Raw genomic sequence first — 68,939 nt, forward strand, 5'->3', positions numbered from 1 at the left:
GCAAAGAGTTGTCTTCTCATCCAACCATCTCTGGAGCATCGAGTTTTATGAGATTGCCCAATAATGGCCAGCTTGTAGGTCCACGTTGCGCAATGGCAAAAAAAGAAAAAAAAAGAAAAAAAGAAAAAACAGAGAAAGAAAAGTTCATTTGCCATCACAGGCATGCTGGCTTTTAAAGTCACAGAGATAAGCATACTATTTTATGTATTATTCATGGACTCCTTTACAGAAAAGTCCTTATCATCAAATCCACCACTGTAACAAAACATTCATTAAAGCCTTTTTTTATGCCTCCGCCAACGAAGTGGCCGGAGGCATTATGTTTTTGGGTCGTCCGTCCGTCCGTCCGTACGTCCGTCCCGTTTTGTTTTTGTCGATATCTCAAGAACCGTGAGGTGGTTTTGCATCAAACTTGGTATGAGGGTATATCCTGGAGGGATAATACTTTTTTTGGATTTTAGGGTCACGGGGTCAAAGGTCAAAGGTCACAGGTTATTTTGTGTAAAAAGGTTGAAATATCATGTTTTTCTCCATATCTCGCAAATGGTTCAAGGTATCTTCATGGAACTTTATAGTATAATAACTATTATATGTATGTACCGATGGGCAGTGATTATCTAGGGAAGTTGGGGGTCATGGGTCAAAGGTCAGGGGGTCAAAGGTCAAGGTCAACTCCTCAAAATATCACTACTTTCCTTATATTTATGCAATGCCTGAAGAATTTTTTTTTAACTTGATGTATGCATGTGTAACCCAATATATATTCTGTGGGAAGTTTCTTGCCAAAAGGTCGAAGGTCAAAAGGTCAAAGGTCAAGTGAAAGTGCTAAATTGCACTTCCTTCATATCTCAAAAGTAACTCAAGGTATTATCATGAAACTTACATATTTATGCATGTTCTACCGAACAGTGATTCTCTTTGGAACTGTGAGGTCAAAGGTCAAAGGCCAGGTTTAGATCACTTCATACGAAGATTCCATAAATGTAAAATACCTCCTGGTATAAGCATTGTATTTCCTTTGCAGGAGCGAAGTTATGGAATCGTTTGCAGCATTATTCAAGAGGCAAAAAAGGGTTTTCATTTCGTAAAAAATCACAGATTTCATTAATTACCAAAGGTTGTGATAAAGTATAAGGTTATAATGAATTAGATTGACATTTTTTTTTCTACTACATTGTACATGTATGTTTTCATTTTCTTTTCTTTTTTCAATGTAGAAAATCACTGGATAATCATTCTTGGCTAGCACTATTAAGCACTTGCGCTAAATTTGGTTTTTCTTTTAACAACTTTTTTTTCCTAAAAATTACGGTAAATATGTTTCGTATGTATCATGATTACGTATAAATACATACCTTAACGCAGTTTTTATTGTATTTATAATTATTGTCATACTCGCATGCTCATGCAAAATATGTCCGTTATGTGTTCATACACTCATGTAGAATTATGTTTTGTAGGCAAAAACACTTAAACTCGATCTCAAATATGAATGTAAGTACATAGGCCTATATGATGTGTATGTGTGTATGTGTGTGTGACATATGTGTATATTGGTGACAATATCCATAAATTATATACAAATGGTTTTTGGCTGAATCGAGCGCCAACTTGTCGCAGTGTTGCACCACAAAATACGATAATATGCTCATCATATTCATACATGTATCTCCAGGGTATAATAGACTTGATTCAAAGATATTTTCACACATATTTTGTTTCCTTTCAAACCTGAAATATGCACGTTAGTTCAGCTCAAACCTAACACGTCATCACGGGAAGAACATGTTTCGTTGTTTTTTTTTTTTTTTCTAAACAATAGAGTTGAATATATAAATAAGAAATTTTGAGTCTTTATTGTCATATACGGAGAGACAACTAAGAGTACAGGAAATCATGAGCAGCATCAAAATACATGCACCAATTGTTGAATGTGTGTAGAGGAACTTCATTTTCATTAATCACAGATAAGGTGGCCTTCCTTATTCTATAGACATGATTGCTCATTCATGAATTTTCTTGGTAAGTTTGGTACAAGGTGATTGGTGGTAAGTGTTGGGAGAGTTCATTCTGTTTACAGGTGTGAGAAACCTAACGAGCTGAGTGGATAGTCAAGAGGGTCCCTCCCTGTATGCTTTCCTACTTCTAATATGTTTTGTGAAGGCACTGTGGCGTACTGGATGAGGCTTTTGATTTTCAGTCGGAGGTCTCGAGTTCGAATCCCATCAAGTGTCTGTTCGTTGGACAAGATGTTTTATCAACCATATCCCTCTCGATCCAGGTGTGTAAATTGGTATAAATGTACCTGCTAACGCTAAGGTACATGTAAATATGATAGCAGGGCCACTCTGGTAGAGTAGCGGCAACCCTGAAAAGGCTATACATGTATACCCTTACCAAAGATGGAAGGTCCGTCATTTGCAAACTGTCTGACTTCCCCTATCATCACTGTAAAAAGTATATTACATGTATATATATTTGTGTAGCATTGCTTATTTATCTATCTATTCACATTCGATATTTGGTGGTTCTACATCTTACTGATAAAACGACAGTGATCTTCACCGATCTATTCATTATCTTAAGATATCCGTATACAGCATTAACTAGATATCTATTTAATTCTATATTTATCTATCTATCTACGTATTTATTTTTGTATCTGTGTTCTTTCATTATCTAAATATTCATTTACACATTCGTAGCGGACATTTAGCAGAGGAGTAGGCCAAAACTAAAATGAAAAAAAAAAAATTGTACATAAAAATGCCTAGTGTATATCTAGACAAACTTCTAGCTTCCCTGAATATCATTCAGCTCGTCTGAGCTCTTGTGAAACCTGTAAGCATACCTTGCGGTAATTGCTTTCGAAATGTGTCTGCTGTTTCCAGCACAGTAATAACATGCCAATTTTACTGAACGGTACATGAAAGAAACAGAAAAGTGAAGACTAACTTGATATGAACACAACCCATTGACATTCAAGTAAGATCATTTTTCGTGATTATTTTATAATGCCGTGTAGCTGCCATGCCATGTAGTCAAAGCTATACAATTGTACTGTGTCCTCTCAACACTTTATTGATACGGTATACTTCCTTAAGTTAATTCGAAACAGAGCCCAGTGCTTGTCAATAATGCATACCATACTAAATGGGAAAAAACCCCATAACGTTTTGAGCAAATCAAATAAGCAGTTTTCTGACTGGCACAATCATGTCGAGTCTTCTGTACACTCATCACTGCGACAAATACATGTACAGCCTTGTCTAGCATCACTGCAAACAAGGTATTATAAAAACAAGAAAATGACAATCAACCAAACTAGGCCTGCGGATTGAGGCTGAATTTTGGGGTCAACTGGCAACTATCGTATAACAAACAAATTTTGTACTTTTTTGAAAGTATATGTCTTAACAAACTTACCAGTAAAATTTACCCAGAATTTCTGCGTCGGAACATGCCCAAATGACGTCATCAACATGGCCACCCCCAAACCAGAAAAATTAATAGGAATTTTAGAATATCTCAAGTGTTCATTATACAACTGACATTAATCATCAGATAAGTTGCCAGTGTGTGTATTTCTTATTTCCTGCCTTTCTTCAAGCAAAATTGGGTCCATTTTTGACCTCTTTTCCAAAAAATCTGAGCCAAAATTAGGTCATTTCTATGGGAACTTTATGCTGAAAACAATTTTTTTTTCTCAAACGAAAAATGCAACACCCTCTCAACGATAAACACCATTTTGAATTTATATAAGTATGTAAATTTAATTGACTGGAGTTGAGACCTAACCTGTGAGAGACCATAGCTACCATGGTTACACTCAAACTTGCCTGTAGCCATTATAACACAGCTGTCCAAATATCACAATTTTCATTACTAGTGGTGAATTATGTATATTCCATCTCAGTAGCTGGATTTTTTGTTGTTTTTTGTTTTGCATTTGGCACAATCATAAGAGAAGATGACATTTTGTTCAAGCCAATTAGGCATAGAACATGGGTAGATTAAGTCAATTTCTCATAAAATGAGACCCTCCTCCACCTCAGCCCCCACTCCCGATAAAAATGGTTAGTTCATGGCTGTTCCTTTCTTACAGTCCTGTTATAGGGTGTTTCACCAAACTTCTCATTGGTTTCAGTTTCACTTCACTGGTTTCAGTCTCGCTATCTCACTTTTCTGATTGGTATGTTTCAGTCACGAGGACTTGCTAAGTGAAACTGAAAACACTAATTGACACTGATCTCACTGAAATCAATGTGGGTGAAACGGGTCTTGCATGGACTTCTGCACGATACCAAAGCAAGCTCATTATACTCGATGAAGTACTACAACAAATACTGCACTTCTGAAAGAAATGAAGCACTGTTAACAGAAACTGGATACACATTTTGTCATAGATCACATTAGTCCAGTCAAAATAGAGTTTCACCCACTACTACTACTGCAGTGCTACTTGTTTTGGGCTCCTAAACACCATACTCAAAGTCCCAAGAAATCCAGTGGGGCAAAGTGGCTAAATTTCCATGATATGCAAATTAGCTCCCATTGTGATAAAAATACAGTGTTTCCATGAAAACTATACTTCTAGGTTTTAGATTGGAACACCGAAAGTGTTGAAATCTATGTTAACAATGTCAGTTAGTGCGATGCAAACATTCTCCATGTACATAGTCTGGGCCTCATTTGCATAATATGCAAATTAGCTCCCATAAGCCTAATGATAACAATACAGTGTTTCCATGAAAACAATGCTTCTAGGATTGAGACTGGAACATCGAAAGTGTTGAAATCTATGTTTACGATGTCAGTTAGTGCGATGCAAACATTTCCATGTACATAATCTGGGCGTCATTTGCATAGTATGCAAATTAGCTCCTATAATGATAAAAATACAGTGTTTCCATGAAAACAATGCTTCTAGGTTTCAGATTGGAACACCGAAAATGTTGCAACCTATGTTTGCAGTGTGAGTTAATGCGATGCAAACATTTCCACGTATATAATCTGTGCCTCTTGCATAATATACAAAGGGTTCCGAGCCAACGGAATATTCTAATGCATCAAAGTGCCCGATATGAGCATATCAAGAGTGTTCAAATATGATATATCAGTTTCTCTTCACCAAAAACAAACTTTACAGCCTTAGTAAACTAGCATGAATAATATAATAATATTAGAGTTTGTTATCAGACAGATAATGATAGCTTATTCATTAATTACGTAGAATCAAAGTACGAAATTAAACAAGCGTCAACATCTATAATTTGTCTAATTTTGTAATGAACGAACTCTATTTGGAGGGTGGTTTGCTCGAATCTTGATGATTCATCTCTTGCATCCTTGAGGGTTTTGAGATATTGAAGATGGCACAGTCAAAGGAAACCCTGTGGGTAGGGTAGTGCTCAAAGTCACCCACGTCGATCATTTTATCCCCACGACCATTTACACAACATGCATCAACCATTTCCGTTGTTCTAAGCGTAAAAGATGTTATTTTTAAGTCGTTTGGCCGTCCAGCAAAGACTCTTTTATTTCCATGAAATAGAATTGGCACTGACAGAGACATTTTTCTACAATGTGTTAATAATTATCTTTTAAAAAGTGGTGAACAGTCAAAGCGACTCGTAAGGAGGTACCCGAATTCATCCCTATACCCTCACGGCCCGGTACAAAACATAATTATATACACACGTGAATACAGACGTTTGAAGCGGAAAAAACTCTGTGCATAACGCCCTTTTCGTTTCATTTCCATTAAAATTCAGTGTGAGTTATAGAAGATTTTTTGTTCTACGATGTCTATACGGTAAAAATGGTTCACATATAACGAAGACAACCACGTGGAGGGTGCCCAGTCTAAGACATGCTATAATCATGTACCAACGCAAATACATAGTTATGTTCTATGGGGGGGGGGGGGGGTCCTTCTGGTCCTCTAGCAAAGAAACGTTTATTTAATGAAATTCAATGGAGTCAACAGACGATATATTGCGCTGTAATCTTGACTTACACTGACATAGTTAAAGTGATTATCATTCGAAAGGAGCCTACTATATGGGAAGTGTCCACAATAATTGCCTCTATACATGACCCTTTGTATCGCAAATATCAACGCAATTACAGTCGTTCCAAAAGTGCATGTCTAAAAAAAAAAAAAGTCGTTCCTTGAGTTTTATGACTATCACTTGAGTTTTATGATTATGTATGAATTATCGTTTGGTGCTATAATCATTGTAAATTCTTTTCGTTCGACATAGTTTTACGCACCTCATTTTCTGTCACACAGAAAGTGATGTCTATCTGTTCTTGTCGAAAAATGAAATAAAGATCAAATTGAATTGTATTGAATTGGATTCCTGCCATATCAAGACACTTTTTTTTTCTATAAAAATTACCGGGGAAGAGATAAAATAAGAACATTGATCTACAATATCTATGCAGTCCACAGGGTTCACTTGCAGAGACCACCTTGTGGGAGGTGCTCAAAGTAACTCCATGCATCCTAAAGGCGATGAAAAACATGCAGTATACAACCGCGAAAAATGTTCCATGGTTACATACCTCTGAAAAGCTCTTCCGCCTGTGTAGCACATACGCTTTTATTTTCGTAAAATGCAATTAAGGTGATACAGGAGACGTTGCTTTACAATATCTATTTTGTCAAGCCCTTGGGAAGTGCCCAGATTCCCCCTACCCTGACCGTCGTGGTCCCAAAACAGATTAACAAAACATGCATTATATGCCAAAGCAAACTCACTTGTACATGCATGTAAAGTCGTTTTGCCGAGTGGTAAATAAAGACACTTTACTTTTCATGATTTTTAAATGGTAAAGAACACTGCTTTACAATCATCATAATCATAGTCAAAGGGGTGCACATTCAACGGCACCCGAGTGGGATGTGTTCAAAATCATCTAACCCAAGGGCAATATAAGAAATGTGCACTAGCATATAGCACAAATATGTTTCAATTTTCCATGCCTTCACATTGTCCCGATCGTTATGGTTGTACAGCAATTGCACTTTTGTTTGTAAGAAATGCAATATGATTACAAAAAGAAAAATGCTCTGCATTAACTACATTGTCAAAAGGATGAACATTCAAAAGCAATCCCTTAGGAAATGTCCAAAATTACACCGCCGCTCAAGACCCGTAATTACATCACACGGACACTATGAACGCAAATACCGACGTTCTTTCGTGCATGGTTTTAGAAGTAGTTCTAGCAATACAGCTACACACTTTTATATCAATGAATGTAGTGGAAATGATAGGAGAAGCGTTGCTTCAAAATATCTATTTAGTGGGAGGATGCACATTAAATGTCAATCCTGTGGGATTTGACCCAAAGTACACCACCCTCATGGCAATATAGAAAACATTGAATATTATTAACGCGAATACACTATATGTTTCAAACGTACATGTTTTCAAACTTCGATCGTGCCGCACATCAAGGGCACTTTTGTTTTCAAAAATACGTTGAAGTTAATAGAGGAGACATTGCTCTACAATATCCATATCGTCAAGAGGGTGAACATTAAAAGATAATCCCATGGGAATTGTCCAAAGGTATACACCTACGCTCAAGCCCCCTTAAGACAAAATATAGATATTAGCAACGCAAACACCGTTGTTCTAGCGTGGACGGTTTTGAAAGTAGTTCCGGCAATATAGCAAATACACTTTTTAACAATGAAAAGTCATGGAAATAATAGAAGAGGTTTAACTTTGCAAGATCTATGCAGTGAAGAGGGTGCACATAAAATGGCAACCCTGTTGGTATGTGCCCAAAAATATTCCACCCTCACGGCAATATATAAGACATATAAAATCATATAATGCGAATATGTATATGTTTCAAACGTGTATGTCTTCAAAATGCCATCGTGCCGTATAGCAAAGGCATTTTTGTGTCCAAGAAATGCAACTTATTAATAGAGGAGACATTGCTCTACAATAACTATATTGTCAAAAGGGTGAACATTCAAATTTAATCCCTTGGGAAGTGTCCCAATTCACACCCTGATCTCACGCCCTCTTGTTACAGAACACATATATTAGCCACGCAAATACCGTTGTTCTAGCGTGAATGGTTGTAAAAGTAGTCCCGGTAATACAGCAAATACAATTTTTATCGATGGGAAATAATGGAAATGATAGAAGAGACTTAACTTTACAAGATCTGTACAGTGAAGAGGGGGCGCATTAAACGGCAACCCTGTGCGGGATGTGCCAAATATACCCCACCCTCACCTCAATATAGAAAACATTATAATATCATATAACGCAAATATATATCTGTTCCAAACGTACGTGTTTTCGAAATTCCATCGTGCCGTATAGCAAAGGCACTTATGTATCCAATAATGCAACCAATTACTAGAGGAAGTATTGCTCTTCAATAACTAAATTGTCAAAAAGGTGAACATTCAAGGTAATCTTTGGGGAGGTGTCTACATTTACACCTACGCTCACTGCCTTTATTACAAAATACGGATATTAGCAACGCAAATACAGTTGTTCTAACGTAAATGGTTTTACAAGTAGGTCCGGCAATGCAGCAAATACACTCTCACATCAATGAAAAGTCATCGAAATGATAGAAGAAGATTTACCTTACAAGATCTACATGATAAAGAGGGTGCTTATTGAAGGGCGACCCGGTGCCGTGTGCCCCCAAAATGCCCTTTATCCTCTTGGCAATATAGAAAACATATATTATCTTATAACGCGAATATATGTGTTTCAAACGTACATGCTGTCGTGCCTTATAGCAAGGGCACGTTTGTTTCCAAGAAATGCAATGTCCTGAGTCATCAATACGGATTGTCACACAGTTCTTTACCGCAAGTGTGACATCCATATTAGTATATTTTAATAAATATAATACACAAGCAAAATGACACTTGACAGACATGTTGAAATTGCACTCTCATTCCATTGCCTAAACCTGTTTCCGAAGCTCTTTCTCGTTGCCATGGAAACAATTTCATTTGGTGACCATGGTTACCCTTACAATGAGTTGAGTCATCTAGTGACTGGATACTTTTATTGGGCACCTACTTATTTGAAAGTTATTAAGCTTTATTTATAACTATTTGCGTAGAAAGAATTACATTTTATCATTTAGGGGTTTTTTTTTTTCATGAAAGCGTTACCATGGCAATGACTATATTCCCCCCCCCCCCCATTTAACACATGATTAAGACGGAAATTGGTTTGGCACTTCGCTGAAACCAACAAGACACGTAAAAAAAAAACATATTTAGACATTATTATTATATTTCAACAAATTAAATGAAAATTATGAAAATTATTATGAAAATTTGTGTTTATTTCTACTACGTCAGTGTAAGGTTGCTATAGAAACGCTATTGGTATGCGTACAACTCACCAGCTCAACTGAAAATGAGCATACTTGATGGCTGATGACCTGAGCTACATGAAAAATAGCATTACTGTAGCTAGAATCACTTCCTTTCCGAAATATTCGATTTTCATTATTAGAGATGTCGAAGTGACAATTACTCTAGCAAAATTGCAGTTCTTAAGAAGCCATTTTGATGACGTCATTTGAGCATGTTCCGATTAGATATTTTTGGGTAAATTTCATGTGGGATATTGTCAGGATGTATACTTTTTTAAAAAGTTAAAATTTGCTTGTTATACGATAGTTGCCAGTTGAGCCTTTTTTAAGCCACTTTTTGGCCATCGTCTGCAGGCCTAAACGTGTGCTCAAATCCAGACGGTAACGCACACAAAGCACTAGAGATGGGCTGCCAAAGACAAGCGGAAAGACACAAGCAAATATTATGTGATTTTTGTCTCAATATTCGCATAGTTATCTACTGTATAGTAAATCGCATCATGCACAACAAAGTACACTAAAAGCCAATACATAGTAGTTTCATTACTGCAACTTTTTCTCTCCTTTTAATTTCATGTCACAGACCCAAGTACAAGTTTAAGACACTTTATGTGAAACGCTTCACCACACATAATCCCGCTTTCTAAAATCACACACAATCGAGATGGGACGCTGCATGTCTTCATACGAAAACTAACCTGCACAAATCCAATTTTGTGCAGTGCTTTATAATGTTATTATGATTCAAGCAAGGTGTTTATAAAATCTGGTATTGCATACACATGCAAGGATCCACTGTACATTGTATTCCAAAGGGGAAGTATATCCTCGAACAAAGAGTCATTTTTACCACATTGACAAAGCAAATGTCCTAGTTACTTCCTCAAGAGAACATAAAAAAAATAACATTTGTATCAAGATGTCTTGTTTGTACGTAGATTGTTAGACATAGTACTCTTTTTTTTTGTTTATGAATACAAAAAAATAATGAACAGTCTGATGAAGACACATGAAGTACATTTTTTTTTTGGTACTTAAAATCATTCTGCACATGCCTCGTCTTCTTATAAGATTTGTCATCAAAACATACCATGGGGCTTGAACAGAATACAAATCTGAAGTGGATATCTCCTTTACTTTTCAGACGTCATTGCATAGCACTGCGTAGAGCAAGAGTCTTAAAGCCATCTCTATCACAATCTCAACTCAACAACCTGAAGATACAGACATATTCTGCGCCAATTGTGGGAGGAAAAAAAAGAACTCTATACAGACAATAAACTAGAACCAAACTGTAGTACTGTTTACATGTTTTTATCCAGTTAAGTGAAGCAAGACACTATAACACTTTATAAAAGATGAAACAGAAGCTTTCCCACAGGGAGACTTTAACACACACAGACAGACAGACAGACAGACACACACACACACACACACACAAACACTTCAAGCTTATATTGTTTCAGAGACTCCAACCCAAAGCACCTTCTGATCTGGAGATTCTCCTGCCTGAAACCCCTAGCAAACGGGAGACTCCAAGTTGATGTGTGCGAAGCGCCAAGTTCCTAGGGTTTTAGATGCTCTCTGGTGCTATCTAAGGCTTATCTTTTCAACATACAATAGCAATAAGTAAGAAATCCTTTCGAACGGGAGACACAGAGCAAGGGCGGGAGAAATTAAATCACAAGCGGGAGAACGGGAGATTTTGCAAAAATGGGTTTTCGGCGGGAGATCTCCCGTCGAAAACGGGAGAGCTGGAGTCTCTGTTGTTTCACACATGGTTCTGTGTTGCTCGATCGTGAATCCGTCTCAACAAGAGAATATGATTGCTTCTTATACAGATAATATGGTCTGGTAGTTGGCAATTCTCCTTAAATACTGTATGCAAAACTGATTGTAAAAAAAAAATGCAAGCAGTCAAACGTCCGTTTGCCCAAGTTTTTGGAAAAAGATTTAAACACTTGATACTGCATTCTGCTGTTGTTTTTAACGTAATTCACAAGAATAAGTCTACTTTCATAGCTATCTTAGCAACACAGGAAAGACATACACTGTACATGTTTTCTGTAAATGCTATGAATAAAAATCAGAAACAGCAGATGAAGGGATGGTCTCCATGTAACAAACTGACAAGAGCTGCAAATATAGTAAAGCCTTTTTTCAATGAACAATATAGAAATGATAAAGAGAAAGGAAAGAGAAAGTGATATTGACACCATAACATTGCCTTGATAATCAATCATAATCATAATATTATCCAGCCTTGACATAATAAGTTAGCATTATAAAATGATCGACTAAACTCATGAACTGCTATAATTTTGTAATTAAGGAATAAGAGAAGTCTCTGTGAAACATGGCAGGCATAAAATCAGCACTCTAAACATGTACAGTTGTCATAAGCAAATTTGATTCAATATTTGATAATCATTTATTCCAATGCTTTAATTAGAATATGATTGCATCAATCCACGGGTGGGTCGTAAACTGTTTCCTTACTAATTGATATTACGGTGTGTACAAGGTACACTATCTCTGAATGTTCCAATATTTTCCTATTCCTAGTGGCCCTGGAGAAATCTAAGACATAACTTTTTGGAAAAATACTACACAGTGTACAGACAAAACCAGAATACAAGGTATCCAAAACACTGCATTTCTCGAATATGTTGCCCCACATAACTTTCCTTACAGCCTCAGACTGTGAATAGTGGTGAATGAATACAGTTTCACCCTAGATCTGCAGCTTCTCTTATGTTTATGATTTTAGCTATTATAATTATTATCATTATCATCATGATTCTTTTAGTATCATCAAAATCATCATTCTTGATCATTTTATTACACTTGCATCATCTTCATTGTGGTCACTTTTATGAATTATCATCAATATCGTTGTCATCATTAAAGGTCTAGTTTACCTTTGGGAGCAGTGATTTAAAAAAATTCAAGATATCACATTTGATGCATATATTGTATATGTCTGTTGTATCACAAGACATCCTACCATATAAAATTTTTGCAATAAAGCCTAAAATAAAAATAGATATCAGTATTTATCTTAGTAAACAAAAACTGTCGACGGTTTAGTCTGGAAACATTTTCATTATAACTATTGTTCACATTTTGTGTATATGTATTTACCAATACTTTAACATCGATAATACGAATTCAATTTTTACAGTGGTTGTGTCTATGCGTAACACACATTTTTAGCACTAATGCTGGGGTTTTATTTTATCTGCAAATGATAATTTATGCCTTTAAATCATTTTTGGTCATCATCACAACAGGACAAACATGGCCCTAACATGGATGACAGAAGTTCACAAGAGGGGTCCAAGAGCTAGAGTATTTTCCTAGTCACTGAAAAAAAGAACAAAAAACCAACGTCACAGTGCTACCTCCATTTTCTTTGTTCATCCCATGACATCAGGCAATAATTATGATTGGCATGTAGAGGTGTAAACCATTCCCAGTCATAACTAATGCCTCCTGATTGTATTTCATGAAAGTAGATCTTCACTGCATGCCAAATATGTTCAATTAAAATATCCTGGTATCAAAAGTACACATCAAGCCTTGCCAGTGGAACAAGCAATTAAGTTGCTTAAGTTTAAGCACCACATATTTCTATTCTTTATGTTGAACAGAAGGGTACAGAAGGCAATAAAAATCAATCTACACAGACCTCTACCAGTCATTTTCTGCACACTGACACTGGTACTTATAGTTCCTCAACAAAATCATCCTAGATTGTTGAGTCCATAATAAAAAAAAAAGGAGGTATTTACCAAGTTTTTATTCAGCTCTGTTGCATGCGTATGTAACTACTTACGAATACTCGTTGGTCAATGAAATACATACATGAAATGCTTTTCATGATCATCTAACGAGGTTTACAGCAAACCATCCATGATCTACAATTAAGTCAAATACACAAGTTTAGTCATAATGTCAGTCTCCCAGCTATGTATACACGTATTTGGATTTGTACATCATGATCTACAAAAGCATATTAATCGAATAAGAGCAGGAGGCATCATTGTGTAAAAAACAACAACAACAATAAACAAATCCTGTGCTGGCATCAGAATCAATGCTGCTTCAAGTTTCTTTCAACGGACTGTTGCACATGGCAGCTTGCCTTTCAATGCTCGAAACCGAATTGATATCAAGTTCTGTCTGCTGCCATCTTGTGTTCATACCACAGACAGTGCATAGTGTTCTCTTCGAGTCATAGGTGTGAGTCTACATCAAAGAGCGTAGAAGCTAGCATGGTCTTGCATGCATAAAGTACGTTTCTTTCTCTCTTTTTGTACGTATGTGCTAAACTTGGCCAGCTTACCTACACCAATCCTCGCTAGAGCATGAATTTCAATAACATGGTAAACACATTTTTTTTTTCCATCTGTGCTAATTTTCTGAATCTTCATGACATGAGACAAAAATAATACATCGCATGAACAAGTACAAGTGTAAAGGAACAAACCTGATACAGAATTAGTGGTTTTACATTTAGTGCTTCAGCTTTTTATGTTGTAACTTGTTTCTGAATATAAAGCAGCAAAATGTGAAAGTACAAAGCACAATAATTGGCCAGAAGAAAGATGGAAAATCATATTTATGAATGACACTGAAATCCATCTCGGTTGTTTGCTTTTTATTGAGATTTCACATGAATGCAGAAATTATTGTTACTAAATGTAATGTATCGAGCAAAGTTTCAACTTTCCGAATCTTAAAATTGATAATAGTCAACTACAAGCACAGGTGTCACTGTGATAGAGAATTCTCCCCAGTTGAAGCACTAAAAATAAAAATAAATAAAATAAAATCCTCCCCCCCCCAAAAAAAAACAAAAACAAAAACAAAAAAACACACACACACACACAAAAAAAAAAAACAACTTTAAAATGGCTATGATTGAGGAAGCTGTTATAATGACTTATTTTTGTTGTTATTATTATCATCACTATTATTCCTGGTTTTTTTTTTTTTTTTTTTTTTTTGGTTTCTTTCTCAAAAGTAATGGGGCAGAGTTTATTGCACCACACACAAGTATCTTTGGTGTCTTCCTCATGGGAAATTTAAAAAAAAAAACAGAAAAAAAAGGAAAAAAAAGGAAGTATGAGTGCTCCAATCTCTCCCCATAATCAAAGGCAATACAATTCCACAATGTCAAAGCCACCTGTGCAAGTATGGCTGACTATCTCTGCGTCCAAGACCAAGCACACTCGATCAGAACAAAGAAAACCCTAAGAAAAAGAAAAAGAGATTCTTTGGTCCCATTTGAATACTGGACTTTGGTTAAACAGAAGCCTTCCATCTACAGATGTCATCAATTGAAAGTCAGCAAATGACACAGTCTATGTGTAAATCTGACAGATTGAAGAAAACATTGTGACCTAATACTGGTATTTTGTCCTTTTTTCTCTCTCTCAAATTGCATTTTATCGCAACTTTTAATATGCCGAGCCTTAATGGGTTCAAGGCATACTCAGATGAGGTAAAATCTTTGTAGACTATTAAAATGTGCAGGTGAAAGTCACCTGCTTGTGAATCAGATACCATTCACATACAGAAGATCACCAAAAGAAGAGGATGCATACACACACTCCACAAATACAGGAAACTGTCCAATGGCTGCTCTCCAAGAGACGGAATACAGCCAGAATCATGAATTCTCAATGACGGCATTCTGTATTCTAGACGCCGACTTCTCTGCACAGTTCATGAAGCTGTGGAGCTGGGTGACGCACTGTGTGACATCGCGAGGGTTTGCCTTTAGACACTCATCATAAGCCTGGTACTCTCTAGCACAGTCTTTCTGGATCTGCTGAACTGCAGGACTGAAAGGGGTCACAGAGAAACAACAACACAATATGTAAATAAGGAACAGAATGAGTTGATGCTCCGATAAACCACTGAAAGAAAGACAAAGGCTACTTGAAAAAGAATGTACATTTGTATCAACATCAGAATTCACATTTATTCACCAGCGATCTTCATGCAGCCTAAATACAGTGCAATCCCATTATAACGAACACAGTTAAAACGGAATTCCGGTAACAAAGAAGTAGAAATTCAGGCCATAACATAATTGGCTCTATGTTGTTTTTTTCTTTATTGTCTATTTGTTCAGTTACAATGAAATTTCGATATTACAAACAAAATCTGCCGGTCCCAAGGACTTTGTTTATGATGGGAGTCTACTGTACCAATTTCAGTCACTTGTGCACTCCAAAGGGAAGGAAGAGATGGAAAATTTCATCAGAAGATGACAAGATGTGAATGATTGATGGCTTTTTTGACAGTGCACCTCTGGGTCAATGTATTTAAAGGGAAAGAGAGACCCCCCCCCCCCCCCCCCCCCCCCGATTAATGCAGCCAGTCACAATCATTTCAGGGCAATATGATAAAGAAAGCATGGTCCTATCAATTCTACAAGAAAATAGAAATGTAATAAGGCTTTTATTCAAACTGTACTTACACCTACTTTCACAAGAATCACCACCTAAAATTTGTATAATTTATAAATCCTCTGAAATGCTAAAGAGTCCTAAATATTTCTCACACTTTACTTGGTCAATAGAATAAAGTACATTCATGTGAACTTACTGGCTGTTGGAGCATGCCGAGGCCTTGTCTCCAAGGTCCTTACATCTGTTCTGCCAATCTTCTGGAAACCTGGATACACAATCCCCATACTCCTCAAGCTCTTTCCCGCAGTACTTCAAAACCAGAGTCACAACAGCTTCCCTGCATAGCAATGGGAGTCATGGGAGTAATGGCATTGACAAATTTTAGCTTTCAATATTCACTGGTATTACAGCAAATGTTATTCAAAGTGGGGGGGGGGGGGGGGAAGAAAGTAGATAGTAGTACCGGTACTGTCATATTTTATAACTATTATTAAACCTGTTGAAATGCGTCCCAAGAATGCTCGGGCAGGTGTCTGTGGAAAATAAATGTTGTAGCAAACTGTGTCTTCAATGGGTTAACATAATTACTGGTACACTGGTACACCAGCCAGCTTTACAATAAGACTCAGAGATTAAAGTGTATGAATGTTTTCTTCTGAGTAAATTGAATAATTACAGTAAGTCAGCAAACCAACAGCCTACTTTCAAGCAACATTGCAGGTCTGCCTGTATGAGTAATTTCCATCTTGAAGACCAGTATGCTGTAAGTTTAGTGTCAAATATTGAAGTTAACCCGTTGAGGACGAGTCCCGAGTATACTCGGGCAGGTGTCTATATGGGAAATGCGTGTTGTAGCAAAATCAGTCTGTCCTCAACGGGTTAAGAACAGAATTTCAATCTTTTGAAAAAAAGAGATGAATCTGTGCATTCCATGAAAACTGCTACACAACTGTAGTTATAATAATAGTCTCGACTCGTGGACTCTAGTGTTAAGACTACTGAGCAATCTGGATCTGGATCTGGATCAATACGCTGCCGGACCGGGTGGTATAGTGCAGGGGGGAGAGAGGGCGCAAACTAAATTAATCGTAACGAAGATGGCTTTTTTCTATCTTGCTTCTGAAGACTTCTGGAGATGGGCTGTTGATTACTGTTGCTGGGAGGTGATTCCAGGCAAGGAGGGTGCTCACAAAAAAATGAATATTTATATTGCTCTGTGTTACAATGATGAATTTAAACCCTTTGTCGTGATTTATCACTTGTCTTTCAAGAATATTCTGAGTTTTGCGATCTTTGAACTGTTTGATTTTGATATTTCTTTTAGGTCTTGTTCTGGTCAGAAAATTTTCAATGGGTAGACCCATGGCATGACCATGAATGTACCAACGATGTACCCAATCATATTATTAGTACTGGTAACGTTACAAAAAAAAAAAAAGTAAAATGAAGTGACAAACAATTGCAATTCATACTAATACTTGGATAATATTCAATTGGTTAGGCCTAGGCTCTAGCTCTATATAGGGTTCTCCAAATTGTACAAATACAATGTCATGATACTCATTGACAGTCAATGTGACTTTTTATTGTAAATTGTATTCACACAGCACACTCACGCAAATTGTAGTACATGGGACTATGTTAAAATCACGACGCTCTTGTATCGAGCGTTTATACACCGCGGTTTTCACTCACATTTTTCTCCGGGATAGTTTGTCAATATGGTGGAAGGCCAAGACACATATATTTCCTTTACTTGGACGATACTAGCCGCTCTTTCTTTCCTCAGGTACTGACAACAAAGGACTTTTTTTAGAGAGAAAAGTGACTTTCGCATACCAGCCTGTCCGAAGCATAAAGTTTTAGGGCACGTGAGATGGCGCTAGTCTGAGCAGTGCCGGTAGCGTTTTTTTTTTTTTTTTTTTTTTTTTTTTTTTTTAAAGACGGCACAGATTGGGGCATGGGGTGTAATAAACCTATGGGAAAAACGTTGGGTTAGGGTTTAGGGCTAGGGTTAGGGTTAGGGTTAGGGTTTGATGGTTAGGGTTAGGATTAGGATTAGGGTTAGGTTTAGGGTTAGGGTCCCCAATAGATTTTTAGGGTCCCCAATCTTTGCCGTCTAAAAAAAAACACGCGTGCCGGTAGTAGTGCCGGACACAGAAGACGGTGTTGATTGCAATTTCGCCAAAATTGCATACCAATACCCACTTTTGTACTTACTATTTTATTTTATTTCTATTTTATTTCAACATATTTTGACAGGATAACAAGATCAGCAAGTGAATGCTATTTTACATCAAGGTCCTGTAAAATCCAACTATATAGATATACAAATCATGTTACATAAATATAAGCATAAAAACCACTACAAACAAGCAATCAGAGCTGAAAGAAGCAATACCATTCACCATTTAAATTGTTAGTTGTTAAAAAAAAAATGGTTTGTTCAAGCGTGTTTGTAAGTAGATCCGTACACATGTACTGGACCAATGTGAAGTTGGTTCAGCAACCAGTAACTTCACCCATTTCACTGGATTTCAAAGAAAACAAGATATTGCAACATGCAAAGTTAGGCCTATCAATAATGCAGATAATGTTGTATGATGATTTGATTGTAAAGCCGATGTTGATAATATCGACAATACTTAGAAATAAGAAAACAAGAATAAAATGATAACAATGTATTGTCACCGTCATACATTGTATAGTGTAGCAGTAACAAAGAACGAGGAGGGCAAGGACGAGAGAGGATTATGTGTATGAGAACAGGCCTGTGGCTTTGAGAGCTCAGGTGCGGTTCTACCAAGAGGGTGTGCCTTCACAAAATTAAAGGGGGGGGGGGCATGCACCCCTCCCCATTGTTTTCTTTTTATTTGTCTTAACAAAAAATAAAGGGGGAGGGGGCCCTGTGCGCTAGCCCATGGATTGGCCACTGGAGCTTTGAAGTCAACAACACTATAAGATGTTTTGAATCACTACATTCTATTACTGTATTAAGAGATATCAATAAGAACAACATAGAATTTGCATTCCACAGGGGTATACATGTGAAGGGTTTGTTTGCAAAAACCGATAAGTCCACTTTTGAAGATTTTGAAGTACGATCTCTGTCATAAAGTACAAAATAATACCTTTTAAATGATATATTGGTCACTACATATAAAGGTATATTTTTGAAGTTATGGTCAAAAGAAGCAAACATTTTCTTATTATTCTCTTTATTTTTCTTGACCTTTAATTGCAAATATCTCCATTTGGCAAATATGGACTTATCAGTTTTTGCAAACAAACTGTTCATGTATTACAGGAAACTTTATACAAGGTATACTGTACAACCTAGTTATTACTTTGTACTGTATATTTATACCTTAAATTCATTATGTTGGGAAATAAAGCACATCTCTAAAGATTCACTGTGAAGATACGAATACAACAGATGTTTGTTTTGCTTCTTTGTCTGTTCTTTGTGTGTGTGTGTGTGTGTGTGTGTGTGTGTGTGTGTGTGTGTGTTCCCTCCACAGATTCCAATGAAAATGTTGAGTTCATTGTATTTGACTAGCAAAATGCAAAATGTGTAACGTACTACACTGTACATGTATGAAGATTATGTCTGAAGTAATGATTCTTTTCACTAGATATTACACACTGATGAGATATTTGTGAAGAGCTGCTGTCAATCAGTTGTGGTATGAAAGTAAAGAGTTTGTTTGCAAAAACCGCTAAGTCCATTATTTGCCAAATTGAGATATTTGTGATTAAAAGTCAAGAAAAATAAACAGAATAATAAGAAAATTTTTGCTTCTTTTGACCATAACTTCAAAAATATACCTTTATATGTAGTGACCAATATATCATTTAAAAGGTATTATTTTGTACTTTATGACAGAGTCCGTACTTTAAAATCTTCAAAAATGGACTTATCGGTTTTTGCAAACAAACTCTTCAAGTTTACATCATCATCGATGTCTTGTGAAGTCTATACTGCACTGAGTGTATGAGGCATAGATGAATAGAAAGCAAGGTGAGGGAAAGATAGAGAGAGAGAGAGATAAATGTACAATTCTATGGAAATGTGATATCATTCTGAATTTAAATATATGCACACAAACAAAAATGAAAGCTATAATCAATTCATTTTCCAGTTTTATTTTTTGCCTAATGATATCAGCTTTGCTACTCAGTTCAAGGTGATCAGTTGCACAGACTGAGCAAAAACAAAGACAAAAAGACAAAACACAAGATAGATACAATACATATCATTCAAACGATGTGATTCATTGTACAATGGACTCTTGTGTTAACACACTTAGTGAAATCAGTGTTTTACTGAAACATACAACTGATTGACAACTTGCTCTACATCAAAGTATAATAAAATAATATTTTGTACCCAAAAATCAGTGTTATAGTAGTAGCCATGATAAAAAAGAAAAAAAAAATACTGCAAAACATGATATATTCACGGCATGAATTTTTTGCGAATTGGAACCGACAGCCTTTTTCGTGACATGAAATTTTCGCGAAGTGCCACTGGCGTTCAATGCATATAGTGTAAACAAGGACTTTCGCGAGCATTTTAATTTCGCGAATCTTGCCGCTCGCGAAATTCGCGAAATTAAAGTGCACACGAAAATTCCTCGTTTTACAGTAACTGGCTGACATACCGGGTCAGGATTCAAACCTACGACCTCCTGATCTCCGCACAGGCGTCTTATCCACTTGATCACCAAGCTTCTGCCTGACAGCCAGTGCTGGTTCTAATCGTCATAGCATGCAGTGAGTACTGCATGATTACATGTATTCAAATTAATTAAATTCTTCACTTTTCTTTTTTTATTCATAGCTCCTACTAAAACATTGATTGATTTGGTGTATATAATACATTAATGCAGGGCAATTTGTAATCGACTGCAATTAAGAGGCCACTGTACTATCTACCTACAACGCCCAATCGTTTTACAGGGCAGGTCTTGCATTTTGGGATGGTTGATTGTCAATGGTTTTCTGGTACCTCATATTTGGCAGACCTGAAAAGGATGTACAGTAATACTTTCTGAGCTCTAAAAAGAAGAAGAAGAAGATGAAAAAAAAAACAAACAAACAAAAAACAGTCCTTTACTGGACTTCCACAAAGGTTGCACCAAAAAATGTGTATCTGCAAGCACAAGACACTCTTTTTCACAAGGAGGTAAACAAGCCACAGAATACTGCCATGGATGTAGCTGTCCACATATAAGATGGCCCTGGGAATATTGGAGTATTGGTTCTACTTCTGAGAGATTTGTACAGGTACAATTTTAGTCCATACGAAGCTGAGAAAGTAATTATCTAGCAAAAAACAACTCCAGTAGAACCTTGTCACAAAGAGGTCAGATATAGCAAAACCCTCTTACACCAAAGTGATTTTGCACATCCCAACTCTTTGTATTCCTTTGTTTTTGTAACTCTGATTGGTGAGAAACCTGATAAAGTAAGGTACAACAAGTTCCCTGTATAATCCGTGCAATATGCTCCTTCCCTCAGTCTGGATCCTGCACTGGTGAGGAATATAGTAATATAAAATCTTAGGCTGTAAAACATACTTCTTCAATTTTCATTTTTCTGGTATCTGCATGTTACTGTTTCTTTATTTCTCTACATCATCAAATTCTGAGATGTTTCTCACTTCATCATAGCGAGACATTGAAAAAAAAGTATGATGAAATCCTCTACTTAGAAAGTGATACACTATTAAATGTCTGACTATGAGAGACCACACAAGGATATTGTATTAAATCAAACTCAGTCCCCTACAGCGTAAGTGCATTGTCGACCCGGTTTTCGAAATTGTTAGAATCAAATAGAATTTCAGCAGAAATGTCAATAAGACATTCACATGGTCGGGTAAAACATTTAGCAGGCTCAACATTTGGTGTGCATGGTTCTTTGGAGCTGTAATTCAAGGCGACAACTGACACTTTTTGGAACAAAATGGCATTCAGGGCCCTGTCTCATAAAGCTGTTCTTAAAGTTATGAACAACTTAATAGCAACTGGTGATCAGTTCTGATGTTCTATACTCATCAGAATTTCCATAATTCAGCACAAGAACTTATCACCAGTCGTTCGTAAGTTGTTCGTAACTTTACGAACAGCTTTATGAAACACCCCCAGGTCTTCTGTTTTCTAAATGTAAAACATCTTTGTACAACACTTTGACAGCTACAATTTGCAATTGGCAGCAAGTTTATTCGACATGTACAGCATCATGTTAAAGCAAAAGATATTTCATTTCCCTTTACCAGCTAAAATGTCAAGCTGTTTTTGTTTTTCGAGAAAACTTGCTCTGTAAAGTTTCAATAATTAGGAAATGTCTTCCTAAGTACAAACTCTGTGTATTATAGACCTGCGTAAGCTACAAAATCTCACCCATGTAACTTTTGTTACTAACCCTTTGGCATGCCGACTGACACAGAAAACCCCATAGCATTGTGCGCTTTGTTTGTGACACAGAAAGGATGAATAATTTGTCAAATCACTTATTATGAAATAATAATCAGCAGCAACAGAATAAATGGACAGTCAATGCGGAAATTAGACACCTCGCTACAGTAGTACAATATGACACTGGACTAATGACACTCCCATGTTATGAATAGGAAATTTCACTGTTGTGATGAATGTCCTGATTAACGGTGAAAACATGATAATTTCAGAGACTCCAACCCCAAGCACCTTCTGATCGGGAGATTCTCCCGCCCGAAACCCCTAGTAAACGGGAGACTCCAAGTTGATTTGTGTGAAGCGCGAAGTTCCTAGGGTTCTAGATGTTCTCTGGTGCTATCTAAGGCTTATTTTTTCAACATACGATAGCAAAAAGTAAGAAATCCTTTCCACCGGGAGACACAGAGCCAGGGCGGGAGAAATCAAATCTCAAACGGGAGAACGGGAGATTTTGCAAAAATAGGCTTTCGGCGGGAGATCTCCCGTCGAAAACAGGAGAGTTGGAGTCTCTGTAATTTTCAATGACAATATTAAAGCATCACCAGCATTGCAAAAAGTTGTGTACTGTATTGCTTACTGCCAGTGAAAGTTACATATTTTGCCTTTCTGATGCTAATGATGTAAGTATTAGTACACAATACCCATTGCCCTATGTTACTGGCCACAGTAAAAATCTCAAGAGTAATCAGTTGTCATTGCAGCCTCTTTCCTCTCACATCTACAAGGAGGACGAGACCAGATAAATTCTGGAATTATTGGTAGAGATCAGAAGGTGAAATCACAGGTAATCGGACATAAAAACAGTAGGACAATTCATCATGAACATATCAAAATTGAGCTTAGCGGCACAGAGCAACATTAAAGCTAACACACGCTCATGCGGTAGAATGGGAAAATTGGATGCTGAGATAATGATGTCAAAAAAAGAGCCTAGAACTGAAAATTACTGAAGAATGTTGCTGTACACATGTATCGGGACAGACAAGCATACCTTCAGTATGTCAGGAATAATGCTATTATCAATTTGCACTGTAAGTAGAATGCAATATCAAATCAAGTAATGCTGACACATACATGTAGATAACAATTCAGAGCTGTCACAAAGCACCATAAGACTATTCCACTGATCCTACAATTTTTGTATAAACTTGCTTGTGCTAGATTTCCAGTGAATTGCAATCCAATTTGACATTTTGTTCAAAATACACTCTGTTGGATGTGTTTGCATACAATAACACTTCACTTGAAATTACAATGGCCTAATCTGTAACTTGGAGTACAAGTACATCTGAATTACTGAGAAGTCGCATGAAAAACTTTAGCCTAGTCTGGCTTTATAAATTTCTTGACTATATCAAAGGAAGTTGTAATATACCACTGGCAATTACAGCGTACACTGAATTAGAAAGAAAGATTTTACTATTGACAACTACTGTACACTGAATGAGATGTACTGTAAATGGAATTCAACAATGGTCATAGGAGGGCTTGCAGGAGGATAGCTGGTCTCTGACTATAAGACATTATTGTAAAACATGATATATTCGCGGCATGAATTTTTCGCGAATTGGAACTTACAGCCTTTTTCGTGGCATGAAATTTTCACGAAGTGCCACTGGCGTTCAATGCATATAGTGTAAACAAGGACTTTCGCGTGCATTTTAATTTCGCGAATCTTGGCGCTCGCGAAATTCGCGAAATTAAAGTGCACGCGAAAATTCCTCGTTTTACAGTATTGTCTTCACTGCAAAAAACATTTTCAGTTGCTGTAGGAATAAAAAAAAAGGTGTGTACTCACAATTTGTGTTACTACATTTGTGGATTTAACACATTTTTGTGCACTGACGTCCATACAATAAATATTCTTCACTGTTTCTGTTTTAAGCACAGCTATAAAATAAGCAGCAAATAGATTCTTATGAGATCCTGATTCCAAGTAAGACAATGTCAGCAACAGATAAAATGCATTCTCCATGCAGCCAGCAGTGTCACAGCATTTTGCACCACAGAGAATTGTTGTTGTTGTTGTTGCATACACAACGTTTGAAGCCAATTTCCTGAACTTTGAACCAAGAGCACAGAATACTCCAGCATTTAATTCTATAGGACCAAGGTTTACTACACATGTACAGTGTAGATACACATTGAGATAGAGTAGAGCTGATACACACAAGGCTGCTGAGCTACTTGTACACAATTCCTCAAGCAGAGCTGGGCGCAGGCATCTTAGTTAATAGTGCAAAGAGAAACTATGCATCATCTCTTGTATGCAAACGAGGGAGCAGCGGCATTTATTCTCTGCACAGGACTCTCCAAGAAGCTGATGACTTCTGTCTCCTCCACAAAAGAGTCTTTAAATCCATCTGAAGAATGCTTTTGGAGAAAGCTTTATCCATCTGAAGAATGCTTTTGGAGAAAGAACGGTTCCTCTATCATCTCTTTGATAGCTTTTAACCACATGGTCGTCTTTATCCATCTGAACTGTGACATTGCACACACTGCGATACTACACACACTGTGTGCTCTATGCACAGTGGAACGAGTGTAATAACATCTACACTGTGGTACTACACACAGCGTGATGCTCTACACCCTGTGTAAACCATCCACAGTGTGGTACAACTTTGCACACTGCAGTACAAACATACAGTGTAACGCCCTACACACTGTGCACATCATACACGGTGCTGTACTTTACACAGCAGTTCTGCTTTATAGTCTGTGCTCATAACGGGGCCGGTGTCGGAACACTCAAGAGGGGGGAATCAATTGGTTCGGGTACCTTGGTGGGGCTGGGGGTATGAGCACTAATCTTGACCATCACTGAACCATAGAGATCTCTCACTGCCTGGCTGTGCTGTGGGTAGAGAGGAAAATTGACACATTTAATGCAAAGCTTTGTTCACCTTTGTCAAGTAATCATGGGAAATATGCGATTCAATAAAGTCCTGTCAAATTCATTTTCTTGGCACAGTATAGCACACATGAATGAAAATTGCAAAATTAGGTTTACATGTATTACGTCAATCTAGCCTGTCTCTCTCTCAAGGTTATTTTGTGTAATTAGAAATATGCCTTCGCTTGCCATGACAATACAACATACAGTTTCCACATTCAATTAGGAAAGGGTGCAAACATATTCATGCAGAGCCTTAAAGGACAGGTCTACCTTCATAAACATGCCGATTGAGAGAATGCAGCAATATTAGTAGAATACATCAGTGAAAGTTTGAGGAAAATTGGACAACCCGTTCAAAAGTTATTGTATTTTGGAAGTTTCAGTTCCGCGATCGCTGGATGTGAAGACTATGACAGCTTGTGATGCCATATGAGTACAACCATATAAAGAAACTATAAAGAAAATTCAACATATTTTCATTTTTCTCACATAATAGAAGAGTACATGACTTGCCTCTTTCAGAAGGCAGGGGGAGTAATATTACCCTGAACATGTATCAGTTACAAGTTGAGGGAATGTGTGCTTTTTTTCAAAAAATGAAATTTTGTGGAATTTCTTTATATTTTCCTTATATTGTTGTACGCATGTGACATCATCAACTGCAGTAGTCTTCTCATCCAGCAGTGACTGCACAGAAACTTTAAAAATTCATAACTTTTGAACGGCTTGTCCAATTTTCCTCAAACTTTCACTGATGTGTTCCACTTATATTGCTGCATTATCTCAATCCACATGTATATGAAGGTGGACTTGTCCTTTAACAGTCCCTTTGACAGTAAAATGTTATAAACACAGAATGTGAATTATGTTGAGGTAACATAAATCAAAAGAGAGTACACTGCCTATGAAGGCTTGCATGGGCATTAATCTTTCTTTAATGTATGTCCATTTTGTGCAATGGAGAACTGAATCTCAGAAGAACATCAAACAATACATGCTGCAACTTTGTTAGTTACCTCAGGCTTGGGTTCCAGGGCATTCTGCAGCTTGGCAAGCTTCCCTGCCGGCAGCTTGTGGAACACAAACTCCACCAGCCGGAGGGAATGCCTGGCCACGTTCTCCCTCGACGATCCATGCAGGAGGAAACCGTCGAAGATGATCTCGCAGAAGAGCTCGGATGAGAACTCCTCCAGCAGGAGGGAGAGCTGTGCCACAAAGGGGTGGAGGAAGATGTCGTTGAAGGAGAGGTCGCTCTCTGTCTTGACGACAAAAGGCAGGATGCGAGCGAGGGCGTCCTTGTTGCGCTTGCTGGTGATGTGGAGGACATAGTATAGGATGAGCGTGGCACCGATGCGATTCCTTCGGATGTACTTGAGGAGGAAGGCTGGGACAGATTTCATGTCGTCGAGGTCGCTGGTGTCATTCAGCCGGCGGTTGACAACCCTCATCTGGTCGTCGACGAGGAGTCCCATTAGAGCTGGCAGAAACTTGAGCACCAAGTCATTTTCCTGGTAGGTGAGATCAGAATGAAGCAGCATAGCTTACAGTTACTAAAATTCACTCAGAGAAGAAAGAGGATTGATCTGTTTGAGGAATTCTTAATACTACAACCAGACACATACAGAATGAGCATTCTCACCAAGTATAATACAGTACATTGCGCCTAAGTTGAATCTATTTGGACTGAAGAAATAGCTTCAACTTAGAGAAAATTCTGCTTATGAGGGATTCAAATCAAAAGAATATTAAGAGGACTTGAAAAGACCATTGACTTCTGCAATTATCTAAATCAAGGTTGACTGAATTTTCTACTTCTGTTCACCATTTCTGGGTAATTTAGTGTCTTTATCAAACCATGCCAAAGTATAATATACATGTATAAGGAAACAACACCTGAAATCATTGAGATCTTCCATTCAAACAATACATGTAGTTTCTCAAACTTACACAAGGCAACAGGAGAAATCAAATGACTGGCGTACGATTATTCACAGATATCGAACATCATTCATAAAAATGTAGAATTTATAAAAGACACACACAAATCATACCAGTTTTGGTTCCTTGAAATGTTGACTGTCCAACATGTCCCACGCACCTAGCCCGAGTGACAGCATTCGGAGGAGAGTTGTCAAATCTGGACTATCCTGTTGTGAAATGGATAATTACGGATGGAAACCAGAAATTAGTGACATACAGTGTAACTGAGGACTTACAGCAATTATTCAATGACACCTGCCTTCGACTTCACAGTTTCTTGAGTTCCTTTGATGCTAATCAGTACCAACTTTAGCTTTCACCACCACTTTAGAAACAGTACACAGAGAAAACTTATTTGTTTGGTAATTCAGACACTTCTCATCAAACAATTCTTTTATACATGGGTTATATATATTGCATCAAATCAAATGTCAAGTAAAGTAAGGTTTTTCCAAATGTAAGCCACTCCTATCACAAAATCTTATTTCAAGTTGAAATCTGAAAAAAAGCCCCTAAACTTTGACAACGGCTGAAAAAAAAAGAGTGAAATATTCACTGGCCAACAAACAGGTATCACTTCTTTGAAATGAAGTTTCAAATACAGGACAGTTGTTGATAGATAATTTCATAATAACAAAAGAATACAGTTAAACTCGCATAAGTCGATCTTCTCAGGACTGAGCAAAACACATCGACTTAGGCGATTTTCGACTTGTGCGTAAGTCGAAAAAAATCGACTTAACAACAGTTACACCACACGTACATTATGTATAAATGTACATGTGTGTTGTCTACTCCGGAGCCGAGAGCTGGAGAGGTGTGCCGCAGCACGGGTCACCCGGTAGGGCCGCGGCGAACTTTGCATGGACAGTGCATTAGTATTGGCACAGGTCCGATTACTTTACACCCTTGTTAAACCTTGAGGAAGTGAATATGAATGATGTTTGAGCAATGATTGATTCCAGTTTACCATACCATGGCTTGAAATGAGTGTAGAGGTGTAATTCTGATTTACCCGTGCCCCTAACTTTCCCCCTACTTTCCGCTTTGAAAACTCAGCAGCTTCATCCATCCACTGCACAGCGCAGACTGCAAACATACACAGACTATACACAGCCCAGTCGCTGTACGCACAACTATACACAGCCCAGTAGCTGTACGTACAATTGTACGTAGCGCTAGCGCGACAGGGTAGTACTCAGCGGACCTCCAAACACGAAGAGAGTTCAACAATCGCATGTGATCGCTTTGAATTTTGATACTTTAGATCATTTTTTTGTCACCTGTCTGGTCGGGCTGGTTCTTATGTAAACAAAAACTGGCGTCTCGTGATTTTGACAGTGATTTACTGCACAATAAAATCTTATTCGACGTAGGCACAGTGAATTTAATGGGTTTTCCGTGAAAGTGTTCTTGGAATTTCATCGACTTAGGCGAGTATTCGACTTACAAAATTCGACTTGTGAGTGAATTAATACACGTAAGTCAATGGGGAAAAATCGGGACTTTTTAAAATCATCGACTTGCGCGATTATTCGACATATGCGATGTCGACTTAGGCGAGTTTAACTGTACTAGGAAATGTATCTACAACAAAGTGAATAATTAGTCATGAGATTCACAAATCTGTCAAATTTAATATCCTAAAATCAATTTCATTTAACAAGGATTTACACTATATAGCAAATAGATGACTGCAAAAAGAAAAATGTATTTTTGAATGAGAACAAAAATCATTGAAGAACCCTGTTCAACAATAACTTTGTCAGACTCACCCTGGGTAGTTTATCTTGGCTGATAAGACCAGTCATATGACGGATGACACTAGTTGCTAGGGTGTGGATGGCAAACGGGTCACACAGGATCATGGACAGGTCACTGCAGGGAGAGAATGGGTGTTCATGCTTGGCATCAGAGAGTGTTTATGCAGATGTGGACTTAACTCTTTATGCCCCTTATTACATAAAATTATGACATCTTTAATTGATTGCTCACTTTTTTTCCCTGTACGACAGTACTCATGACATGATGTACTTACACTGTAGGACATATTTTTCAACACTGTACGATGAAGCAGACGTTTATGCTGTCATTAGGATTTAAGTCAATTACACATTGCCCCTTTTCTGAATTCACTAGGTAATTATGAAATTCTGAACATGCACAATTATGAAGATCTTGAATGCAACCAAAACAACGATATTGTGGTCCCAAAATTGCCATGGAAAACTTGCCAACTTTCACACTTTTCTTATTTTCTTCATAATTTTACACTTTCATCACGCTTGCACAACACACTGACTTGACATACCCAAGGACCTGTTCCTGGCCTCTTCGGATACCGTCAAGGAATCCTTGCAACTCCTTGGCCTTCTTGTCATCTACCTGCTTGTCCCGCACACAGGCGTCAAGTGTCCATGTGAATTTGTGGCACGGGTCCTCTGCACAGATCTCGTGGATCTCGAGGTCATGCAGAGACATGAGAAGTTCTGCTCTAAGAGTGCAGTAGTGCATGTTCCTTGTGCTGAGAAAAAGCGTCCGCAGAAACTGCAGCACCATATCAAAGAGTTTCACACTCTTACCGACCATTCCGGTGAGTTTTTGCACAACATGGCCTTGTCGCCTCGTCTTTGGCGCGACATGAAAGAACATGTGCGAGTTCAGCGTCTCGCTGCCGAAGAGTACAGCCTCCTTAGTCTTGATGTAGTCTGTCAGGAGTGGAGAGACCTCATCGCCAAACAACGAGGGATTCTTCTGCCATATCTGCTGCTTGACTTCAATGGATGCCACATTGTACAATGAACGGTCGTCTACCAGGACAGTCAAGTACTTTTCAGGAATTTTTGGAAGACACTTCATGATGGACAAAACCACAGGCTGAATGGACTGGACCCTGATGAGTGGGAAACACTTGGAGAGGAGGTCCTCGATTGTCTTGAAGCGCCCCTTGGTGTCGCTGTTGGCCAGCTCCCGCGTGCGTGAGATGAGCTTCTCCCGCAGCTCCTCCATGATGGAGTGGTGGAACTCGAAGCGACGAATGTTGTGGAGGTCGAGCAGCGGGAGAGCCGGCTGCAGGGTGGGCAGGAGGATGCCATTTTCTGACTGGAAGTCCTCGATGGCCTGAAGAGGGTCTGTGCAGTTGGTCAGTGCTTCCCGAAGATGGACGCTTCCTGCTATTCCTACCTCCTCAAAACCTGACATCATGGAAATGGAATCTAAAATTCAAGAATAGATTGAAAATTTTCATATCAACATAAAGGCACAGTACTATCCACAGTTTCATGACAAAGTCCTACAAACATTCATCACAAAAATATCTCAAGCAACCTAGGCTCCAAATCAAAAATGTGCTTACAATACAATGCATTGCCATTGGCTTTGTAATTTAAGATTCAACTGTAAGTTTTAATACCGGTACCTTGGTACTCAACTGGCAGAAATGATGACAGAAAGATTTATATATTTATGCAAAAAAAAAAAAAAAAAAAAAACTTTTACATGCATGTATGTTGCAACGAAGCTAGAATTATTAGAAAGACAGCTGAGAGGGGTGGGCCCTTGACCGAAAGATCGGTCTGTATCTGTCCGTCGGGGAATGTTCCGCGGAGACTGCGTCTGGCTTCTCAATCTCGGATCCCCTCTGTCTACGGAGAAGAGCGTTATATGCCGTTAATGGCAAAAAATAAAAGACTCCTCCGGACAGACGGATCTTTCTGTCTAGGTGGGCCCCAACTTTTGATAGGCTAATAATTAAGAGGGTCTTTACCACTTTAGCCCTTCCCCCCCCCCCCCCCCCACTTGTGCCTTTAAAAAAAAAAAAATAGGGTTTGACTCTTTGTTGTTTATCTTTTAGACTTTGCCTGTCAGCAGTCGAATATTAACTTGATGTTGTGTTCCTTACCATGCCTTGTTTCGAGAGCAAGAGGAGTGGCATCATTTTTTTTTTTTTCTTTTGCTCATCAGCTGATTTTTAAACCCTGGAAGTGGCACCAGAAAAATAATTGTTTGTGTTTGTGCGTTTGTGTGCGGTTGAATTTTGGCACGGGGAGGTCGAACTTTGGCATTTCTGCCAGGGCGAGGCGAACACTGCACTGCAGCCACGAATAACCCTGGGGCCGGCCCACAGTAACGTTAGAGTTCGGTGGGCCGGCCGGCCCGCGGGGCGCTCCGGAGCTCCGTGTCTGTAACACAGCACAGTGAACGCTTGCCTTCGCGCGCCTTCGGGCTACTAGTGAGTCGCTGTTAACCACGAACTGCTCTCATCGTACAACAACCAACCGACATGATCTAACGTTAAACGACTTGAGAAGTTTAGGTGACCCTTTTACGTCGATTTCTGTAAAAAGTATATCTCTTACCACAGGTGAACGCCATTAAATTACATACACTAACAAATACAACACGGCTAGTAGACAGTCTGCCACTGCAGTACACAGGTCGTAGTAGATGGGACCACACAAAATTAGTGGGCACGAAAACAGCTGCCTTTCTGTTGACATTTATACCCGCATTCCATGGGACATCAGACCACGAAATACGCTTGTATCCCTCAGGCACGTTGTACATTGAATGATCTATTCTCGGACTCCAAAAAATAGTGACCAAATGAAAAGATAACGGAATAATGCACAATCTTACCAGACGGAGTTTGAATCAACTGTACTTTCGCTGAAGATGGCCGCCATGGGCCACCAAATCGAGGAGCATGCGCAGTCGACACAAATCAAAAACCATGTACAAAAACCGTAGTAGCAAAAAAAAAAAAAAAAAAAAAAAAAAAGAAAAGAAAAAAAGAAAGAAAAAGAAACAACAAACAACAATAGAAAAACAAAAACAAAAACAAAAACAAAAACAAAACAAAATAAAAACATCAAACAAACAAACAAACAAACAACAACAACATCAATATGATACGTTCAAAATACCTGTGTAGGCAAATTGAATGCCATACACAGCCGCTGCTTGTTCCTCGAGCGCGGGAAGCTGTGTTGCAAAGCACAAAGATCAGAGCCATAAATTACTATGCTGAAGAGGCGTTTGCATGATTGCTTTACCATGTTTTTGTTTGTTTGTTTGTTTGTGTGTGTGTGTGTGTTTTTTTTTTTGGGGGGGGGGGGGTTCTTTGTGCTTTATTGCTTGCTTGCTTGTTATATAATTATATACTATTTTCTATATTCATTTACTTCTTTCTTTTTTTTTTGGGGGGGGGGGGGGGAGGGGGTGGGCAGTTTACCTCCAGAAAGATACAGTCCATGAGCACATTGTAGTGGATGTAATCCCGAAAACATGACTACGGGTTATATCTACATCTCTGATACATGACAATTCACAATCAACCCATCTGTTTAAATGAGGAATTTCCACACAATACTCTTTCCTTTCTTTTATTATGGAAGGATAGTGAAGAAATCGAAAATTAAGGTTTTTGTTTTCTCGCTTTTATTGTTTTTGTTGTGGGTCTACCCTGTAGCAATGTTACAGCTAGGACCTGCGTGTATACTTATCTAAAATAAAAACAACATACAAACATCGTATCTGTTTTCTAAATGGACATGATATATTCAAGGGAATATATTGTATACATTATATTTACATTGAATTGAGTCTGAGAACTGCTTGGTATAAGGGCAGAAATTGTCGGCCTAAACTTCCACATTTTTGTTTTTACTTTTGTACATCTATCCGTATCATAGAGATTATCTCTACAATCAGTTTTCTTTTTTAAGAGTGGCACAATGTTGTTCTTAGAAGAAAAATGTTGTTTTTAGAAGATGCAACCAACAACAAAAAAGAATGGAAATAAGAGGTGTTATAGGTACGTTTCACCGACGCCGGACCTCCTCAGATATGACAGTCATCGAACAATGCATCATTGTGTCTATTCTTTGCTTTTAATATGTCCGCGCTTTTGTAGTTTTTCTGGTATATGTACCCAATCCTTATATTCACAATATCATTCAAGGGTGCGTCTTATTACTCCTATACATCCTGGAAATCTGTTTGCTTGTGTCCACCATGGCGTGTGTTGCAGTTTCATTTTTTCCCATTTTTTTTCGTTCTTTCCTGTTATTTTATTTCATGTCAGTTGACATCGGTTTCTTTGATTTTGTTTCATATATTTGTTTGTAGTTTCATGAAGCCATTATTTGCTTTTTATGTATTGCTGAGGGTCCCATATCGTACAAGCTTGGCTTTTTAGTGGGACCCTCCATTTCCATTACCATTCGTGTATATGCATATGTATATACCTTATAAATGGAATTGTATGTCGTTACTCATCATCACATGTATCTTGTTGATGTACGTTTATCGAAATTACTACAAATTTGTTTTGTTTATGCATTGAATATAATTTCTCCTGTTTATTTAATGGAAATGAAAATAAAGTTGAACTTGAACTTGAACTTGACCTTGGGCACCTCATGAAAAGTAAAACGAAAGCAAGCCAAAAAGATACAGAAACCCGCACATAGATGACGTCAATATTCGGCACACGAACTGTACGCCACAAAACGTAACAACAACAACAACGTACTGTTCTTACACACGCCAGAGGAAAAAAAAAGAGAGTAAGGCCTATATAATAATTATTAGTTAAAGGCAATAAAAATATAGGCCTACTCATAAAAGTGATAATTTCTATTTTACACCTAGTATCAAGGACTCTAAGAAATCGACAAATAAATGACCGATGACGTCAAAACCGCAAAAGAATCACAGTAGGAAGCAGTAGGCATAAGGTCAAGACTTCGTGAAATGTTCCAGATTAATCACCGATTTCACGACCACGACTAATTACTGTTCACCATCAATTTTAACTGATTCATATAATGTAAGGAAATCTATTCAGAGGGGTTTTGATTATTACACCAGAAATTGCTGTTGACCTATTTTACTTTTACCAACTTCCATGGTAATTGATTTGCTCTCTCTTATTTGCTTTTATTTATGCCACATCGATGACATAATATTATTTTCAATAAATAGGCAAAATGTTATATAAAGATTATTATAGCTTACACATATGAAAATGATAATTTCACGTTGTCTTGAATTGTTGATAATTTGTTTGATATGATGCATAATGTGTATACGGTAGGCAGTGGTAGGTATCATGTTATAATTTCCTAATATTCACACAGCATTGCGTATATTGCTGCAGTCAATTTTTTTTTTATTTCTCTTTCTCTCTAGACTTCCCCTTGATTGTTCTCTCATATTCGGCTCACTCAGCCTTTTGTTGTCATACACCTTCAATTCTTCTTCCTTCTCTTTTCTCCTCTCTTCCGTCCCTTCCTACATGTCCTCTGATAAGTCCTCGTTTTTTATGCCTGTATTTTACTTTGTTTTTTGGTATGAATAGTTGTTTTGTAATCCTTGATGTCTCTTTTTACGATATAATTTTTTGTGTAATTCACCTTGTGACTGCGAGACATGAATACCTCAATAAAATATTTTTTTTGTCTATAATATCTATGACTTTATTTTTAATTTATTCATCTATCTATCTATCTATCTATCTATCTAATATCTATCTATCTATCTATCTATCTATCTAATCTATCTATGTACTGATCTACTCTATTTATTTCTCTATTTCTCTATCTATCTATCTATCTATCTATCTATCTATCTATCTATCTATCTATCTATCTAACATCTATATTATTTATCTATCAATTTTATCTATATAACATCTATACTATCTATCTATCTATTTATCTATCTGTCTATCTATCTTTCTATCTATCTATTACATCTATCTAAGAAGTGCTCAGGAAGCATCTTCCACAACTCGGTACCTGCTTGTTATAACTATTCATTCCTGTTTGAGAAACAAAGTCAAAGAACAAACCAGCCATCCAAATTTCTTCTCCTGATCACATAATACCAGCATGATCGCCTTCCAATCACAAATTTGCAGTGCAAACAATATTTTCAACATCACTTCGATTGAATGACATGTTTGTGTTTAGGCTTAAACTTGTTTTCATTGTTAGTTATAGATAGGAGAATTGCATTCCTTTCCATTGTGTTAGAAATATACGAGGGATGTTGTAATATATCATTTTTTTTTTCTTCGAGTGTACATAATGACTGCATGATGTTTTTCGTTTATGTTCTCATTTAATTTTGTTCTGTTTGAAGAGGTAAAAAGTGAATAGAAGAAATCAACTATAAAAGAAGACGTTTCGACAGAATGATGTTACATCCTGCCTCTGAATAGCATAGCACCAAGAGTTCCAAGACAACGTAAGATGCCAGTGAGATAGGATAATCTCGAAAATATCAAAAGTTGCGTCTGACAATCTAGAGTAGCGTACAAACCTCGGAAGTTGAGACACCAAAATGAACATGACAGGGCGAGGTTTTGCAAGACGATAACAATTTAATGGGTTTCAATTTAGGTCAGGTTTTATCCATATTTGTCGTGACCAATCCCTGAGTAAGCAGCAGCGTACTCACTTGACGATATTTTCTATAGAAATGGTTGGGTTCAACGAGCCGTAGCTATTTACATGTCTTTATGAAGAGAAGGACTGAAGTCTAAATATTGATAATAAAAGGCATATTATTCCGCTCGACAATCGCCGCCCACGCTACAAGTCTGATGGTATGTAAAGCGAACTGTCAAGAATAGAGATTAAAGTCATCATGTATATTGGACGCTCAAAGTGAATTTGTGGAATTATTGACCTTGCTGATCTTTTGTGGGAAAACTTAACAGTCTCTTGAGCCCAAGTCCTGCAACCATTATCTAAAGTTGAAGGGGTGTATGGGTTACTAGCTCACAAAGGAGAATATAATCATAGAGTCGATGAATATCGTCATAAAACACCTCCGGCGATCAGAACAACACCTATGATTTCGACAACTCGTGTGAACGAGTGTAGTTTCTATTGGTTTGAAAGACGCTATACAAGAAGATTCACATGTGGGACGGAGGCGCTGTAGCAGGTTTAGGGAAAATTTTACACGATGATGAGTACGGAGCCTGGACGGAAATGCTGGGGGACAATTTGCTGTGTGGCAGTAGTTGTTCTGCTTGCAACTGGCAAGTCACACAGTCAGAGTTGCTACCACAAACCAACACTGATAGATGCGGTGAGTTTTTACCACATTTGATTTCCCAATCTCTGCACATGGTGCTGTACACTCGAGATTTCTGGACTGCACTTTAATGCTGTCCTATACGAACAGAGTATTAAATGTCATAATCATGATTCGGCTCTGTCCTTGATACGTTCGTCTATACAGACTTCCCATATGAATTCTCGTGTATGATAGGCCTACCATACAATCTAAGATGATTCAATAAGTTTCAATTCAAAAAGAATTCAATAATCTATAGCTTATACACATTTCGACTTATCAGATGTAAAAACGATCCAGCCGTCCCAAGAATATCGCAATAAAAGAAAGAGCAGCGAAAAGTGGAAGGCATGCAGTTGTTGAATATCATGTTATGAAGATGTGGAATAAAAATGCTGAGATTCCATGTAACTTCAGTTGTGAAACATAATCAAATGAATTTGTTGGTCACGAAGCTCTTTTGATTTAATTTATCACTAAGCTCCCTCCAAAGGCCTTCTATAATGTCGTTATCGGACGGCACAGGAGTTCTAAAAACTATTTCTCCATTTAACATGTTTAAGATTACATTGCATTAGACCTCATGTATGCAGAATAACGATAATGATGACGATAATCATCCTTAAAGCTATGATAATCTATGATAATGGAAAAGCGATAACAAAATTGTCTCTTATCATAACGCTAATTTCTTCCTCCCAAATTGCTACGATTACTAATAGCCATTGCAGTCCTACAACTATACATAATGTCATTACTATCATCATCTATAATCTGTCCATATCATTAAAGTACATGAAAATACTAGTGGAGAGGAGACGCGCACATGCCATAAGAATAGGTAAGAGGAGTTTGGACAACAATTAAGACTGATAACAGCTGCTATATTGTGCTAAGGAAACTTGTCGATATAAATAAATTAAAAAAATCCTAGCTTATACCTTTCATCACCTCACTTTCGAAGGCATTTAAAAAATAAATGATAATCACAACGATTTCAAAGTATTCAAATCACCACACCCCTCACTTCATAGTCTAAAAATCATTTCACTCAAATAATTATTAATCAGTGATGAATTGTGACCTGTATTTTCCCTTTTCCATTCTGATTATCATGTTATAATAATACAGACACACAGACACATACCATTAATGCTTTACGTTATAAGATAAGAAAAGAGAAAGATACATTGTGTGCAAAGATATCGTACCTTCATGAGTATAGATAATCAATATCACTATAAAATTATTATGTTTTCGCCGTCAATGCTATCAGTAATAAAAGGTAATCAGTTCTCTCCTCTTTATCACTGTCTAGTCAAAGAGAATCAAGGTACAAAGACCACAGACCTCTCCCCGCATACTGTCTACTAATCAGCAAATGCAGTTCCATGTTCACTTTGACGACACCATACTTGCACTCGACAATTCAGAGGAAATAATGGTGAGTTGCATGGAAATTGAACTCACGTCATTGTTATAGCACAGCTCAACAAAAAAAGAAAGAAAGAAAGAAAAGAATACAGCTTGATTCTCAAATTAAGATTAAGTTGACTGCTGCAAGTGATTATGTATCCGAACCCTAATTCCAGCTCATATAAGCGACAGAAGTAACTTCTAGGCCTTGTATTATACCTATTAACGGCAAAAATGAAAAGTTTGTTTTACGAAACAGCAACCATTCCTCAGCAATTGATTATGTTTATAGACGAACATCATAATGGCTGCAGGGGTTACAGTTTGTGTACAACCAGATCATGTACATCGGTTTTCAAAACTTTTGATTCTGACAAAAGTTCTGAAGACAAATAAAAATGAACAATCATAGGAATGACGTATTATCTATCAATGAAAGTGAAAGCGTAGTAGGCCCTACATGTTAATACGTATACATTATATAAGGTATATATGCATACATAATACAAACTGTATATATATATATATATATATATATATATATATATTATATCAAAAATATATACAAAAAAATGGCTCCTGCGGTGTTATACGACTGTTTTTACTCTTTATAGCTATTTACTACACACCGACGCAGAACTTTCCTATTTTGATTATATGTTATGTGACCCTGCATCACAAAACGCACAGAACGTCGCCAGACATGAAATTTTAGTTAAGAACATATTCTAAAAGAGCAGACTTTAAGCTTTAAAATGATGTATAACTCAAATCAGACGGACTTTCCTAACATATCTTAATATTGGAAAGAAAACACATACTCAGGAAAAGTGTGAACTGAGAAAAGAGGCTCTGAAGTGCAGTATCCAGCTGGTATCTATTCAAGCGTTAAATCTGTACCAAGCCGTGCTGGCTGTGCAACGAATGGGACAAAAAAACAGGATGTAAATCACCAGAGTAACAACAATGAAGGGATTACCAAATTGAACTAAAATTAAGAGTACCGTATCAACACATTCTGTTCATAATTGATGCCAACTTTCAAAGCAGTAACATCATCCTTTCAAAAGTTATTTGAGTTTAAAGTGAAGAGTGTGTTCAAGGTTTTTAAGAAAAGAAAAGGGGACTCTAAAAACACACCTTATCACACTATTCTGCCAAAGAGAGTTCAAGATAAACTGCTAAAAAACACACTTTCCTGCCCATTTTATAATCCCAAATTGTAACATAATGTAGAAGAAGACTGACTCCTTCAGAAAATACGAAAAAGTCAAGATGGGTTAGGTTGACCCATTTCACCTATTTTCAGTCTCCACACAAAATCAGTGTGTGCGACTTTTTGTTCGTTTTGTGGTGCACGGTCACATACATAAATATTATATGTATATATATATATATATGTATTTATATATATATATATATATATATATATATATATATACATATATATATATATATATATATATATATATATACATATATGTGTGTGTGTGTGTGTGTGTGTGTGTGTGTATGTTCATACGTAATCATAATACATGCACATTTATCTTGATTGTTTAGGGAAAGAAATTGCTAAAAGGAGCACGAAAAGTATCGTACCTATTATCATATTGTAAAGAGTAAATAATATTCGCACGTGCATTCTTACAGACCGCCATGGCTGAGGTCACAGATCGCATCTCTCGCACGTTGTCAGTCAAACAAGATCCTGGATATTTTCTCTTTCCCAAGTAAGTTATAGTACAGTGTCAGTACAATGCTAATTACACCTTTATCATATCAGAGCTACAAAGTCTCACGCATTGTGAGTGAGACTCAAGCATTTAGGGTCTGTCTCACGATCTCACGCATGACACCGTTTTTTCTCACGCATTGGAAGCATAGCTTGCATTTGAAGGCATATCAATTCCCTTTTGTCTTTCAAAATAAGTAAAAAACAGTCACTCCAGTATGCACCAGCTCACGTACATGCGCGCGCCGAGATGTTGAGTAATGAAAATCTCACTCACAAAATCTTTTTGAACTTGGCATCTATGTCATATTAAAGTTGATTTTAATGGATAGAGTAAAGTCAGTCGAGTAATCGTGATGATTACACCTTCGTCAAACGCGGACTTTTCAAAAAATCCTTGCACAGTCATAAAATTAAAGGCAATTTAAGCTGATGCGATGATTTCTACGTCATCATCATTATAAATAAGAGAGTTGGAATTATTAGCATTGTTAACATCATTAACTGCTACAATGTGCCTATGTAGGTCTACGCCTTATCACTTCAGAGTGTTTCCACAAAAATGAATGAGCCCTTGCATTTCTCTCTCCTGTGTGACGCGAAATCTCTGTGTAGACTTCTGACATGGCAGCTTCTGAAAAAAAATCACTCTGAGTGTTTTGATAGCTTCATATTCATTATTTCGTTTGATTTCCATATTTGATATTCGTGACCAACAATGTTTACAAAGCTTTCGATGTGGTAAGCCTTTGTTTGAATAAATATTAGTGGAAATCGTGAGCGCAAACCAACAGTCTTTCAATTTGATATGATGACTCTCAAGACATATCCTACGCAATATTACAGATCTTGACGTACGTTAATAAAGGTTTCAACAGTAAACATTTTAATATCTATATTAATACGACCGACAGCTATCTCAGAGTATACGGAAACATAAGAGACGAAAGTGAAAATTCAATTTTTCCCTCTCTCGAATCAAAGCTATTGAAAGTCTGAGCAAAATTATATCATTATCGTCTCTTAACAAAAGCTAGTAACTCTTGATTTTTTTATTTATTTTTTTTTTGCCAAAGCAGTAGGTTCCATGTACAGTCGACAGCGTTCAAACGACAGCTTCCGGAAATAAAAATAGCGGGAACAAACAAAAGTAAACAAATAGAAATCGGCATTGTTTTCAAATACAGGGACTGCGTTGTAATCGGACTGCCGTTCGACGACGGGAACGAGTACTGTCTTTTCGGCGGCTGCTATCAGCCGGTGTGCGGAGACATCTACGTACCAGACGCACTCACTGAGGTAACCATAGCAACAATTGTCCTCACTATTGAATAGTGACGTCATCTGTCAGAAAGTCTCCAGTTGTTAAGATAGCTTTACCATTTATGATTGTGTCGGCACTGCGTTCGTATACTTTTTAAAGTGTGTGTGTGTGTGTGTGTGTGTGTGTGTATGTATTTGTGTGTACATGGTGTATGTGGGTGTATATTTTAAGTAAATTTACTTTTGTTGCCTCTTCGTGAGAGATTCACAGAGAGAAGTCGCAACGTTTAGTTACGAAGGGTAATCAGATCTCTTTGCATCAATTTTGTTTTGTTTGATGAATGCAGTTTTAGTGATAATTTCCAATCATACAGAATGGAAGCGAAATGCTTCTTTGGAAAATACATTGTATGTGAAGATGAGTTTTTAAAGTTTTCTAGTTGGAAATCATGTTATGGGCGTCATAGTAAAGAGATCAAGAGTTTCATTTTCCCCAAAGTACATTATTTTACAGTTCGTCTTGATTATTAGATCAGAGTCATGATAATGCGCGGGTTCCAAAATATTTGTCTGCTCATATGTTACGAAGTTTTTGTAAGTATTCTTCATTGTAACATCCCGATGTAACTTTGAAGTATTCATATCCAAATGGCAGCCCTGTTACCTATGCGATTCCAATTTCGATGGCACGGAGCTTTTCAACTGTGGATCGATCGGAGGCTCAACACCCGAAACATCACCATTAGAGGAGGCCGTCCATTTTGTCATGTCCGTGGCATCGATCGCCGAGTCCTGCCAGTCGGAGGTTCTCGCCTATGCCTCGGCGTGCTATCTTGACGAAGACACCGACAGGTATGTAAATAATTCTTTTAAAGTCCACGTCATGTGTGTTGTCACGATTTTGCTTTCAATCATTGTTTTAATAGAAATCCCCAAAGGAAATGTAATCATGTATCATGCAAGATCGATGTGTGTTCATGCTCGTATACTGCAAACTGTCCCTATGATGCCTATGTGAAGACAATAGCATTCTTTAAAGCTCTAAAATCCACATTTATTGACACTGATGCCCGCACGGTTTATTATGTTGACTTTAGGGCTTTTTACACTTGCAAATTTTTGCTTAGTCCCGTACCAACGGTGGGGCTAAGGGGGGAGGGGGGGGGGGGGGGGGGCTTAGCCCCACCGTTGGTACCGGACTTTCCTTAGCCCACTTTCTGTTTACAATCGTTTTTGCCAAAGTGGGCTAGCCCCACCGATAGTCCCGTACTATCTGGCCCTGCAAAATAGCAGGGTTAGCACCGCAATTGTGATGCTAACCCCGCAATTGCGGTGCCAAGCAAACGAGTGTAAACAGAACGAAAAAAATAATCCGGGGCTAAGCGACAGAGACGAAGTACAGTGTACAGTGCACAGCGTAATCATGAATATGCAAGTGGTTTGGAAATTACCGGACTAAGAAATACGAGTGTAAAAAGGTCAATTTTCTCCTTAGCCCCGGACAAGAGCTTAGTACGGGACTTATTGGCGAGTGTAAAAAGCTGAAAAAAATTGGTACGGGACTAAAGATAGTCCTGGGTCAGAGAAAGTACGCGGTTAAGAAACACAAGTGTAAAAAGGGCTTTTGACTTGCCATGATATTGTGCCATCAGAGGCAAAATCAAAACAATGGCCATAACTTAATCCCTCCAACAAGAGACATCCTGTCAAAAAAGCAAACCACGATCTCTTTGTTTTTATTGAATATCTTTTTTCCGTGGATGATCTTTATCCCAGGAATATGTAGGTATCGAGAACCATGGAGGGAATACAGTCCGGTAAATCCCGCCACATTTTTCCTTTTTGTGTGCCGAGATAAAAAGAGAATAAGATGCTTCACGAGTCCCTGAACAATGTTAAGTAGTTTCTATGAAATCGCGATATATTTAACCTTGTGAAGGAAATTAAAAAAAAAAGATAGGATATTCTTCACTTGACTTACCTATATTCTCCTTTATATAATAGCTGGATGAAAGGTATCTAAGATATCTAGAATGGGGAAAAACGAAACAATCAACATCTGCATCGTTACATTGACTCACAATAGACTTAAGCCGTAAGCTGTATACATTGCAAACTAAAACCAAATTAATGTCTTTATATGTTTTCTGTTCATAAGGTAACATAAAAAAAACACTTCTTTTTTCCCAACGCGACTTTCAATAACAATATCTGAAAGGTATTCACTGTAATGTTTATTGCTCCATCACCAGGCCATTGGCAGGTTTCATCAATATTTGCCCGGATCTCCTACGCCTGGAACCGGACAGACTCTCTCTAACGCTTCAACATGAGATCTTTCACGCCTTGGTAAGAGTTACTCCGTGTAGTGTATAGGCGTTGTACGTTGTATATCAATTTTCATATCCATGATAACGACGATACCATTGGAAAAAAGTGTTCCTAAATAAAAATGGGGAAATAGTGATGTAAAAACTAGTTTGGTCATTAATAAGAATAAAGAAGACAGCTCTTACCCCACCCCATAAAAAATATTTTATTGTAATGGACAACGTTCAATCTTTTTAGCAAAGTGTATAAGTGTGACTTTGCATACTGACAGCAAAAGTCAGTCTTACCAGGGCCAGGTGCTGATGAATAACGTCTGCCACCACGAGAAAGGATGTTTGTGTTTGCTTTGATTTTGCAGTTCTTATAATCTACTTAAATGAATTATATGGTTTTGTTGTTGTTGTTGTTGTTGTTGAGTGTAATGAAAGTTTTAAAGAAAATCTGAGTTGCCCGGTCGCATCTCTTCTTTTCATGCCTTGGAACTTTTCACGAACGTATTAGTCTCTTCTCATTTTTCATTTTACATTTTGTTGAGGCAAAAGGATATACGATAGTAAAGAAATAGTTATTTCCTACGAAAATCTGAATAACAATGATTTTATTTCAATCGTCTTCCATATTTGAGACGAGTACGTCTCTGTTGTTGTTTTTCCCCTCCTTCTTTATAAGCTTTCTATCATCCCCCTTCTTTTTCCATTTCTCTCACCTTTTCTCTCTGTGAATGTTTTGTTTTGTTTTTAGGGATTTTCAACCGGATTATATGCTTTCTTTCGTGATGCTGATGGCGCACCACTGACTCCGCGAAATGCCGACGGTTTGCCGACATTCGATACTGGGTGAGTGCTATAGGAGATGAAAATTCCGGGTCAGAAATGATCTTTTATTTTTGTACATGTAGGCTTATTGTTGCTATAGCGATAATAGTAACACGTTGAGTGCTTCTAAGTGAGTATAGCATGTCTATCTTAGTTCGAACACGAGCATTTTGTTGAATACTACATTTCGTGTTCGTTTATGGGTCCATATCTTGTTCTCCAAGTTACTCCAACTGTCTCACGTGAATCTCCCTTATACAATCATAAAATACAATCATTCAATTATTGTGATTGCGAAGAACATATTCATATGGAAGAATAGTCTAACAAAGGTAGAGTGTGTATCAAAAGTTAAATCTTAACAGATTCCTTCTTTAAATAAATTCCTTATTACATTGGAATCGTTTTGGACGTTTATAAACAATAATATCCATTTTCATGATGAAAAAAACGATCAAGATGTGTTAATGTGAGGTTGCTTGGCGTTTGAGCATTCATATGTTTGGTGAAATTAACAGTTATTTGAACCATGACCATCAAATTTTGCCCTCCAATGTAAAATTCAAGATATAATATTTACCACTCCAGTCCCTTTTGTTTCTTAGGCTACGGTAAATCTCATATCACAATATTTTGTTTATGAATGATTAAGCAAGTTTACATTTTTTTTTTAATAGAATGGCATCTTATAGCAACCTTTGACCACTTGTTTCATATACAAGCAATATTATGTGGTCGGTGTTTCTGTTTGACTAATGAAAACAAGATTATTTTAGTACCCCCTCTTTTTTCCAAAGTACCGGTCTTTACGTCTGGAGCGAGCAGGTAGTCCAAGAAATTGAGCTGGAGTGGGAACACAGCACGGGGTCGATGACGACATCAGTACAGGTCCTAGTTCTTCCAAATGTGCTGGTAAGCTGGATTTTCTTTCAGACGTTTTTCTTTGCTTCTAATCTTTGAAACTGTAATTACCAATATAGGTCAAGAGTGAAATCTTGTATTTCTCCATGAAGATTTATATGATCATCTGACAAAAAGAAATGACAGTTCTCTCCGCACATTTAAAATAGTCTTTTGGAGAGAATTGAACCAGTCTGAAACCGAGACAAATAAAAGGAAGAAACCTCTTTGTAAATCGTGAAATTAGAGGGTCATCTTATCGTGCAGGATTTTATCAGAAATATTTTTTTTCTACACCAAACCCATCCAGATGCGCCCTTTTTTGGAATTCTCCCCCTCCTTCCCTCCTTCTCCTCTCTCCTTCTCTCTCTCTCTCTCTCTCTCTCCCTCATTTTTTTCCATATCGATCTATTTGTCTACATAAATTATCTAGAGTATCTTATTATCTTTTTGTTCAACAGCGTGAAGCACGAGCTCACTTCGAATGCCCCACACTACAAGGCGTTGAACTAGAAGATGGAGGAGGTTCTGGCACCGCCCTAGCTCACTTCGAGAAGAGAATTCTGGCGGTCGGTTGATTTCAAACAAAAAGAGGAGGAATTGATTGATATTTCTTAAAACTTATGCGGAAACGTTCTTTAGTAAAGACAGCAACTCCATAATCTCTTTCAGATGATTGTAAGATCCAAAAATGATATTTGAATCTTAACCTTTTATTACTGCCTATCAGATCTTACAGAATCTGAGAGGCACTAATAAAAGGTTAAAGACACCAGGACAAACTTATCACGAATTCATCGCTTGGTAAAAGGTAACTCTACATTAGTCATCTCTGTACTGTGTTAGAATTTATTCTGTTTCGACGAGTGTGCCTATTATGTGTTATTCTAGGTGCTCAATTCAAAATGAAAATCAAAATCGATTTTCACTTCCGAAAAGATAACATCTTGCTTGAGTTTCTTTTGCAACAGAAAAATAATGTAAAGAAGGCAGTGTTAATCACACAGAAGAAACAACAAGAATGAACCTTATGGTAACGATACATTGTGATGAGTACTAGATTAATTTATCATGTTTATGTGAAATTTACAATCTATTGTGCGATCAAAGCAATAATGATAACAATGTAGAATATTTCCCCGTTATTTTTCTCTGAATTGAGCTGCACATGTCTGAACTCGATGTCACAAGTTTGTGAATTAGGGACTCTGCGGTAACATGAAATGTTACCTAAACTAAAAAGAACTGAAAATGTTAGCGAGAGTTGGAAAAGGAGCTCAACATTAAATCAATAATATGCCAGTGTCCGTACGATGGTACCTGTGTGTTTAATTATAATAATTATGTAGTGCCTTCTGGAGATTACAGACACGTTGGCTGCTTCAAGCTAAATGATATTTATAAAACATTTCCCTCTCCTGAAAAACTAATGATAATTAATAGATGACTGATCATTTGTTTTGTGTTTTCGTGTCTAAAATGAGACGATTATTCTTGTAGGACGATCGAGGTGAATATACTTTCAAAATTGATGTGTCATTGAAAAAGTGAAAACTAGAAAAAAAAAGCGACATCCTCCGTATCAAAGGATGTTCCCTAAAAACAAAATCTTGCCAAAAGTTGCCAAGATTATTATAGCATCAAAATATGCAAAATGAACAGATGAATGAACACTGGGTGTCAATACAGATTCAATATAGGAATGGGGTAAAATATAAAGGGGAAAAGATTATGTCGGTACTCAAGTAAGTCTTCAGACACGGCGGCATGTTTACGGTATGTCACTAATCTGACGTATTTCCTTCCGGGTCATGACAGCCGGAATCAATGAGCGGTTTCATCACACCTTCCCGGGTGTTCTCCCGGATAACTCTGGGCCTGATGGAGGACACAGGTTGGTACGAACCCGACTACGAGATGGCTGACGATCTGCAATGGGGTAAGGGGCTCGGCTGTGAGTTTGTACAAAGGAGCTGCAAATCGTGGATCGACACCAGAAGAGCGAGGTAAATATTCCTTTTTCAAAGGTCAAAGGTCTAAAAACTTGTTGCCTTGCAGGACTTTGACAAGTACCGTCCTCATCCATATTATATTCAAGGATTGTAAACTTTCGCAGCAGCGCCATCTAGTGTTCTTATCCATGGTTATCTCCCACCCCCATATTGCTGTATTTCGATTGGTCTCTGTACCAGCCCTAATTCACCATTTTTCAACTGCCATCTGTTCGTTCAATTTTCTGACGCTCACAAGATCATACCACAACTGCTTTGCCCGAATACTTGTGTTGAAAGATTTTATGCCTTTACCCATATCACCATGATTTACGTTTTCTATACTCAGGCTGCATGTATGGGGACTGTCTTCAAGCTCGTCACGGACAGACTCACGAAATTTACTTTTACTGGCCAGTTAATTCGTAGGTTGTGTTTGTGACATGATACTTCATAAACTTCGGCTCACCTTAATCCTGCCTATTAGGAGACCTACTTGATGTTCTGTATATCATTATGAACAACAACAACAACAACAACAAAACCCTATTCAAATATTGTCAAAGAAGCTTACGCCACCCACCATCCCTATGTGTAGGCAGTTCAGGAGATTATTTTGTCCTCATCAACTCCTTCCTTCTTGACCTGTAGCGGGGAGCCCATCGATCCCTGGTGCGACATTCCCGCCAAAATGAGTTGTCACTCTGAGGGTGTGGATGTAGCCAGCTGTCTGCTCTTCTCGCACGGGGAACCACTACCGATCCTCTTCCAGGCGAGTCAGTCTTCTTTTCTTGTTTGATTGAGGCGAATAATGGTTCATATAAATCGATATACGATGAAGAAAGCTCTATTCGAGAACGGTAGCCTCTTTGAATACGAGTTCTATTGGAGGACTATTTCTGATTATTGCAAGTCATCTACCCGTACATCCAAGTTATAAGGGAATAAAATAATTGAGTGCCCAAATTTTGCAAAGATATGTACACACCTGTTTCAAACTAAAAGCATCATTCAGTTTAACGCATAGCTCCTACAGAGGTTAAATCGTTGTTCGATTGAGGCGAATAATGGTTCATATAAATCGATATACGATGAAGAAAGCTCTATTCAAGAACGGTAGCCTCTTTGAATACGAGTTCTATTGGAGGACTATTTCTGATTATTGCAAGTCATCTACCCGTACACCCAAGTTATAACGGAATAAAATAATTGAGTGCCCAAATTTTGCAAAGATATGTACACACCTGTTTCAAACTAAAAGCATCATTCAGTTTAACGCATAGCTCCCACAGAGGTTAAATCGCCAAAATATTGTAAAGCAGTATCGGTATAAGCAGATGTTTGCGTTAATGATTTTAAAGGTAATATTTCAAAATTTCAGCAGGGTAGGGCAAGAGTGCATGGGCGACATTCAATTTCCTTTTATTTTTCCAACTTTTTGGATGAATATCCTGTGCTCAATGTAATTTTAGTATATAATTACGTTTAATGATCTTGTCATTTTGTAATCATTTCTCTTTTGCTTCATTTTTAAATTATGTCAGATCGTGTCAATGGTCAAGACGACACTGGCTGAACCATCAAAAGAATTGTTACAAAGAATGCGCAGGATGTGAAAGTGCATGCTTCTTGTATCTCCATACAATGGCCGCAGAGACTTATTTTGTTCTTCTTCTTTTTTCTACTCAGCCGTGATGCTCTTTCTTTTCGTATGCATACTACTGCCTTTGGACCACTGTGCTTTTTTCACCTATTTATCTATTTATTTATTCAGGCCTATCTATTTTCTTTAGAAAAGCTATTGGGTCTAATATGTGTATAATGACATTTGAAATGAAATCTGATACTTTCCATCTTCGCCTCATGCTCCCTCGAATGCAATTTGGCATGTTCATAATTCACATCGTTCCTTCGTCAGGCGATCCCTTCACCACTCCCCCCCCCCCCCCCCCCCCCCCCGCCAAAAAAAAGAGAAAAACATAGGGGAGACTAAACTAACAAAATAAACACGAGGTCATAATTTGATCATTGCATTCTTTTTTTTTTTTTGTTCAGTACTTTGCTGAGATCACGGATGTTGATGCATCAGCAGTGAGTCATTACGGGGGCTTTGAGTTGAGCGACTACTGCCCTTACTTTGAGGTAATGTGACGTAATATTGTTTAATCGGTGTTCTCTATTTTGTGTGATTATTTTTACACGTGAGTTCGTATCTGTATACATTACACAAAAGAATATGTGTTATATTGGTATTTAAGTATGATAATTAAGATCGTCACTCTTGAATGCGTTATTCTAAATTCTGAGAAACTGAAAATTCTATTGAAACCACAATACCGGTAAAAATGATTAAAAGTCGAAGACACATTCACATCAGAATGATGTTGATAAACGAAAATAGACAAATGTAAAGGATCATTTAACTCGAACCGCTAAGTGACAGTCCACACTAAGTCCCCATTCTACATCTTTAGTTATTCCTATATAACGCCTATATTGATTAGAATTTGAATGGCTCAAATCCAATTGTATCATCACGCTCATAACTTTGATCATTATACTGCCGTCTGCCCTTTATGCTTTAGAATGGGAGATTCACATCGCAGAGGTTCAAATTTGCATTCTTATTTTTGGACGAATATGCACAACTTGATACGAATGAGATAAAAAAAAACACAAATAAGATTTTAAAAAGACTATCTGGAACTTCGCTGACTTTACGTTTGATAAATCTTGTCCATAAACAGGTAGACGTATTCGAGCCACGGAATCAAACAGTTATCGATTTTTATTGCCACGGTCCCACAGGTGAGTTCTCTTAATCACACCATACTTGTATATTACAAGAAAATACAGTCATAAACACATTCACACACACAATACGAATACGATTTAAAAAAAAAAACCTAAAGAAAGAAACAACTGACTGATTTCGACTTGCCAAGTGAATTCTTAGTTCATGATTTGCATGCGATAGTAATCCTGTCCGATGTATATTAAGCCCTTCATTTATTTTCTCAGACTCCATGTATAGTTGTATTTCATATTGCTATGTCATGGTTGTGTTTCCTGGGGGGCGTTTCATCAACGAGTTCGTCGGAGTTTTCACCGACAAATTTGCTATCAGCCAATCAGACGCAAGGATTTACACTGACAACTGTTAAAAGCTAATGAAATCCTTGGTCTGATTGGCTGATAGCAAATTTGTCGGTGAAAACTCCGACGAACTCGTTGATGAAACGCCCCCCTGGTGTGCACAAAACAACCATTACTTTGATATACTCTCAGTAACCTATTGTGTCTTCCGTATAGCTTCGTCGTCCAGTCGAATCCTTGTTGTTTATTCATTATTATTATCATTTTTTTTTTGGGGGGGGGGGGGTAGAAGAACGCCCTTTCTCCAGTGCAGTGAGCGATTACGCCCAGTCCAGTATACGAAATTGGATTTAGTGGATGACACTTCGCTCTCTCAAATCTGTGCTTCTAACAATCTAACTCTGAGTTTTTACTTCTTGAGGCGAATATCTTTGGACGAGCTGTTTCACTCAAAATATGGTTCTCTTATTCAAATTTTGGTTAACTGGTATTGCCAGGGTATAGGGAAAGTGAAATGACCCTCTTAAGGAGCTTGGCGAAGACTAAATTGAAAAGCGTAATTCATTCATTGCTATCATCATTGTCAGCGATATCACAAACTTTATCATTATCATTGACACTACTGCTACTACAGTAACTACTACAGTAACTATACTACAGGTACTACCACTTTTACAAATCTTGACACTATCGTTATGAACGTATTGTTTGTTATACACAGATGGCAACCAGTGCCTGTCACACGACTGTGTGAACGATGGCGTCTGCTTTGATGTCACAGACGGCTACTACTGCCAGTGCGCTCCAGGATTTGCGGGCACATTTTGTGAGCACGGTATGGAGCAAAAGGAACCGTTTATAACCACTGTCTACATCCATGCTCTTTTTCGTTTTCTTCGTGTTCGCATTCTATTTTCTTGTCTTCTTCTACTGCTTCATCATATTCATCACCAGCTACTCTATTTTTCTGTTCTGGTTAAGATTGCCTGTACAATGTTGACGTCCTTTGCATAGATGGCACGAAAAGTAAACATCACCGAAATTTGTTGTCTTTCAAACTTGAACCAAAACCAATGAAAAAAAAACCAACAACCAAACACCAAGCATTATGCGAATTGAAATTTGATGGTAACTATTGCGGTTATCGTAAGTCGGAATGCAAATCATTTTCAGACAAATTGCACTAAGCACTATATGTACATTTTGCGTATGACATTAAAAATTGTTGTCCTGACAATAATGGTCTGAAATGTTTTCTTGGCCTCCGTGAAACCTGCCACCAGCGAATACGGCCTGCAGCGCTAACGACCAATGCTCAATGAACGAAGTCTGTGAGAACAACGAGTGCGTCTGTGCACGTGACCGTATTCGTGACGACAGTGACTCTTGTGTCCTCAGTAAGTCTTTGAATGTACGTATTATCATGCAGAATGAACAATGTTCAATGGTGGTGTATAAACGGCGTACTATTTTCTTGAAATTGAGTTGTTGTTTTGAAGTGCACCACGCCACAAGAAGAGTTTACTGACTGCATGTATAAGTAGGCGAAGACACTTGCCCTACCATAATTACGTCTTCCTGCCTCCGGGACATGCAGTCATCCCAAGAAAGCTTCAAGGAGATGGTCAGAGGAACAATAAAGTGAATAGTTGACAATGCTGTTAGCAAGGAGGTATAGTTCTACGCACTTTTGATAAACGTGATTTTGTTGTGTACAAAAGAGAGAAAAGAAAATTAGACGGAAGCATCCTTAAATGACTGATCGCAAATCGTGTTGAACTGATTTTGTTTTATCTCACTGTATTTGGATTAAAAGTTAGGTCTTTGATAAATGTACATGATGCATACAAATAATACAATAGTGCATAGGCCTTACATGTATGTTCTCTACATATGGCACAAAATATGTTAAAGTATACATGTAATACATTTATCATTTTTACACCTTCCCTTCTTATTCCAAAAAAAAAAAAAAAGTCGGGAACGAGTATCTCATGAGTCTAACACTAACGGAGATAGATGGCCAGGGAGCCGTATTCAGCGAATCCCTCAACGATGCCGATGGCGAGACCCTCAGAGAAGGACTTGAGTATGAGGTAAATTTTGAGATCGTGGGGAATTATCAGAGGCAAGGTTTATATAGGAGGACGTAATGAGTGGAAATGCTGTAGAAACAGATCCGGTCTGTGAGAGCAATTTGACTTTTTAGACAAAGTGACCATTACACTATAAGCCTAAAATAAAAATACAATGTACTGTAGGGTTTAAAAAAAGCATGGTACATCATTACGATATCAATATTGTTAATAGCAGGTATACAAAGCTAAAACGGCAACTTTAAACGCATATCTGTAGAGAATTTGGGCTTTAAAAGGCACAGTGCAATTTTAAAACAATTACCTTGGTAATTACTGGTACTTATGTCTAAACAAATAGGATGAAGAGCGGAAACTTTGACTTCTTGTAAAAATACCAGTGAAATTGTCTCACGGTTTGAAATTTATTTCCCCTCAAGATTCGCCAAGTGATTTCGCAAGACAGCTCCCTGAATTTAGCAGTTGTAGACGTGGTAACCAGGCGTTTTTACAACGGCAGCATAAAGGCCGATGTGAGCATCATATTGAAAGCTAACTCCACGCAGAATGAGACAGATATCATGACTGCGATGACGACTGGAGTTGGAGACGACGGCATTCTCGATTCAGGACAGCAAACGTTTAAACTCATTCCAGATGAAATCTACGTTCAGGGTTAGTCATATTCAAGCTGGTTCAGATATAGTTGCAAGATATGTGTATTTAGCGGGACTCATACCCGTATGTAATCCTGTTGGCAATCAGAGAGGATATTCAAGAGTTGGTATAGGCCCCGTACTGGGACAGGTCACAATGACAAAGTCAGAAATAAAATCCTTAAAACTATTTGGGGTCGATTCATTTGGGGTCGATTCATCTCTTTTTGAATCTACGTTAGCCTTCAGGGCCTGAAACAAATGCTCTGTATGAATAATGTGGCTACTCTTCTGTCTGTGATGACACAGTCTGAAAAGCAAGAAACACTAAACGAAGTCTTGTTTTATGTGAAACATTCCGCAAACATTATAAATGTGCACTCTACTCATGTAGGTTGTACCAAGGAGGTACTAGGCAAGTATAGTACCTCCTTGGTTGTACATAGTCAGTGTGTGTGTGTGTGTGTGTGGTGTGTGTGTGTAGGAACAGGGAGAGAAAGAGAGAGAGAGAGAGAGGGATGTAACGTCATACGCTATACCTTTGAATTGTATCTTTCGGCAAATTTCAAAATTATGACCTTTGGCAGATGCAAACGAATGCGAGGACGAAGGGGGTAACGACTGTTCGGCGAATGCACTGTGCACCAATACGGACGGGAGTTATTCATGTACGTGTCTTCCAGGTTATGCTGACGGGGCATCGGCCGATATTCTTCCTGGCCGAATGTGCATCGGTGAGTTGGCAGCAATCATAGCATCGTGTTTGTTTGTTTGTTTGTTTGTTTGTGTTTTGCTATACGAACGCAGTAAAATGCGCAATAAAGATTTCGATGTAAAATTCATGAAAACAGTTTTGACGTGAGAGAAGAAATTTTTCCTGTAAACATTTAGAGAGTTAGGCCTTTTATTACAAAGACACACTTTAATACTGTAAAGACGAGAATAGAAAACTGCCGCAGTTAAAGTTGAGGTTGAAGATCCACATTATGCACTTTCAAACATAAAGAATTTTATAGTTCCCTTGAAGAAATAACATTTACTCGCTTTTTACTTACTTTTACTATTTCAAAGCAAGGCAACACGTAGGCATGAGGCAAAATTAAAAAGGGTCATAATGTAATGTTATGCAGTAGTTAATTTGCACTCAATCGTCTGTGACAGAGAATATGCAAATCTCCATGAAGCATGGATAGGACATAGAGTCCACTCCATGGCTTCGATAAACCTACGCATTAATTAAAAAATTATAGACTTACCATGTGACACTGTAGTTCTATTCCACGCTTGTTTGCTCTATTCGTCTGTTTTGCTGACTCTCCAAAGAAGCGACAGGCATTTTCAAATCAGATATACAAATACACAGTCGATTATTTCTCAAAAAATTACCTTGCTGTGAAACGATTTATTGGTTATTTGACTTGTGATATCTCAATTGATTAAATAGATATAGATGAATGCAGCAGTGGCCCCTGCACTAATGGAGGAACGTGTACGGACGATATCAACGGTTACCTTTGTTCATGTGTCATTGGATTTGAAGGCATTACGTGTGAGATAGGTAATGGCTCTTCGTTTACCACTACTTTGTTATTGAATTATTTGCAGTGCAGGATTGTGACCTAAAATGATTGGTCAATTTGAATCTATTTAACAGAGTAAGATTAACTAAACAATTGAATAATGTAGATATTTCGAACTCGGAATTGAAATATCATGGCTTTCGAAGATTCTCACCATCTCATTGATAATTGTCTCGATCACGCAATGCCATGAAATTGAGACCAGATAATTCTGTCATCACAGGTTTCCCATCTAACTTCAAACAAATAAGTGTCTAAAGTTTCCTTTGAAACGACATGATGAAAATGCATTTTATCCATCGAATCATCGAAGATATTAGATAACTTAGCAATAGTGACCTACAAGCGAAGGATAGTGTATAGTCTACCAAAATTTTATCTTATACATATGATGATAATTATGAATGTTTCCAATCTTGATAGTTGTTTCCGTAGAATATGCAATGAAATGCAACTCTCCAGTCTTATGCCCGACTTTCATAATTTTGCTCTCTTCATTAAGGTAAGCATTGCACTGAGTGGAAATAATACCGAGATTATCACTGCAGTGGGAGTCAAATCTAGTTCTTTTCAGTCGTTACCCTTTCCATCCTGTTTTCACTCTCTATGAAATGCCAATTTTGTCGTTAAACAGATTCAGTAAGTTTTGTTGTGCAAGAAGCGTAAAGTATAGCTGAACGTCGTATACATTCCACCATTTGGAATTATTGGGCTTTATTATTTTGATATAAACCTTGTTTTTAAATATTTTTTTTTTCTGGCAGACGTTGATGAATGTGACTCCGCCCCGTGTGAGAATGGTGGGGTATGCCGTAGTGTTGGTAACGTCTATCGCTGTGAATGCTTATCTGGTTTCTCTGGAGATAGGTGTCAAAATGGTAGGTAACATGATCAGGGCACTTTCTTTTTTATAAAGAGTTGAAATTGATTATATAGTTGATTTGTACCATAAGAGCATGGCAGCCTGTGTGGTAAAGACGTTTATTTTCTTTTGAGAAATCGGGACCCCGAAATAAAAACTTGAAAATGTGAAGGGGCCGGGTTTTCCGTTGGTGATATACGCAGGTTTGCTTGACACGCTGCAAATGGCAAATCCGAGTCTTTCCTCCTAGATCAGGTCATTCCTCAACATGATTTAAAGGACAAGTTAACCTTCATGTACATGTGGATTGAGTGAATGAAACAATATTAGTAGGAAAATCCGACAATCCGTTCAAAAGTTATGAATTTTTTAAGTGTCTGCGCAATTACTGCTTGATGAGAAGACTACTACAGTGTGTGATGTCACATGCGTACGATATAACGAAAATAAAAAGAGAATTTCACAAAATTTTACTTTTTGAATAAAGTGCACATTTTCATTCATTTCATTTCATTTCATTTTATTGTTCTGTATGGTACAATATAATCAACTCTGATCACTGTCAGAAATAAACACATGATTCATAATAATTCATGGCTGATTTTGCACATGACAGGTAATCAATCATTGTGACAAAGAACGAAGGCATAATGATAATAAACAAAAAGTCAAGGTACCATACAGGAGGATTTCTTGGACTTGTTACTGATATAGTATGTTAAGGATAATGTTATTCCCCTTGCCTTCTGAAGGAGAGAAGTCGAGTGTTCTTTTGTTATGCGAGAAAAGTGAAAATAAGGTGAATTTTCTTTATACTTTCTTTATACCGTTGTACTCATGTGACATCACAAGCTATAGTAGTCTCATCCAGCCATGACTTAGCAGAAACTTTAAGAATTCATAACTTTAAAAATTCATAACTTTTGAACGGATTGTCGGATTTTCCTTAGACTCTCACTGATGTGTTCTACTAATATTGCTGCATTCACTCAACCCACATGTCTATGAAGGCGAACTTGTCCTTTAAGGACCAGATGTGGCTGCCCACGAGATCCTTTCCGAATCAACTGAGACGCACACTGAAAAAAAACCCTCTTTGATTCTTACTCTATGTGTGAAGAACTTAATGGATCTGTGATAAAACATGCATGACCTAAAAAAAAAAATGAGTAATGCGCATGGCTCTTTTTTTTCATGATTCTTATAGTTTACACATTCGTCCTCCTGCATAAGGGCAAGGCAAAAAGTTTGGGTCAGGGTTACGGTTAGGGTTAGGGCAAGGGTAAGGGGTTGGGCAGGGATAGGGCTAGGATAAGAGTTAGGGGTAGTGTTAGAATTATAGGGTAAGGCTTACGTTCTATCTTTCGAGCCTTGTCTTTTGACAAGCAGGAAATTCTCTTTATTTTTTATTTCTTTATTTCTTTATTTCTTTATTTTTTTTTTGGGGGGGGGGGTAAACAACTTAAAACAATGTGAGCTTTTTATTTCAATTATGAATGTCAGGAATGATAATGTGATACAGTACAATGCTATTATAATGATGTAATATTATTTGATACCGCTTTTTGCTTTCCTATCTCCAGTCACTGTATTAATTAAGTGAGCAGGTTTTCATGCCAATTAACTTGATAACTTATTACCCGCCAGAACCAGTGACTTGTGCAATTGACGAATCTCTTTGTGATGTGCGCGAAGAGTGCAGTGATGAGGAAATTTGTGTTTGTAAGGCTGGATACGCCAAGAACGCGGATAATGAATGCGAAGGTAAGTATATAATGGATTTTTTTTTCATAACATATCTAACTTTTTCAAATCATTGACGAGACTGTAAAATCATTGTTTTGTATTTAGGATGTCTACAGGGGGTTTCATTTTTCTTAACGATGATTTATGTTTTCATAATACTTTTCCTTTGCAGTAATTGTTCTTTAAATTCTGCACTAAGAAATACCATACTCATAAAAAGAAAGATCAAACGGATTCAGAGCACATTTATGTTCTATGTTACAAGTAATACATCATGTCTCATTATTAACAATAAACCTGATTTGCGGTGAATTCAGTAGGAAATGTTCACAAAAGAATGTTCTTTACTTATAAAAATGAGTGTGAGAAATGTGTCATTTACAAATGAAATACGCAAATGTTGTGTGCATATTTTTTTTTTCAGCTGTAAACGTATACCTGGGCAGTTTGACTATCACTCTTTTGAACGGTGGAACAATCGAGTTCACCGTTTCTTTGACCGATGTCACAAGTTCAGAATATCAAGCTCTTTTCAGGATATTCCGATATCTGGTGAGTACACTCAGATCCAAAAGACAGTATGCACTAATATACCTTTACATGTCATTCACGCGTATAGTGTTCTTCTCTGATCCAGTTGCAACTAACATGCAATCACAGCTTTTAATAGTCGTAATGCTGGCGATATCAGGATCATGGTGATGATCCTAAACTTGATGATAGAGTAGTAAGCATTTCCCAGTATATATTACGTGCTTTTGAGTATATTTCATTTTTGTGTTGTTTATTTTATATTGTATTTTTTTTTCTGCCGCTGTCTGCCCATATTGTGTACCAAGAAATCGTCTGATTAACGACAGGGTTATTAGTTTTTTTTTTCTTTTCCAGCATAGTTTACTGTAATTTCCCACGTGTTTTTTTTTCTGCTATGATAGCGTTACGATATTTCTTTTGTTTGTTTTTGTGTTTGTTTTTCGCTTTTCCAGCATAGCTCACTGTTATTTTCCACATGTTCTTTTTTTTCTGCGATGGACGTAGGAAATGTAATAATTCTTCCTTCAAAAGAATCTTATGTCAATTTTTTTTTTCATTTCGTTGCCACGTAGTTATTGCTTCAGCTCCCGTTCCTTCGTAGTATCCGCTCTGCTCGATTCCGCCAGGGCAGCGTTGTCGCTGATTTCGAACTTGAGGTTGACCAGGAGGTGACTCTAAATGATGTAAATAGTATGCTACAGACGGGACTGGGCGGAGGAAACATCTCTTCAGGAAACATTTCAATCGGTTTGGATCCTTCAACGCTAGTAGTGTTAGGTAAATGTTGATAATATTATACTGAGTTCAGAAAATGTATGGTTATTAGAGTGTGAAAAAGTGACAGTGGCACATAGAAGTATAAAGGAAATAATTATATCCCCGTTAAACCATTAAACTGACTCGCATGAACGCTATTTGAGTTACCCTAAACTGATGTAGAGAATAATTTCCAAGTTAGTATTAATGATTCTTTGAACCCCATGTGTTTGTGCTTTACTATCTTTTTTTTATTTTTCATTTGTTTGTATGTCAGCAGGGTTAACATTTTTGAAAATTACCTGTGAGGAGGAAATAAGGTTATTATATTGGTTCAAGATGAACTTCGCATCGCAACACTATGGGAACGATGTTACACCACTCTTTACAAGGCTGCAATCATGGAACTCCCCAACTTCATGATTTGTATGCATGCACCAATTGTAATGGAAATTAAATTCACTTGATGCTGGTATATGAGAAACGGATGTTTACACCTCAGGATAGCTGGCATGCGTGCTTATTTGAGGCAAAGACCTTTGTATATCCATGAAGGTACACTAGTAAACCATTATGGTACAAGAATGTAACACATTAAACTAAGTAAACTGATCTTAAGTATTTGATCTAAAACAAACAAACAAACAAACAAACAAGCAATCAAACAAACAACAAACAAACAAACACATGGAATCTATTATAAAGACAAACGGAAAGTCCATAAGTCCATGATCACTATATTCCTGAGTCAAATTCGTACGTCAAGATAACACAAACATAATACATTGATCTTTAGAAAATAAAATAAACACTTAGTATCAAAGAAAAAATGAAAATATTCAATCTCAACAAGTTGCCCGATGATTTCGAGATTATTCTCTTATTAATTATTATTCTTGCAGACCTAGACGAGTGTTCATCGGAATCGACCAACGACTGTTCACCAAATGCGAAATGCTTAAACCAGGAGGGAACGTACGAGTGCCACTGCCTAGATGGGTTCTTAGACGAGACTCAAGACCCGGGCATTGCCGGGAGGATCTGCAGTAAGAATGATGGAAACTCAGCTGACATTAATTGAACACTGCACTATTCTAATTCGTATCCATGAAACTAATATCAATTTCAGTCTACGAGTTTTGTGCGGGTGTGTCTTAGATGTTTTTAGCTCTTTGGTAAACTTTGAAAACATCGAATTTAATAAGAAAGGGATTTAGAAATAAAGAGAGTCACATGAGCATATATAATTCAATCACTTTTTTTTTTAGTTCTAACTTAGACAATGTTAGATGGCACTATGGCCTTTGCAGGACATTAACCTACTAACGAGCAAGTGTTTTTGTTGTTTTGATTTGTTTATTGACATGAGTCAACAAGACATCTGAATATCCACCAGAAGAAATTCTTTTTACATAGCTTGTTCTTTCTGACGTGTAAACGTCTTTCATAACCGGCCCAGTCATGATACACACAGACACTTGAAAACACACACAAACAACACACACAGACATACACACATAATAAATCGTTTTCACTTGGATATGGTCATCGATTACATACGGATAATCATAGCATGAATAGAGGCTACCTGATAACCTCTCTGGCCTATTTATCTCTTCCTTCTTAGCATCAAGAACACCTTCTGCGGGGCTCATCATCGCCCTTGCTGTCGGTTTAGGCGTGTTCTCTATTCTTTTCGTCGCATTGTGCTCATCGTGCTACGTAGCTCTGCTCAGAGCTAAGAAAGGGCCAACACGTCAACCAGTTGGAATGAAACCTACCAACAACGACCACTCCCACTATCCTTACGTCATTGGTGGGAAGAGTGGCACACATCGCTCTCATCTAAGCGTCTGGAAAAATGATTACTCTGACAATATCACTACGAGGAACTGGTTTGCTGGTTACTACGGACGGCAACTGCAAGAACGCTTCGTTTCCAACCACCACTTGGATTTGGTAACTTCCCATATTAATAACATTCATCATTCAGAGACTATATAAGACGAGTAGACCGTTTCTGTAATACAGAGGCCACGACTCATGGATCTTTCTTTTCATAGAGCCTACAGTACGAAGCATTTCATTAAACTGCTCCGTCGCATTAGGTTTCATAGTTAGGAATTCACTTAGCTGTTGCTATAGGTAGGGCAAACCTCCGGCAAGTTTTGAGGTTTCTAACAGGTTAAGGTCAACTTTTGCGTAAAAAAAGCATTCATATAATCTGAGTACAAGTACATTACAGAACCGATCTATTTGCAAACCTGTACTGTGATTGAATTAACGTTAATGAATTTCATCCAAATAACGCACGCACGTACACACTCACACCCATAATCGAAAACTCTGCCTTCATGTTTCATTATCAAATACTGTAGTCAGGCAGTAGGCATGGGATTTTTTTTTCTCCCAAATCCGTAATTGAATGGGATTTTTCCTTCAAGAACTAGCATCTGTCCTATCTTGTTTCAAAATGCAGTCCCAACCATTTCAACGGTCAGTCGAACGCACAGACAAGAGAGCAACGCCATATGCATCCTCTCGCAACCTGGGTCAGATTGATCAGGAAACCACGCCCCACCAATGGAGGCAACGTATCCATGGATACGTCTTTCCTGACGATGAACTCAGACGTCCCCATTATCTTTCCGGGGAGGTTGCATAGGCTAAATTCTACAGATGTACACGAACCAGGGGCGGATCCAGGAATTTTGTAATGGGGGGGGGGGGGGGGGGGAGGGGGGGGGGGGGGCAACTAATATTTCTGGTGCCACTTCCGGGTTTCATTTTATTTTTTCTTTTCATTTCTTTTGTTTTTAACGAAAAATAAAGGGGGGGGCGTGCGCCGGTTGCGCCCCCCTCTGGATCCACCACTGCGAACGTTGTAATGTTCCAAATGATTACCATTAGTATTTATACTCTCTGAGTTATATAAATGATTACTCAGAGTTTTGCACTTGAGTTATTTCTTTAAGTGAAAATCGAAACGATTTTGTAGTTATCTCTATGAAAATAAAGTGTTTCTAAGAGGAAATCACATGTATACTTACACAAGCGTTTTCAGTTTGTTTGAATGGTTATGAAGCGAATTAAATAAGTAACAAAACCTAAATGCTGCAGGCACTGGCAAAATTTACTCGTAAGTATATGTTCTGTGTATTCTAAAGTTTTTGGTAAAGTATCAAATATACCGTTACAGCAGGTCTTAAGAATAACGCGTATTCACTCGATCCAAAGGTTTTGCATATGAATAACATTTTGTATTACACAACTATGAATCTGTTTGGCATTAAATGGATTCAAGATATTATCAGACAGCTTCAATTCGATCGATATTGCACGGGACTATTACCGCTGATTAATCTTGGAATTCTAAATGTAAGCGTTGTAGAATTCATTATTATACTATAATGTATGTAAAGTTATATAACGTGCATAATACTTACACTGTATATAATATATATATATATATATATATATATATATATATATATTTGTAATTCGGTAACAATTCATGTAATTCAAAATATCAGACGTTCCTTTAAGACAAAATAAGGGATTAGATACGTCGGATGTAAGCATTTTGAAGCAAAAGTTTAATTTCAATAAAGCACGATGACAAGTAATTTTGTATTCTCATTACAGAGTTATGTCGTTACTGTGATACTGATATATCATTTTTCTCCATTTTTATTGTTCATGAAGTCATCAAGCCGTCTCATGCAATGTCATGATAAACTCGCTAATCAGGATTGCCTACATGACTATTGAACGAAGTCTTTGCGATATACTATTCACAAAAATATTGTACAGTCAAAAAGTAACATAAAAATAGGCCGTGTTCCCTTTATTCATTGTTTCGTAGGAGTGCGGAAACGAGCATCACAATTCTAATCAGAAAAAAAAAAAGGTAAAATGAAGAGAACGATTTTCATATTAAAAACAATGTCATATGACTTCATGACGCATTATATACATTTGAAAGCTAAACAATTACTCCATGACCAACATTCGGGCCTGTCATAAAAAAAAAAGAAAAAAAAAAAGATGGCTGCCACGATCCATTTCGGAGCAAATGAAAGCAGGCCTGCACCATTGGTTACAAAGTAAAGAAAAAAAGTTGTATCTACCACGCATTATATAAAGTAATACTGGGAACAAGAAGAGTCATATTTTCTTTGCTAAGGATTTACATACTAATCAACGATATTACACAAATTGCAAAAAGTAGATGAAGCCTGACTAATAAATGACAACATTACGTACGATATAAGACGCAATGATACAGTTGAGTTTCTATACATGGATGATATGGATCAAAACCTGCTTTCAGGTGGGCAGCTGTTTTTCAACAAGGCCGTGTTTTGCATCCTGTAACAAAGCATACACACAGCGAAAATGCAAACATATACAATCATACACAATAATGGCAAGCACTGAATAGGTTACAAACAAATCAATACAACTTTTTTTTTTTACAGATATTTCCAAACATGAAAAAAATCGATACACTTAGCGTGTTTCCGCTAATTTTATGATCTCTTTCGTGAATTTTTGTTGTCACTAACGTTCTTCGTTAACCGAAAGATTATCGTAAGTTTTGCATGCAACATAAAATGGGCTGTTTCGGACCACATTAGAACGGTGTTTTGGCATTACAAACTGAGTATTGTAGTTTCGTAGAGTGTGATTTTCAAATGATCAGAGTTGAACACAGGAAAAAGTTGTTGGAGCAAGGTTATACAAGAGTTTGAATATGAAGATTTAGACTTGTTTTCCTTTCATTTTCTTTGAGTTGGTCGACCTATCGAGAAGAATAAAGAGTCTCTACATTGCAACGGATGTCGACACCTTACATCATTCTTAGGCACCCATTTTGAATGACTTGCATTCAATTCAGTTGACCCGAGTGACCAGTCCTCTAGATTTCACTACAATAATTCAAGAGGCGAAATCGTTATTTTACAATCATTTGGCTGAAAGATTTTGCGCGCCCACTATTAGAAAGAATAGCTCGCGTGTATCCATATACTTACTAAGTAAGCTACACTTTGCTGCTTGAATCTATAAGGTAGGGACTTACGCAGAAATCAAACCTATTACGAGAGAGAATAATGATCCATGATTGACATCGGGTCGATGAGAATACACAAGTGCAAGTAGATAGACGTATTGTACAAGTTGACAGGAAAAGAAACGTACATTTAGTTAGTACATAACTTACGACAAAGATTTAAAAAACCACACACATTGCACTATGAAATACATCCTTTTAAAATCATTTTCAGATTTCATCACATGAAGGCTATGCAGTCTAATTTTTCCACCAAACCTCTGTCAGTCACGAAGAAAATGGTGTGCAAAGATGGCCACGCCATAAGCAATAGTCAAAGATTAGAAAATCGTGTATTATGACAGCGGCACTTAAACTATACACGCTTTGTACAAAAACGAGGAAAGGAAAGAAACACCGTAAACCTGAATTTTACTTACAACTGTTTCGTTCAACACATCATCATAGGGGAGGTGTATTTAACTGTTATCTGCAGAAAGTGAAAAGAGGCAAAAGGATTAATCAGAATTACATTTATTTCCTCCAAAATGCACAGTATCAAACTAGTCTATCCAGTCAAAGTTTTTTCTGGTTTCAATGTACAGCTTAGCTCAAATCATGCGACAACCTTTTCCGCAAATATTTATAATGACCCATGCTATATTAACTTGAAAAAAAAATACAGAGTACAAATGTATTTGTAGCCTTTATTTTGAATCTAACACATTGTTGGCAGTTGATTAAATCAAATATTTTCTGTACATGTGCAAACACATTATATACATGAAGTGTAATCTAGATGTACTAGTATACTTGCCAATCTTATTTTCCCGAGTTTGTGATTCTTAGAGCTTACTTGTAAGGTACAAATCAAGAGAATAAAGAGAGAAATTAAAGAACAACAAATAACATGGGTAAATCAATATCATGTTTATGGTCATATCTATTAATTTTTTTTTTACATTACCATTGTATTCCATAATTATGAAGAAGCAATTAAAACGTAGATGTGGCAATTACTGATCATCCCTCACAACCTACTAACTTTACACGACGATCAAACAGGAAAAAAAAAAAAACACAACACAAGTATTCTGACAACAGAAGTATCACTTTAGTGTGATTTTTTTTTTTGATTGCCTGGGCCGAATTTTTACGTTAAACACCAACGATTTACAGCTATAAAACCTTCCTTGCAGGATAGAACACAGTGTCGCACAGTGAGTTCACAATGTGCTCACACAAGCGGCTACAATAGTATGAAAACGTTCGAATTTAACAATGGTAAAGATGTCACACTGTGTTCACTATGTGGGACACTGCGTTCTTTCCAGAGGAATTTTCGGAGTGTTTTTCTGCATTGATATCATGCCGTTGCTACATTATTGAAATCATACCATAATTATTATCTCATATATATAAAACATGTATAATTCATTTGGACATTTGTTACAAAACGTACTTTAGATATACATTGCATGTGAGGAAGAAAGATTTGCGGTGACACCATGTGTATGTAGTCCTTAATCGGATCGCTGTTTGGCAGAAGAGCCTAGAAAGAGGAGAAACGAAGAGGGAAGCGACATATGGGGGTTGTGAGGAGGGCAGAAAGTGAAGAGTGGGAGACAGTAATGGGCTAGAGGTTGAAGTTGCACTAGTGGAGACGGTAGAGAAAGGAACACAGAGAGTGGTAAGGAAGAATAGTGTGAGAATCAAGTAGGATGTTCGGACATCGTTAGAAGGGGAAAGATGAAATAGAAGGGAAGAGGAAGAGGAAGGAGTTGAATGTTGGAGAATCATGGAGATAGGAGAGAGCAGTAAAGATTCATGAAACCAAGAGAAGAAAAACGAAGTCGGCGAACAGTGTGGCTATGGAATGCGGAATCAATGGAGAAAGGACGAATAATCCCTCGAAGGAAGGGTAAGTAGAGGAGAGATGAGAATATGTTGATAGAAGGGAGATAGAGAGAGAGAGAGAGAGGCGGGGGGACGAAGAAAAGAAGTAGAAAAGAACAAATTGAAATTCAATACGTAAATCAGAGGGAGCTAGTATGGATCCTAGAATGAAATGCTGCTGAGAGGGAGAAAAAAAAAATTGGAAAGGAAAATTGATGACAGTTAAGTCCTGAAAAGGTTCCTGTGGGAGAAAAGCAAAAAATAAGAAATCAAAATGAGGTTAAAGTGTAGACCTGAGGAGAGAAGACAAGAGAAATAACCTGTGGAGAAATGTGTAAATTAAGTAGTGGTCCTGAAAAGGACCGTTGGGTTGTATGGAAGGAAGAAATAAAACAAAAAGAAGAAATAAGAGAAGAGAACAGAAAAGAAAAGAAAAGATAAGTAGTGTAGAAACAGACAAAAGTGTAAGAGAGAGAGAGAGGAAAGAGAAATGAAACACTGAGTAAAGGTGCTAGTGAAAGTAGCGCAAGAAATCTAGTTATAAGAATAACTAGGAGAACCGAGGAACTTGACGTTTCGGGCAGGTTGACTGTCCTTCGTCAGAAGTGAAGCGTGATCTGAGAAGAGGCGGGCTATATATGGAGAATGCGGACCTAGAAGGAAGTGGTCGGTTGAGGCGGGCTCGCAGGCGAGCTGAGCGTCGGCTGTTGGTGGAGTGTTGCGGTCGTTGATGCGTTCTATTGTTCTCGGAGTGTGTTGATGGCGGAGTATATCTGTGAGAGCTAACTTGGCTGTTAGTAGGTCGTGGCCGGAGATTGGAGTCCGGGTTAGTGGTTGGGGTGGACGCCGGTGGTGTGGATGACTTGTGTCGGTGAGGGCGTCTTCTCGAACCCGCGATAGGTGTGGTCGTGAGTGGGAGGCGCGGTTGACGTCGTGGGCGCTGTTGTGAAGAGGTGGGGGAAGAGATATGAGAGGAAGAAGTAGAGGGGGGAATGTGCTGTGGAGAGAGTGTGTTGTTGTTGTTGTCATTGTTGGTGTTCGATGGTTTGTTGATGAGAGGGAGCCAGATGTTGTTGATGTGGAGTCCAGTATCCTGTGTAACAGTGTCGTGTGTGTGAATTTCTATGGCTTCTCTGATGCGTCGTGTGTTCCAGTTTTTGATGGATGTGATGAGTTTGCTGTCTTCCCAGTTGATGCGATGTTCCGACTGTTGAGCGTGTTTCACGATGGCTGACTTTTCCCATTCCGAACGTCTGTAGCATGTTTTGTGTTCTTTCAGTCTGGTCTCTAGCGATCTCCCTGTTTCACCTATGTAGACTTTGCCGCATTCGCAAGGGATACGGTAGACACCTGGTTGTTTGTGTTTGGGGTGCTTGTCTTTGTGTGAGTGCAATGAATTGTGAAGTTTGTTGGAAGATGTATGACGGACCTGGATGTTGGCGGACTTGAAGATGCGTTGTAGTTTGTGCGAGGTGGCGCCGAGGTAGGGAAGATTTACAGTTGTGATGGGCTGTTCCTTGGCTGCTTGGTTGGGATGAGAAGGTGCCTGAGTGTTGATTTTGTGCTTGGGGTATTGGTTGATAGTGGTGAGTGTGTCTGTGATATGTTCGAGTTCTTGTCGAAGATGTTCTTTGTCGCTGATTTGATGAGCACGTCGGACGAGAGCGTTCGGTACTGACTGGCGGACTGCTGGATGATGGAAGGAGCGGTAGTGAAGATATCTGTCAGTGTGAGTGGGTTTGCGGTAGACCTGGTGAGAGAAAGTGCCAGCGTTGGTCTTTGTGACGAGAACATCGAGGAAGGGGAGAGAATGATTGTGTTCCGTTTCCACTGTGAATGAGATGTTGGAGTGTTGTTCGTTGAGGTGTGAGAGGAAGTCGTCCAGTTGATCTGCTTGGTGTGGCCAGATGGTGAAGATGTCGTCGACATACCGGAGCCAGAGTGAAGGTTTGTGCTGTGCTGTGGCTAGTGCGTGGCTTTCGAAATGTTCCATGTAGATGTTGGCAATGATCGGTGAGAGGGGGGAGCCCATGGCTGCGCCTTGTTGCTGTTTGTAGTGTGTGTCCCTCCATCGGAAGGAGGTAGAATTGAGACATGTGAGGAGGAGGTCGTGTATCTGTTGTGGTGTGAGTTGTGTTCTGGAAGAAAGAGAAGGGTCATCGGTGAGACGTTGTTTGATGATGTCACAGGCTTCGTTGACAGGAACGCTGGTGAAGAGTGATTCTACATCAAAGCTGACGAGGGTGTCTGTAGGGTTGATGGTGGTTTGAGAGAGAATGTCAATGAAGTGTTTGGAATTGTTAATGTGGTGTTCTGTGTTGCCAACGAGTGGCTGTAGAATGTCTGACAGGTGTTTGGCTGTTTCGTAGCAGGGGGAACCTCGTGTAGAAATGATGGGGCGGAGAGGCACTGATGGCTTGTGAATTTTGGGTTGCCCGAAGAGGATGGGACATCTGCTGGAAGAGGCACGGAGTCTGAAATAAAGCTGTTGAGGAAGGGCATTGGATCGATGAAGTTCGAGGAGCTTGGCGTTGAGTTTCCTCTCGGTGGCAGGAGTCGGGTCACGTTTCAGTTCGGTGTATGTGGGGGTGTGGAGGATGTCTTGTATCTTTTGTTCGTATTGTGTTTTGTCCATGACGACCGTGGCGTTGCCTTTGTCTGCTTGAATGATATGGATGGATGCGTTGCTTTGTAGAGTCTTCACCGCTGTTCGTTCTTCTTTGTTGAGGTTGGGTTGCGGTGGCTTGGCTGTGGAGAGAGCTTGAGTAACAAGGAGTCGAATGTTGTCGGCTGCGGCTTTGTTCAGGTATCTGAGCTTGGGTTCCGTTTGTTGTATGATTTCTGTGAAAGGAATCTTCTTGGGTGGTGTTGCGAAGTTAAGCCCTAGGGATAACACGTTGTGTTCGGCTTGTGTGAGGTTGTGCTGGCTTAAATTGACAACGGTGTTACGGGCGGCGGGCGGCTTGTCTCGTGTGTATGTACGGGTATGGCTGTTATGTAGTGTGTTGAACTTCCGTATCTGCTTGTCTCTGGTGTGGAGAAATGTGGTCCTTGCTGTGTGAGAGTTGAAGGTCTGTATCTTCTGGAGGTCAGCAGGATGTAGTGTTTGTGACAAGTGTGTTTGTGAGGTGTTGATTTGTTGATCGATTGTGTGAAGTTCTTGTCGAGTATGGGCTATGCGTTCTCTGGTGAGGGAGAGGCCGGCTTGGTGAAGAATACGTCGAGCACGTGGAGTTTGTATGGTTGATTTCAGCTGTAGACCAGGAGGGATGATACTGTGATCTCGGCATCTTTTCAGAAAGGTGAGATGATTGGAGAGTTTAGATTGTTTGACTAGGTTCCGTTGAAGTAGGCGAGAAGATCGTTGAGTTTGCTCCCCGTAGAGCTCGGTTATGTGTTGTTTGAAGGTTTGCATGGTGAAGTAAATGAGGAAGAAAGATTTGCGGTGACACCATGTGTATGTAGTCCTTAATCGGATCGCTGTTTGGCAGAAGAGCCTAGAAAGAGGAGAAACGAAGAGGGAAGCGACATATGGGGGTTGTGAGGAGGGCAGAAAGTGAAGAGTGGGAGACAGTAATGGGCTAGAGGTTGAAGTTGCACTAGTGGAGACGGTAGAGAAAGGAACACAGAGAGTGGTAAGGAAGAATAGTGTGAGAATCAAGTAGGATGTTCGGACATCGTTAGAAGGGGAAAGATGAAATAGAAGGGAAGAGGAAGAGGAAGGAGTTGAATGTTGGAGAATCATGGAGATAGGAGAGAGCAGTAAAGATTCATGAAACCAAGAGAAGAAAAACGAAGTCGGCGAACAGTGTGGCTATGGAATGCGGAATCAATGGAGAAAGGACGAATAATCCCTCGAAGGAAGGGTAAGTAGAGGAGAGATGAGAATATGTTGATAGAAGGGAGATAGAGAGAGAGAGAGAGAGGCGGGGGGACGAAGAAAAGAAGTAGAAAAGAACAAATTGAAATTCAATACG

At 38.0% G+C, this 68,939-nt stretch overlaps 4 protein-coding genes across 4 annotated transcripts; 1 reads left to right on the forward strand and 3 right to left on the reverse strand.

Annotated features, from left to right (window-relative positions):
• Positions 1 to 14,696: 14,696 nt before the first annotated feature.
• LOC139713152 (coiled-coil-helix-coiled-coil-helix domain-containing protein 5-like) lies at positions 14,697 to 21,476 on the reverse strand. Its single transcript, XM_071624902.1, has 3 exons — positions 21,472 to 21,476; positions 16,003 to 16,143; positions 14,697 to 15,233 (listed from the first exon to the last, which is right to left on the reverse strand). The coding sequence occupies exons 1-3, from the start codon at positions 21,474 to 21,476 to the stop codon at positions 15,059 to 15,061; spliced, it is 321 nt and encodes a 106-aa protein (XP_071481003.1). The 3' UTR covers positions 14,697 to 15,058.
• Positions 21,477 to 24,953: 3,477 nt separating this feature from the next.
• On the reverse strand, positions 24,954 to 31,837 carry LOC139713148 (negative elongation factor B-like). Its single transcript, XM_071624899.1, has 6 exons — positions 31,806 to 31,837; positions 29,479 to 30,382; positions 28,943 to 29,045; positions 27,239 to 27,334; positions 26,204 to 26,695; positions 24,954 to 25,145 (listed from the first exon to the last, which is right to left on the reverse strand). Exons 2-6 carry the CDS (start codon positions 30,369 to 30,371, stop codon positions 25,014 to 25,016), a joined length of 1,716 nt encoding a protein of 571 aa, XP_071481000.1. The 5' UTR covers positions 30,372 to 30,382; positions 31,806 to 31,837; the 3' UTR covers positions 24,954 to 25,013.
• Positions 31,838 to 36,146: 4,309 nt separating this feature from the next.
• On the forward strand, positions 36,147 to 60,678 carry LOC139713153 (uncharacterized). The gene is made up of 26 exons (XM_071624903.1): positions 36,147 to 36,272; positions 37,579 to 37,704; positions 39,327 to 39,406; positions 40,596 to 40,707; positions 41,327 to 41,523; positions 42,924 to 43,020; positions 43,744 to 43,838; positions 44,615 to 44,729; positions 45,179 to 45,286; positions 46,536 to 46,723; positions 47,360 to 47,480; positions 48,764 to 48,850; positions 49,456 to 49,516; positions 50,526 to 50,639; positions 51,088 to 51,201; positions 51,782 to 51,900; positions 52,320 to 52,554; positions 53,123 to 53,269; positions 53,980 to 54,093; positions 54,880 to 54,936; positions 56,625 to 56,741; positions 57,148 to 57,275; positions 57,830 to 58,034; positions 58,916 to 59,059; positions 59,641 to 59,972; positions 60,493 to 60,678. Exons 1-26 carry the CDS (start codon positions 36,147 to 36,149, stop codon positions 60,676 to 60,678), a joined length of 3,525 nt encoding a protein of 1,174 aa, XP_071481004.1.
• A 5,111-nt stretch (positions 60,679 to 65,789) lies between these two features.
• LOC139713154 (uncharacterized) lies at positions 65,790 to 68,377 on the reverse strand. Its single transcript, XM_071624904.1, has 2 exons — positions 66,271 to 68,377; positions 65,790 to 65,902 (listed from the first exon to the last, which is right to left on the reverse strand). The coding sequence occupies exons 1-2, from the start codon at positions 68,375 to 68,377 to the stop codon at positions 65,790 to 65,792; spliced, it is 2,220 nt and encodes a 739-aa protein (XP_071481005.1).
• Positions 68,378 to 68,939: the final 562 nt, after the last annotated feature.

Source organism: Diadema antillarum, unplaced genomic scaffold (genome assembly GCF_040938485.1).
Source record: "Diadema antillarum isolate AM-2024a unplaced genomic scaffold, OU_Dant_1.0 seq00001915_RagTag, whole genome shotgun sequence".
Taxonomy (NCBI): Eukaryota; Metazoa; Echinodermata; class Echinoidea; order Diadematoida; family Diadematidae; genus Diadema; species Diadema antillarum.

Bases quoted from the DNA above. Each gene is read 5' to 3' on its own strand.
- LOC139713153 (XM_071624903.1), top strand. From the start codon at position 36,147: ATGATGAGTACGGAGCCTGGACGGAAATGCTGGGGGACAATTTGCTGT. The intron at 36,273-37,578 runs GTGAGTTTTTAC...ATCACTGTCTAG, and splicing joins AACCAACACTGATAGATGCG to TCAAAGAGAATCAAGGTACA. The intron at 51,901-52,319 runs GTAAATTTTGAG...TTTCCCCTCAAG, and splicing joins GAGAAGGACTTGAGTATGAG to ATTCGCCAAGTGATTTCGCA.
- LOC139713154 (XM_071624904.1), bottom strand. From the start codon at position 68,377: ATGCAAACCTTCAAACAACACATAACCGAGCTCTACGGGGAGCAAACT. The intron at 65,903-66,270 runs GTGAAACAGGGA...TCTTCACAACAG, and splicing joins ATGCGGCAAAGTCTACATAG to CGCCCACGACGTCAACCGCG.
- LOC139713152 (XM_071624902.1), bottom strand. The intron at 15,234-16,002 runs GTAAGTTCACAT...GACCCCTTTCAG, and splicing joins TCGGCATGCTCCAACAGCCA to TCCTGCAGTTCAGCAGATCC.
- LOC139713148 (XM_071624899.1), bottom strand. From the start codon at position 30,371: ATGATGTCAGGTTTTGAGGAGGTAGGAATAGCAGGAAGCGTCCATCTT. The intron at 29,046-29,478 runs GTATGTCAAGTC...CTCTCCCTGCAG, and splicing joins GGCCAGGAACAGGTCCTTGG to TGACCTGTCCATGATCCTGT. The intron at 26,696-27,238 runs GTATGATTTGTG...CTCACCTACCAG, and splicing joins ATTTCAAGGAACCAAAACTG to GAAAATGACTTGGTGCTCAA.